The sequence below is a fragment of the Salvelinus sp. IW2-2015 genome, linkage group LG8 (genome assembly GCF_002910315.2).
Source record: "Salvelinus sp. IW2-2015 linkage group LG8, ASM291031v2, whole genome shotgun sequence".
Taxonomy (NCBI): domain Eukaryota; kingdom Metazoa; phylum Chordata; class Actinopteri; order Salmoniformes; family Salmonidae; genus Salvelinus; species Salvelinus sp. IW2-2015.
The window spans coordinates 47,122,707-47,194,795 of NC_036848.1; the positions used below are offsets into that span (position 1 = coordinate 47,122,707).

Here is a 72,089-nt window from a genome sequence, read left to right on the forward strand (position 1 = left end):
ACGGGATGAGGTCAATATCCTTTGAGGATACCCGGGCCAGGTCGATTAGAAAGGCCTGCTCGCTGAAATCTCTGCAGTAGATTGCAACACCGCCCCCTTTGGCAGTTCTATCTTGTCGGAAAATGTTATAGTTAGGGATGAACATCTCAGTGCTTTTGGTAGTATTCCTGAGCCAGGATTCAGACACGAATAGGACATCCGGGTTGGCAGAGTGTGCTAGGGCAGTGAATAAAACAAAAAGTTTTATTCACCTCATAAAAGTTAGAGGTGCGCTATTTGATATATTCCCCCGCTCTCCCTACCTTGGGCTTCCAGTGGGGAGACCTGAGYTCAACCTACCCCCACTCCCCTCCCCATTTCGTACTTTGAGTGGGAGACCTTCCCAGGCAGTAGCCTGCCTAGCTCACAAACTAGAATCAGGGCGCCCACTCCGACAAGGTTAACTGACCCACAGTCCCACARGGTGACATATCATTGACGTGACGTGCAAATGAGCGATAGAAACCGATCACGCAAATGTCACCATTCTGAATTTTTTAGTGTGGGAGCTCTGTGCCGCCCCGACAAGATGCCGCCCTGGGCGGCTACCTATGTCGCCCATACCTAAATCCGTGCCTGTTATATATATATAATCATCCACTTACATGAGGAGTGAATAAGCCCTATGCACCATTAACATATCTACTCCTGGAGTAACTCCCTGTCAAAGAGACTCATTAGATGGTTTGGCAGGAGGCCCTGGGCCAACGGSAGGTCAAGGTTGAGGGCTTAGGGAGAGTGAGAGCGAAGTTACAGACATGAAGATACAACTTGAACCACTGACTAAGGTTGCCTTCAATCACAAAGGCATGAAACGGATGTCCAACACACCTGTTTGCTCGGGGAAAACACTGTTTTACATTTTTAATTGGTTGAAGGATAGTCTTTGCAACTTTTCTGACAGACAGGACAGCACAACCCTCTCCCCCAACACACTCCTCCCTTTGAAAGCCATTGGGATGCTGTGTCTTTTACCATTTGTCTGATTGGAAGGTACCCTTATAGTCCTCATGTAATAATCAACAATGTAAATGTTAACTCTCTTGCTCTCTCTGTCAATTGCATTCAGTACCTCTATCCATCTCTTTACAGGTGGCACAGAGAAAATATTCCAAGGACCTCCAGAGCCTTCTGACCAACTACATGTGATCTCTCCAGAGCAGAGAAGTAAACGCCGCTGGCGGTAATATACTTTATGCACTATGCAAATCTCCATCACAATGGCAGTCTGTCTGTGTGATGACATATAGCATATTATCCAGGGCCACTGGTTGGATTGGATTTACTGTACTCACTCCAAAAGTCATCCTATCTCCTCCCTCTAAAAGTCTCCCAGACAAACAAACCTGTCAATCCCCCTCTCCCCAGGTGAGTCTGCTGGGCCATGGAAGTTGAGAGCAGCACATCAAAAGAACCTGCCACTCTGTTGTCAGTTATCAGCAAATATCAAGGCTTTCAATGGCCAAATTTGGGGGATGATCACCAAACTCAATAAAGTTTGGTATAAACTACTCATGTTCAATTTGTTACAAAACAGTACATTTTTAATAGTCTGTTCTAAACATTTTTTACTAACTACTTTGGTAACTTAAACATCATACAACATGCAGACTTTCTCCAACAAGACAGCACTTGGTGCTTATGACTCCTAAAGGTCTAAAATCAATGCAAGTGTCATGTCCAGGGTGAATACATTTTTATTAATGTACAGTGCATTCGGAAATTATTCAGACCCCTTGACTTTTTCCACATTTTGTTACGTTACATCCTTATTCTGAAATTGATTAAATAGTTTTTTCCCTCATCAATATACACATAATACCCCATAATGACAAGGCTAAAACAAGTTTAGAAATGTTTGCAAATCTATTTAAAATAAAARGGAAATAGCACATRTGCATAAGTATTCAGACCCTTTACGCAGTACTTTGATGAAGCACGTTTGGCAGTGATTACAGCCTCGAGTCTTCTTGGGTATGACGCTACAAGCTTGGCACAACTATATTTGGGGAGTTTCTCCCATTTCTCTCTGCAGATCCTCTCAAGCTCTGTCAGCTTGGATGGGGAGCATCGCTGCACAGCTATTTTCAGGTCTCCAGAGATGTTAGATCGGGTTGAAGTCCGGGCTCTGGTTGGGCCACTCAAGGACATTCAGAGACTTGTCTCGAAGCCACTCCTGTGTTGTCTTGGCTGTGTGCTTAGGGTAATTGTCCTGTTGGAAGGTGAACCTTCACCCCAGTCTGAGGTCCTGAGTGCTCTGTATCTCTCTGTACTTTGCTCCGTTCATCTATCCCTCAATCCTGACTAGTCTCCCAGTCCCTGCTGCTGAAAAACATCCCCACAACATGATGCTGACACCACCATGCTTCACCATAGGGATGGTGCCAGGTTTCCTCCAGACGTGCCGCTTGGCATTCAGGCCAAATAGTTCAATCTTGGTTTCATCAGACCAGAGAATCTTGTTTCTCATGGTCTGAGAGTCTTTAGGTGCCTTTTGGCGAACTCCAAGCAGGCTGTCATGGGTTTTTTACTGAGGAGTGGCTTCCGTCTGGCTACTCTACCCTTAAGGCCTGATTGGTGGAGTGCTGCATAGATGGTTGTCTTTCTGGAAGGTTTTCCCATTTCCACAGACGAACTCTGGAGCTTTGTCAAAGTGACCATTGGGTTCTTGGTTACCTCCCTGACCAAGACCCTTCTCCCCGTTTTTCTCAGTTTGGCCAGGCGGCCAGCTCTAGGAAGAGTCTTGGTGGTTCCAAAGTTCTTCCATTTAAGAATGATGGAGGCCACTGTGTTATTGGGGACATTCAATGCTGCAGAAACCTGTTTTCACTTTGTCATTATGGGGTATTATGTGTAGATTGATGAGGATTTGTATTTKTTTAGTTCATTTTAGGATAAGCCTGTAATGTAACAAAGTGTGGAAAAAGTCAAGGGGTCTGAATACTGGTTGCCAACTAAAATATATTTCACAGACAAGCCTGAAGAATAGGACAAATTAAGTCAGTTCTTGTGTCTGTAGCAGTTTGTATAAATGAGTGGTTACATAAAATACAAGCACTGACTGTTATACCTCTATGGTCCTGTGGTTGTCTGGCAGCATTCTGCTTTCTAATAATCTTACTCCCTGTCCAGCTGAAATGCAATAACAACAAAAACATGAATACCAATAAGCCTAGTCAGGCAGTCATTTGGCTAACTAGGCTAATTAAGCATGCATGTATATGTGTATAATCTATTCAGCTAAATTATACCAATACAGCCTATTTAWTCAATAAACAGGCAGTGGAGCGAAGTAGTTTGACAAAAAGTGTTCAAAAGTCAGTAACAATTCTTTAAAATATATTGTTTTTCTTTTGTAGTAACATAGCATTATTAGCTACTGTTTCCCCCCCAGCAGTTTCAATTTAGCTAACGTTCGCTAGCTAAGTTACATGTTGACAGCTAGCTACATGTTATCAACCAGATGTTTAACTAGCAAATATATGTGCTTTCTACTCACATCTAAAGCTGCCTGATGAAGCCAGCCAGTTGATAGTAAAGCTAGGATGAATGTCAGAACCCAGCTAGCTAGCTGACATGAGCTGCTGTCAATTTCAAATMAAATGTACCATTATATCAAAGATTTGTATAACTAACCCAAGATAGACCAGAGCCTGTCATTTCCAATGGAAGCAAATGAAGCATAATGGGCAGAACAAGCAAGGAGGTGGCAGAGCCAAGCACAAGTTAGTGAGATCCTATTGGCATGTTCTAGCATTTATTTGCGCATTTCCCATTAGGGAACGCCTACTCCGTGACGTGCATGTATSCAATAACTAAATTCATCCTCGCACTCCTTCTAAACAACGCAACTTTGGCAAAGGGTAAAGTCTACAAAATGCAGTCCACTCTGTTTGTTACAGATTCTAGTTTTGGAAACAGAAAACTGTATGGACATCAAATGTTTCAACCATGAGAAAAGTTGCAGAATGTTGACCAAAATCCATCTCTTCTCTCACTGCCGGCTACTGAGCTTCCTCTCATCACCATATTTGGTAGTAAGTGGAAACGCCAACCGGATGCTTCACATTTATACATAGGTGAAATATCTGTGATTATACTTCACATGTTAAATGGGCAATATGTAGAAATCGCTCCACCATTTCCTGGTTGCAAAAATTATAATAGTTTGCCTAATTTCAGTTTATGTGACAAAACAAGCAATGTAGAGAATCATTGTACCAATCAAACCGCTGTGAAATATCTTTTCCGACGCAAAAACGAAACTTAAGAACAGGAAGCATAGAAACGTGTTAGGGTTGCGTCAATTCAATCTGGTATAAGGATAAGTATGACGATGAGTCACCAATTGTATGCTATGTATTTTTTATTAACTAAGTAATAAATGGCAAATGCAATTTTCGTATATACGGGTTCAATGTATCATCACGCAGGATAAGACAGAGAACTGACTTGTTCCTGACAAAGATATTATAWTATACTCTGACAAMAGGTAGTTCCTGCTTCCGAGCCGGCCTGTCACAGAGTAGAGACTGGGCGTGGTTTAGACTCACCCAGCCTATCGCTGGCGCTCAGGCTAGTCCTAGCCTCTTTGCGCTTTTTGGTGTCCCGGCTCTGTTGCTGTGTAGATTACGTTCCCTCACCCCAGAGGCTGAGGTCAGACAGCTCTGCAACATTGTCTGAGCTATTTGCACCTGTATACAAAAGCACACTGTTCTCGCTCAAGGCTAACCACAGCTTCCCAGCACACTTATCTGGGGCTAACTGTTACTTCCAGCACACACACACAGACACCCAGGCGCCCAGGCCAACAGTTGCTAATATTCAATCACATGTGATATAGTATTGGGTTATAGTGCATAACTCAGAACCTCACAAACGGCGCACATAGAACAGATCTACCGCTTCTTAGACTTMCTTTCAATGACAGATCTGTAAATCATATTTCTATGTGAATTTGGCTGCGTCGCCCAACAAGTTACAGCTTTAAACAAACTACTGTCATGCCATTTCACCCCAAAAAAATCGATGTACACATATAAGATAGATGATTTCCTTCAAGTAGATAGTTTTATTCTAGTTCTTCAGGCCGAGTAACGTTAATAAAGTTACTTTGTAGAAATTACTTCTCCMCTTCAAGCTACTTCCTGAGATTTGATTGATGGAACAATCCAGCCAATGGCTGAAGCAATAGCGGCTGTGGTTTTGGCTGATCAAAAGGTCCTGCCATKAAAGCTGCTCAAACCAGTTTTTTTACTTGCAAATCTCTTTCTACAAATGTACAATACTTTCTACAAGCTTACGAATCCAACGTGACAATAGTGACAGATTTTTGAGCATGCACAGATAAAAAAATCTCCAAGTGTATTTTATATTCACAGCAGAATATTAATTGTCGTAAATGGAGTTGTAATAATTCTGTAAAAAAATGATGCTTGCAAATCTTATTGAATGTATTCAAATGTCAAGTTACAAGTTTGTGACTGTTGTAAAAAAATTCACACGTCATGATACAAGCTTGCATAATTAAGTAACACATTTGTAAATCATACTTGCAACCACAAATCTCAATGTGCGACCACGGAAGAGTTTTGTCATCATTATTATACCATACAAACTGGTTGAATCAATGTTGTTTCCARGTCATTTCAATAAAAATTTAAAAATCTATGTTGAATCAATGGAAAAACTGATTGGATTTGCGAAAAGTCKTCAACTCAAGGAATTTTGTTGATTTTCTGTTTTTCAGCTAACTTTTAAACTAAATCCAATGGCATGGTTGAATTTGTTCTTGATTTGACTTTGAATTCATGTTAGTTGACAACTCTGAATTCATGATAGTTGCCAAAACTAGATACTGAACTTGCGTAAGCATGGCATCAATGCTCACAGAAATATGATACAATAATATACTAACGACAATACAATGTCCAACTGCACCTTATCATAAAAACTGATAAATACAGCTGCAGGATTTACACTGCTATTTTTAGAATCAACAAGATATATTTCAAGAACAGGAATCTCACACAAGCCTATTTTTAATTCAGAAATACTCCTATATCCCTCAGGACTTGACACTGTGACCTGCAGGCTACTGGAGCAGAGTCTTATCAAGTACAAAGGACATGGTGCAAACAACTACAGCTGCTCAGTGGTCATCCATTGAAACTCACTGTACCTTGTAGATAGGGCACAAAGACAAGGGTGATGAAACAAAAGAGGTTGTCTTGGTCATACCAATAGTTTGAAAGGCAATTAATACAGTACAATACAATCATTTTCTTTGTGTCAGCAGCATAATAATTTTCATGATCATGTTTGTGGTACTGATACTACTAGACTTAACCTGTGACACACACACATCCAGCCTCTTCTGTGGCCTTTTAAGGACAGGTAAAATTAGTGATGTTGGTAGCCTACTAAATGGATGTCTGAATGTCAGATCTAGCCTACAGTTCAAGCTGTGTTCTCTAAAAAAGGCAGCTGCTGACCATGCACATGCCTCCACATGCTTGTCATAACAGACCAACATTTATAGGGGCACCATTCAAAATAGTTTACCAGCAATAATGTTTTAATGTGTTACTCTGTAGTTATGAACATATACTTTGACATGAGTGATTCAAAAATAACTGACAGGCCTACTATGGAATTTACTTTTTTGGTAACATTTTGCATGAATTAAGCTACATAGTCTACATAGTTTATCTTTATAAAACAGTTATAACACAATTTGAAATTGCGAAATTGTTATATTGGTTCATGCCAAATAGTGACCTTATGACTGCACTGCTATTGATTATACCTATTATTGTTATTATTAATATTACTTGCTAGTAAGCCTATATACAGAATTATGTGAAGTGTTAAACATCCCCCTGAAAGAACCATGCATATATTAGGCATATTATATAGTAGCCTCGTCCAAATAACAAATTGTAAGTTCAATTATATATTTTTTTGTGGCACTTTTCGTTTTTGTCTTTAAATAGCAGCATATATGCGGTAAGGACCTCTCATCATGTACCTTTTTACCGTATGACCTTGTGCGTGTCGAACTCAAGCTGCATGTGTCAGTCAGCTGTTTATGGCAAGTGCGAGTGGGTATCACGAACGGAAGCGCATAGTTGAGCAGTTTTGTCACCGTCCGCGCAATAAATCTGCTCTGACTGACTAGCCATTAGGCAGGCATTCTGCGATGTCACCTTATCTATGTGGAGAGTGCAAATGATTGAAAGGTGTCTAGTGGTTTAGGAATTACATTTTTACAAGCCAGCAATGGTGACATCAGCGCATACCACGGACGCATGCCAGGCGTGACCACTGATGAGACACCTTGGCTGGGGCTGCGCGAGATGGTAAAGGGTGAATAGCGGGAAACATGACCTCATTTCTGTTTTTTTGAGTTCCCAATCCCAAACTCGTAGGCTATATAAGAGATGATGGATCTCATGCTCACTCAGAACAGAATTGACACTGGCCACTTCGGGAGTTGAGACACTGGAATACTTTTTATCACACAGACAGACTAGACATGGGACTGCACAGCGTTGAAGAGCTGGTAGGTTGTTTTTTGCATGTGTGATCGGGATTCACTCTGCCTAATCCATTATTTCCTCTGGGTTTGGGCATTCTAGATGTTGTTGCTGACAATATTAGTCTCTGATAGATAGACAGGGCCGGCTCCTGTCTGGCTCTCAATTTACTGTTGAGAGTTAGAATAGTAGAATATATAAGGTGCAAGTTCGAAATTTGGTTCTGCATCAGCAATTTTTATCTTGTTATGCCAGTCACTGCCAGTCACTCAATTAGCAATGTCAGCTAACAATTTTTAGATTGGTAAATTAGTCTAGGCATCTATCTAAACTTGTAGTAATCATGGCTGAATAGCAATCGGGCATGCAGGGCACATGCCTAGAGGCCCTGTCCTCCAGGGGGCCCCCATACATTTTTTAAGTCATTCTCACTATGATATTATTAAAATGGTATAAATCATGGAAAAATGTGTAGAATTGCAAGAAATTAGCTGCAAAATGTCCCCAAAAATTATATCTTTCCCATGGCAAAATTAGTAGAATCACATGATATTTCTTATAAAATTGCTGTGTAGAACTGCAGAGCACTAGCTTTACAACTGCAAAATTTTCTCTACACCCCATGGCGAAATATGTAGAATTTCAGAAAATTTACTTTAAAACAAAAAAATTCTCTCTGCTGTCAAGAGGGGAGCCACTAAAATATTTTGCCCGCAAGGMGGGGGGGGGGGGGGGGGGCAACCAAATCTCGCTTAGGGCCCCCAAAAGGCTAGAGCCGGCCCTGTAGGAGATCTTTCCTTTTGGTAATCTCCACTTTTCAATCTTTCCACACATTTCAGACTTGATTTTCCCTCACGAAAAATGTATCAATAATAATTCACATTTCCTGTTGCTGCAGGATAATTTTTCTGCTGTAGCAAATGTGCTCAAATTAAGATCCTACATCTATCTGTACATACAATTAACAAAACATGATGGTTTTCATTTGGTCCAAAATAATCCAGCAGTTGGTTGCCTGCCCAGTCATCTAATAGGGTTGGCTTTGATCAGTCTGTAAATGAGTTGGACATTAGACAGCACACATTTCTCTATTAGCACCCCAATACTTCCTTCTTTGGTCGTTTATTAGGACAGAAGCATCTCACAGAGGGAAGGCTTTGTTTTGAATGGCTACCTGTCCTCCATTCTGTTTTTTCCTTTCTTGGAATAGAAAGTACTGCTTAGGTGGATGGCCATCTCATCTCCAATCTGTTTTCTCTCCTAGGTCACTGGTAAAAGGTGTGAGGGAAAGGAGGTAGGCCAGCACCTATCGGGGGCGTGTTCAGAGAGTGTGTACGAGGCAGCCATCAACCAGGAGAAACAGGATGGCCGGAGGTCACACAAAGACCTCATCCCAGAGGAGAATGAGAACAGCACTCATGAGGAGATCACAGTTGTCAATCTCAATGTGAGTTTTTAGCTCCTCATATGCTTAGTACTCAATTAGAAACACTGAACATTCTACTTGCCTTCCAAAATGTGGCCCAACATTCTGTACCTTATTCCTTTTCAGACCGACAAATCAGGCCGGCTGAAACTAGAGACCGTGGATGACCTTTTCAACATCCTGAAACTGAGGAAGAGGAGGAGGGAGAGGAAGGTGCAGAACAGGAAAGAACCTGAGCCAGAGATCATTGTACGTCCCGCCACTATTCACTCTACACAATCTTTCTCTCCTTCTTTCTTTAAAATTCCTCACCATAATCAAGAAGAGGGAATTCAATGTAGAAAGGCCAACAACGGATTAAAACAAGTCAAACGGCACTAAGCTAATGCAACATGTCTCTTTTCGTTGTCACACAGCCCGACACAGTCGATGAAGACACGTTCCTGAAAGCAGCTATGGAAAATAAACTGCCTGTGATTGAGAAGTACCTGTCAGATGGAGGTGACCCCAACGTCGGTGATCATGTGAGTACCGCATCATGTCTCTCTTATGATGACACATGGACAGCCATCTAAGTCAGTCTTTTGACATGCCAGAAGCTACATTGATTGAGATACAAAATCTTGAGTTACAGACAGCCAAGGGCCATTATAGCACTAGTCTCACAATGCAACAGGACAAGTAACAGGAAGCCAAACGAATCTCACTTAACTCTGTCCCCCCTCCCTCTCTTACAGTTCCTAAGGACAGCACTACACAAAGCCTCATCCAAGGGCCATGTAGAGATTGTGAAGAGACTGCTGGAGGCTGGGGCTTCCATTGAGAAGAAAGACAGAGTAAGTTCTCTCTCTTTCTCTTAGTCACAAACTCAGATACTCACGCAGTCATGCAAGCATGCACGCACTATCACTCACTCACTCACTCACTCACTCACTTACTCACTCACTCACTCACTCACTCACTCAATCACTCATCAGAGCTCTAATTACATACAGTACATGGGAAATGGTTCAGAATGGCTGGGAACTGTCATCAGCCTAACACTGTTTGTTTTGCCCACTCCCTCCAGTTGGATGCCACTTCAGTACACTGGGCCTGCAGGGGAGGCAGCCTGACTACTCTGGAGCTGCTTCTCAATGAAGGAGGGAAGTTCAACTCCAGAGACAAGGTACAACACCTGTCTCTTATACACATCTAGATGTGTATAAGAGACAGGAGTAAGACATACAAACCCTAATATGACAAATGAAAGCATGGAGCAAATCACAGAGAGGCTTCGCAAACCCACCAATTGTACTCCCGCTATCATCCAGAAGGTGAGATCAGTACAGGTGCATCAAAGCTGGGACCGAGAGACTGAAAAACAGCTTCTATCTCAAGGCCATCAGACTGTTAAATAGCCATCACTAGCCGGCTACCACTCGGCTACTCTACCCCTGTCTCTTATACACATCTAGATGTGTATAAGAGACAGGTACATGTGCATCAAAGCTGGGACCGAGAGACTGAAAAACAGCTTCTATCTCAAGGCCATCAGACTGTTAAATAGCCATCACTAGCCGGCTACCACTCGGCTACTCAACCCTGCACCTTAGAGGCTGCTGCCCTATGTACATAGACATGGAATCACGAGCCACTTTAATAATGTTTACATACCGCTTTACTCATGTATATACTGTATTCTATTCTACTGTATTTTAGTCAATGCCACTCCGACATTGCTCTTCCTAATATTTACATTACCGATCAAAAGTTTGGTGTCACTTAGAAATATCCTTGTTTTTGAAAGAAAAGCAATTTTTTGTCCATTAAAATAACATAAAATTGATCAGCAATACAGTGTAGACATTGTTAATGTTGGAAATGACTATTGTAGCTGGAAACAGCTGATTTTTAATGGAATATCTACATAGGCGCAGAGGCCCATTATCAGCAACCATCACTCCTGTATTCAAATGGCACATTGTGTTAGCTAATCCAAGTTTATCATTTTAAAAGGCTAATTGATCATTAGAAAACCCTTTTGCAATTATGTTAGCACAGCTGAAAACTGTTGTCCTGATTAAAGAAGCAATAAAACTGGCCTTCTTTAGATTAGTTGAGTATCTGGAGCATCAGCATTTGTGGGTTCGATTACAGGCTCAAAATGTCCAGAAACAAATACATTTCTTCTGAAACTCGTCAGTCTATTCTTGTTCTGAGAAATGAAGGCTATTCCACGTGAGAAAATTGCCAAGAAACTAAAGATCTCGTACAATGCTGTGTACTACTCCCTTCACAGAACAGCACAAACTGGGTCTAACCAGAATAGAAAGAGGAGTGGGAGGCCCCGGTGCACAACTGAGCAAGAGGACAAGTACATTAGAGTGTCTAGTTAGAGAAACAGACGCCTCACAAGTCCTCAACTGGCAGCTTCATTAAATAGTACCCACAAAACACCAGTCTCAACATCAACAGTGAAGAGGCGACTCCGGGATGCTGATCTTCTAGGCAGAGTTCCTCTGTCCAGTGTCTGTGTTCTTTTGCCCATCTTAATCTTTTCTTTTTATTGGCCAGTCTGAGATATGGCTTTTTCTTTGCAACTCTGCCTAGAAGGCCAGCATCCTGGAGTCGCCTCTTCACTGTTGACGTTGAGACTGTTGTTTTGCGGGTACCATTTAATGAGGCTGCTAAATATGTGTATGTGACCAATACATTTTGATTTGATTTGATTTGCACTATTGTATAGTATGGTTGTGTATTGCGTTGTTAATAGCTACTTTGTTTATGACCAGGATGGAGACACACCCATGCACGATGCTMTGAGGATAAACCGATTCAAAATGATCAGGCTGCTGCTGATGTATGGAGCCAGTCTTAAAACTAAGAACAGTGTAAGTACTCCATAATCATCCAACATGTCTGTCCTCATACAATTTTGGCCCATCTTTTCACATTCATTCAGTGTATTCCAGTGACGTCGGTATGATTGTTACTGGCTATTGTGTGAGCATAGCGCCATTTACAGTCCATTTGAATATTGATGTTTGATACTGTAAGGTGATCTATTTTACAAATGCTTAGTTAATTTGAATGTTTGTGTTTTTTCCCCTTGCAGGAAGGCAAGTCCCCTAGTGAGAATCTTCTGGCATGGCAGAGTGGTGCTAAAAACCTCCTGTGTAACATCAACAATGACAAATCTGTTAAATAGAACAATGACTTCTCAAGGTCTTGGGGAGATCTATGGCTATTGAAATCCATCCATTTATTCAGATTGTCATTGATAACTGATACTGATAGAATTGTTGAATGACGATATTGCTGGCCAATGTTAGGGCTGTAGCTTCCATGCATTTTGATGTTGAAGTTGGCTATTGAGATTCTGGGGAGATTTATGTGATTGTTGGTTTTTATTATATATATTTTTTTCACCTTTATTTAACCAGGTAGGGCAGTTGAGAACAAGTTCTCATTTACAACTGCGACCTGGCGAAGATAAAGCAAAGCAAAAACAACAACACAGAGTTACACATAAACAAACGTACAGTCAATAACACGATAGAAAAATCTATGTACAGTGTGTGCAAATGTAGAAGAGTGGGGAGGTAAGGCAATAAATAGGCTATAGAGGCAAAATAATTACAATTTAGCATTAACACTGGAGTGATGATGATGTGCAAGTAGAGATACTGGGGTGCAAAAGAGCAAGAGGATAAGTAACAATATGGGGATAAGGTAGTTGGGTGTGCTATTTACAGATTTACAGATTGACTGTGTACAGGTACAGTGATCAATAAGCTGCTCTGACAGCTGATGCTTAAAGTTAAAGATGGAGATATAAGACTCCAGCTTCAGGGATTTTTGCAATTCGTTCCAGTCATTGGCAGCAGAGAACTGGAAGGAAAGGCGGCCAAAGGAAGTGTTGGCTTTGGGGATGACCAGTGAAATATACCTGCTGGAGCGCATGCTACGGGTGGGTGTTGCTATGGTGACCAGTGAGCTTAGATAAGGCGGGGCTTTACCTAGCATAGACTTATAGATGATCTGGAGCCAGTGGGTTTGGCGACGAATATGTAGTGAGGGCCAGCCAACGGGAGCATACAGGTCGCAGTGGTGGGCAGTATATGGGGCTTTGGTGACAAAACGGATGGTACTGTGATAGACTACATCCCGTTTGCTGAGTAGAGTGTTGGAGGCTATTTTGTAAATGACATCGCCGAAGTCAAGGATTGGTAGGATAGTCAGTCAAGCCTCAAAGGAGGCTTTGTTGCGAAATAGGAAGCCGATTCTAGATTTAATTTTGGATTGTAGATGCTTAATGTGAGTCTGGAAGGAGAGTTTACAGTCTTACCAGACACCTAGGTATTTGTAATTGTCCACATATTCTAAGTCAGAACTGTCCAGAGTAGTGATGCTAGTCAGGCGGGAGGCTGCTTGCAGCAATCGGTTGAAGAGCATGCACTTAGTTTTACTTGCATTTAAAAGCAGTTGGAGGCCTCGGAAGGAGTGTTGTATGGCATTGAAGCTCGTTTGTAGGTTTGTTAGCACAGTGTCCAGAGAAGGGCCAGATGTATACAGAATGGTGTCGTCTGCGTAGAGGTGGATCAGAGAATCACCAGCAGCAAGAGCAAGACAAATGCAATGGCATGATACTGTGGGATTTTACAAGGTGATATGTTACTGGAAAACTTACAGTACAACTGTATGCTCAAAAGAGTTAACAAAAAAATTGTTTTAACCAAAACTAGTTTCTGGTTACATTCACCTGTTTCAGTCTAAACACACAGACAGAAGTGATAGTAGTGAGCTGGAATGGAAAGTTGTTGTTGGTTTAGAGAATGTTTTAAATAGGAAATCATTTGAGTGATATTTTTTTTTTTTTTTTAGAAGAGACTAGAATTCAAAGCGTCAAGAGACCTCACTGAGTTTTGTATTTATTGTAAAGTTAATCTGTATATTATGCTTGTTATTTGTTTGTTTAAGTCAATAAACCAATCTGATATTTTCAAATACTTATTTTGTGATCCATTGTAAATGTTTTTGTTATTTGAGTCTCTGTAAACAAACAGTGTAGCCTATAGCGTCAAAATATTATGGGTGGTCCTTGCATTCATAATTTCTCTGAATTTAAGATTGGACCAGTTTACCTTGGCTTTCTCCAGCCCCATCCCTCAGCTTTATAGCAAATCAAGTGAAGGGGCTGCTGTTTGGCTGACGAATTCAGGATTGTGGTTTTAAAAACAGACAAAGGAAGATCTGTGTTGAAGCAGAGATCATAATAAATCATAGAGATGTGGGCATATGGATAATATCCAAGGCAGAGTACAAGAGGAACCAGGAGATGAGAAAGTTTGCAGATGACCCCGAGCCACACATCAAACAGCACCCTGGTGGAAACCCTGATGGCCCAGCTCAGTGAGAAGGAACAGGACCTACTTGTAACGGTAGTCGTCATATTCCTCCTCCTCAGACGAGGAGAGGAGAGAGGGATCGGAAGACCAATGTGCAGCGAGGTATGTAGACATCATGAATTTATTAGACACAACGAACACTGAACCGAAATACACTTGATAAACTACAAAACAAAATACCGATGTAGACAGACCTGGACACAAACTTACATATAACGTGAAGAACGCATGAAACAGGAACAGACTACATAAACCGAACGAACAAACGAAACAGTCCCGTGTGGTGCAAACAAACACAGACACAGGAGACAATCACCCACCAACAAACAGTGTGAACAGCCAACCTATATATGGTTCTCAATCAGAGGAAACGTCAAACACCTGTCCCTGATTGAGAACCATATAAGGCTAATTACAAGTGACCTAAACATAGAAACACAAAACATAGAATGCCCACCCCAACTCACGCCCTGACCAACTAAACACATACAAAAATAACATAAAACAGGTCAGGAACGTGACACTACTGAAATGGAAGAAGGAGCGAAATACTGTGGTGGAAGCCCTGCCGGCCCAGCTCAGTACCTCCTTTTCAAAGGATAAAGCTAAGAACATGAACAATTTCATAGTTAAGAACACTATAACAATATGGAAGAAAATGAAACTTACTCTACAAGAACCAATATCACTCCCTTAAAACACAACCTTGTGGAATAATCCTTGGATAGCTTTTCAGAATTCACTGATAAACTGGTCCACATGGAAAACTAAAGGCATAAGAAACCATAAATGACTTGGTAACATGAAATGCATTTGTTTCCATGAGAGAATTCAAAAGTAATTTTGGACTCACCAAAGTAGATAGTTTCAAATATATGCAATTTTAAAGGTACATATCACACAATTTCGATTAGAAATCTGTTGGACATCAGAGCAACCTTGAGGGCATCTTATTTGAGTCAGATAAGGATGTTCATATGATAGGGAAGATATACAAAACCTTGCAGAGAGCCTATCCAACTGACATTCTCCTAGAAAAAAATATAAACTATTGGAACTTAGACTTAAAAATAACTKATGTTGGCACAAGATGGAGGGAAAGTTGGAGCATAACTAACGAAATTACAGTTAACGAAAATGTACACTTAATCCAGTATAAACTACTGTATATAATGAATTATACAAGAGACAAAATACAGCACAATGGCAGTCATGTCTGAAGTGTAAAACTAATAATGATTCAATAATCCATGCTTTCTGGGAACGCTATAGAGTCCGGAAATTGTGGGTGGAGCTAGAAAGTTAGCTGTCAGAAGACTTAATATGTAAATGTAGGTTTAGCTGGAGGTCCAGATACCCAAACTCCTCTCCAGCAACCAAGACAAGGATAAACAGATTAGTCTCTGCGGCAATACCACCTCTCAACCAGCAGAGGTCAGTGCAAGCGCAGAGACATGATGGATTGTTTGCTTGGGACTGTCAGAAACTATTTTCATTTGGGATTATACAATTAGCACTATTAAATAGTCAATCTGCGATTAAATATATATATATATATATATACTTTAAAATTAATTATATACACCCATTGATTCTTGAAGAACATAACTTAAGTGCCTCAGGAGTGCCTCAGGAGTTTAGCTCAACGGCTGTACTACTCCACCAAAAGCCAACATAAAAACGTGTTTTACTAATTTGTTTGTAAACAATGTTATTGTAAACAAACACCGTATATCCTTAGAATGTGGTGAAAATTATAATTTTGATATCATAGACGGTCTGTCAATTCTTTGTTTCTGCTACAATATTGCACGAGACAGATATACAGCATTTCAAGATAAGAACAATATGTTCTGTGTCCTGTTTATTCCCGTTAGTATGCACTTAGAAATGTAGCGAGAACTGAAGGTCAGAGTGACCTTGGAAGATAATCAAACGGAAATGAAATTGCTTGGGTGGAATTTAGAAATGCTACGATTTTTATCTGCTGTTTTTTTTATTAGACCCAACACCCCAACCCTTCTCTTGCCTGAAGCCTTATTATAATAGTTGCTGGCTCTTACAGAGTCTGATTTAGATGCTAATGATGATGTGGTGTCCCAAATGCCACCCTATTCCCTATATAATGCACAGTGTTGGGGAAGCTATGATGAAAATATAGTGTACCAAGCTATACAATTATTTCACACTGGAAGCATTTGAGCTACACTAAAGCTAGCCTTAAGATAAATATTGTTTGTTTAACTAAAGTTAATATGAATAAGTAGTTCACTACATCAAAATGGCCTCGTGAAAAATGACATGTAATACAAAGTTGAGACACCTGACAGCAAGAACACATCACTCTGTAGTAAAATGTTAACAGTGCAGTGAGATCTGTGTGACAGCCATAACGTGAGTGTGGTCTTAAAGGAAAACATAGTCCCAAAATGTTTTGCTTGTCAGAACTCAACTTTTCAAGATACTGTATGAACTTTCAAAATACAGAAATCGTCCCCATATGATGCATTTTTCATCATATGGGGACGATTTCTGTATTTTGAAAGTTACATACAGTATATGGAAAACTTGAGTTCTGACAAGAAAAACATTTAGGGACTATGTCAACAAACGACTAATGAAACAAATACAAAAAGAACATTTTTGGGTGGAGTTTTTCTTTAATAGCCCAGTGGTCAGAGAGAGAGAGAGAACAACAAGGGGTTGTTTTTTGTGAAAATGTATTATTATTWTTTTTTTTGTAAAATATGTAGGCCTAGTGGGTCGTTCTAGATAGAAGTTAGCTACACCGATACATGCCAAAAAAACTACTGAAAACACTATAAGATTTTAATTTCGTTTAACTACCACCAAGCTGCTGCACAACGTAGTTCAATTACTAGTTGAATTACAAGTAGTGGAACTACTCCCCAACACTGATGAGGAGTAGTCCACTATGTGCCAAAAGTAGTGCACTATGCAGGAAGTAGGGTGCCATTTGGGACGCAGCCTTGCTGCTGGCATGGACATGAAGACTGGCTGGTACTCGATGTATAGGACAAAAACAGGGTAAAAAAAAACATGCATTTTCCTGTGTGCTATGTCCAGTTGTTGTCGTACCACAACAACCACATTGAAAATAAGTATTTTTACACTTCATGTGTCATACTCTGTGTTCCTTGTACTTTTAGATACTGTTTTTAAACAGTACAAATTGTTTAACCCAAAATAAAATCAATCAATCATCAACTCATTTAAATGTCCTGGGCCCATATTCACAAAGGCAGCGTTTATACAGGCAGCCCAATTTTGATATTTCTTTCACTATTGGTCTTTTGACCAATTAGATCAGCTCTGAAAATGATCTGGTGTGAAAAGATCTAATGTGATTGGTCAAAAGACCAATTAGTGGAAAAACTATCAGAATTGGGCTGCCTGCGTAAATGCAGCCAAAGCGTTGCAGTGTGCGGATCTAGGATCAGTTTTGCCTTGGATCACAAGCAATACGATTACATGGACAGGGGGGGCTGATCCAAGATCTGCACTCCTACTCTGAGATGCTTGTTAATATATGGCCCCTGATAAGGACATTGGGACCCAAATTAAGGTGCTTCCTGAAACTGTATTTTATCTGGCGTCTGTTCCAAGGCAAAGTTGTAAGTACAAAACATACTTTAAGGTTCCTGGAATGTTACAATATAAATTGAAGTTAATCTCTCCTGACTGAGGAATGGGAAATGTAGTGTCCATCCACACTCTTACAAAAAAAATTGTTCTATATGGAACCCAATAAAAAGCATGAGCTGGCGCACACCCAGAGAAAATGATTTAGTGTAGGGGTGCTGACTACAGGCGAATAAACTGTAAGCTCTAAAATAAATAGAGTCACACACTCTATTTAGTTCATTCAGAAAATATTCAGACCCCTTGACTTTTTCCACATTTTGTTAGGTTATAGCCTTATTCTAAAATCTCTTAAATTGTACCCCCCCCCTCATCAATCTATACACAATACCCCATAATGACAAAGCAAAAACAGGTTTTTAGAAATGTTTGCACATCATTTTTTTTAAATCACATTTACATAACTATTCAGACCCTTTACTGAGTACTTTGTTGAAGCATCTTTGGAAGCGATTACAGCCTCGATTCTTCTTGGGTATGATGCTACAAGCTTGGCACACCTGTATTTGGGGAGTTTCTCCCATTCTTCTCTGCAGATCCTCTCACACTCTGTCAGCTCGGATGGGGAGCGTCGCCGCCCAGCTATTTCACGGTTTCTCCAGAGATGCTCAATCAAGGACATTCAGAGACTTGTCCCGAAGCCACTCCTGCGTTGTCTTGGCTGTGTGCTTAAGGTCATTGTCCTGTTGGAAGGTGAACCTTCACCCCAGTCTGAAGTCCTGAGCGCTATGGAGCAGGTTTTCATCAAGGATCTCTCTGTACTTTGCTCCATTCATCTTTCGCTCGATCCTGACTAGTCTCCCAGTCCCTGACGCTGAAAAACATCCCCACAGCATGATGCTGCCACCCCCATACTTCACCGTAGGGATGGTGCCAGGTTTCCTCCAGACGTGCCGCTTGGCATTCAGGCCAAATAGTTCAATCTTGGTTTCATCAGACCAGAGAATCTTGTTTCTCATGGTCTGAGAGTCTTTAGGTGCCTTTTGGCGAACTCCAAGCGGGCTGTCATGGGTTTTTTACTGAGGAGTGGCTTCCGTCTGGCCACTCTACCATAAAGGCCGGATTAGTGGAGTGCTGCAGAGATGGTTGTCCTTCTAGAAGGTTCTACCATCTCCACAGAGGAACTCTGGTGCTGTCAGAGTGACCATTGGGTCCTTGGTCGCCTCCACAAACAAGGCCCTTCTCCCCCGATTGCTCAGCTTGGCTGGGCGGCCAGCTCTAGGAAGAGTCTTGTGGGTTCCAAAAGTCTTCCATTTAAGAATGATGGTCACTGTGTTCTTGGGGACCTTCAATGCTGGAGACATTTTTTGGTACCCTTCCTCAGATCTGTGCCTCGACACAATCCTGTCTAGGAGCTCTACAGACAATTCCTTTCGACCTCATTGCTTGGTTTTTGCTCTGACATGCACTGTCAACTGTGGGACCTAATATGGACAGGTGTGTGTCTTTCCAAATCATGTCCAATCAATTACATTTACCACAGGTGCAGTCCAATCAAGTTGTAGAAACATCTCTATGATGATCAACGGAAACAGGATGCACCCGACCTCAATTTCGAGTCTAATAGCAAAGGGTCTGAATATTTATGTAAATAAGGTATTTCTGATTTTGATTTTTAATCAATTTATGGGGTATTGTGTGTAGATTGATGAGGAAACATTTTATTTAATCCATTTTAGAATAAGGCTGTAATGTAACAAAATGTGGGAAATGGGAAGGGGTCTGAATACTTTCCGAATGCACTGTACACTCCCAGTAATTTATTGGGTAAAACACCAACGCTTTGGCATCACTGTGCCTTCTTCAGGGTAATGTCATGAATGCTTGAGCCAGGTAATGTAGACAAAAAATGCAATTAGTGCAACCAATGACAATACATGGAACCCAAATATATTTGATCCTGTGATACAGGCCATATGGCAAAGGGAGGGGTGGGGTGGGTGGAACTTAAAAGAACTGCAATAAAAACTATGACATTTCCAAAATTCCACTCCATTTCATTCCCCATTTGATCCTCTTTCAAGGTCCCTTTGGCCTTCTGTTCTGCCAAATGCAAACTGGCACATAGGCTAGAAGATATTGTTCTTATCTTGAATTAGGCCTATCTCTTGTCTCTGGTGCAATAATGCAAAACAAGCTGTTGGAAACCATTCTATTATGGTGCATTTCCACTAGGCTTAGACAGGGCTTGAACTAATAGGGCTTGGGACCTCCATAATAAAACATTCAGAAATGTGATATTTTATGAGAGTTAATATGTTGATATTTAATACGTTTATATTTTATTGAAGTTATACTGTATCTTGCCTCAGAATAGATACATAATCAAGTAATTATGTCATGTTTGAGAGGTAGACTATGGGTAGATACTGTAGGTTAATGCCAGAAAGGACCATGACATCCCCGGGCCCTTGCAATCGCTATAATACTGACAGTTCACACGTGACGCGGAGAGATTAAGGGGTAGGCGGGACTGGGGAGCATCTGGTGCGCTCGCGTCTGCACAATGCGCTCAAGGCACTATTTGGAATTTATTTCACAGGCTATCCTTTCGATGGATAGAGCAATGTTTGTTTCTTCCTCCATTAAAACGTACGCTGCATCAATCCACCAAGTCTGTTCCAACAGAAGGACGTAAATGGTTGTCATCATCATCTTTGCTGCTCCTACTGTATGTGGTCCTTGGGATTTATTGCTTCAATTTGAGAAGTAGGATAATTCAATGATGTCGATATCGCTGTTGTTCCTGTTCTACCCGTCTGTTTTGCTCTTCTTTGGCTTTGGCTGCCGGTACGCTTCGAGCTTTGTGTGTCCGGGGATCTGCCGATGTTCCTCCAACACAATTAGATGTAACAACATCACGGAGAAGTCCGTTCCAATGAGCGAAAGGGGTCCAAGACTGTAAGTGATTTATATTACATCTGAGCTGATTCATATTTTGTGGATGGACATGGTAACAAGAATTTACATAATATTGGTGCGCATTTACACACGGGTAAATCAATTGGAACCAGAGAGCATGCATGCAAATACAATGTTAAATTAGTTAACTGTTTTTTTTWATGAAAGATTAGGCATGTATGGTGGTGTTTTAAAAAGCACAAATGCTCAATTCTATTATTATTTGCCTTGATAGACTACTATTGGTGTTACTTTCAGAAAATGTATCCATTACATATAACATATGTCTACGGGGCGGCAGGTAGCCTAGTGTTTAGCGCGTTGGGCCAGTAACCGGAAAGTTGCTGTTCGAATCACGGAGTTGACAAAGTACAAATCTGTCGTTTTTCCCCTGAACAACGCAGTTAACCCATTGTTCCTAGGCCGTCATCGTAAATAACAATTTGTTCTTAACTGACTTGCCTAGTTAAATATATATATATATATATATATATATATATATATATATATATATATATTAAACGTTTCCATTGGGTACGCTGTGGATGCACAGGATGAAGCTTTCTAAATCTACGAAAACGTGCTCTCTATGCATTTGAAAAATCCCAGCAACATATTTTTTTTGTTGCTTTATACCCAACAAGCTCTAGCTACTGAATTGATATAATGGTCCGGATACCTTCCTCCAGTCCTGAGAGGCTGACTAAGAGAAGTTATGTTCTGCTGTTTCATCCTCAAATCCCTAGGCTCTAAAACACTATGTGGCTAACGTTGTGGATTTTTTATTACTTTATTTGGATATGACTAAATGCAGGTGTTCTATTGAATTCTACTCAATTTGAAACATACTAGCCTGTGTGTGTGTCTGTGTGTGTGTGTGTGTGTGTGTGTGTGTGTGTGTGTGTGTGTGGAGAGAGGTCCAAAGTTGTAAATTAGTTCAAAGCAAATCTCTCTTGGCAGAGTATAGAGGCCATCTCCTGCAGTCAAGTTTCCATTAAAGGGATAGCTCACTTTTCTGAAGTTTAGCTTAGGATTGCTACATGCTGCAAAATTGTGAGCCAGATGATTCTTGAAATTGTTAAATAACCAGTTAATGGATTTACAAATGTTTCAGAGGACACAACAACACCCTATAGAGAAGTCGAAAATAAGCCTTTAAAGCTGTCTGTCTGCAAGCCACATTTTGGCAGGGGGTTTTGGGGTTTTGGCGTTATAAAACCCCTATAAGTCTTCTCCTAGATAATTTGCTGAGGTCATTTTTACACAGCAAATTCTCCAGTGTTAAATCAACACTGACAGTGTTAAATGTAACATCTAGTTAGTGTAAAGCCTTTTTTGCATATTTCCTAGAGGGCCTTGCCTGTCGAGTGAATTGTAAAGTTATGACTGTATTTGTTAGGGACAGTGACATAGTTGTTGTGTTCATAAATGTTCAGTCCTATGGCCTTCACCAGTGAGATACTAAGCTAATATGTTAACATTCAAATGTAATTATTCAACACAATAACAAATATTTAATAAGGCCTTATTTTGAGGGCCAAGTTTTACCCTAATACAGTGACCTGAAACTGATGTTTTTCAGGCCTGCAAGTCACATTATGATGGCTTGCAAAGTGATGTGTAATTCTTATTGGAATCCAGCCAGAGTGGGGATATCCAACATTTAGAATTTTTATTCCCCTGCAGCCTGCATTCAGAACGACTGCAGGTTTGGAAAACTTAAGACATCTAAACTGGAACAACCATTTCAGTAACGGGTGCAATAAGTCACAGATTGGATTAGTTTAGAAAAATGTATGTAATTTATATTTGAGTAGCATAATATTAATCAATGTACATGCAAAAAAATAGATATTGAAACAAACAATTTCAGTATAGCCTTCTGGGAAATATGATAATGATGGGCGTGGTTTTGGTTTAACACTGGTTATTAACGCCAACACTGGTGTTCTTTTGATCCAATGCGTTTTAATTTAACACTTACATCATTCATTTAACACCAGTATGAAAATGTTAACTGAATCATGTCCAGGCAGTCTTCGCAAATGACCATGTTGTACCTTTAAGAGGCTAAAGCCACAAAATACCTAATGGATTGGCATGGTATCAGTTATCTGTTGTTGATTTTTCAATCTAACATTTCTAGTGTTGATTCAGGAGAAAACTATGTTTTTTGTTCCCAAATCCTAATCAAATTTTATTGGTCACAAACACGTGTTTAGCAGATGTTATTGAGGGTGTAGCGAAATGATTGTGCTTCTAGCTCCGACAGTGCAGTAATATCTAACAAGTAATATCTAACAATTACACAACATATACCCAATACATGCAAATCTAGTAAAGGAATTAAGAATATAAAAATATATGGACTAGCAATGTCAGAGTGGCATAGAATAAGATACAGCAGAATAGTATAGGATACAGTATATACATATGAGATGGGTAATGCAAGATTTGTAGACATTATTAAAGTGACTAGTGTTCAGTTTATTAAAGTCTATGTATATAGGCAGCAGCCTCTATGTACTAGTGATGGCTATTTAACAGTCTGATGGCCTTGAGATAGAAGCTGTTTTTCAGTCTCTCGGTCCCAGCTTTGACGCACCTGTACTGACCTCACCTTCTGGATGATAGCGGGGTGAACAGGCAGTGGCTCGGGTGGTTGTTGTCCTTGATGATCTTTTTGACCTTCCTGTGACATCGGGTGCTATAGGTGTCCTGGAGGGCAGGTCGGTGATGCGTTGGGCAGACTGCACCACCCTCTGGAGAGCCCTGCGTTTGCGGTCGGTGCAGTTGCTGTACCAAGCGATGATACAGCACGACAGTGTCACGGCCGTCGTAAGGAGGAGACCAAGGTGCAGCGTGGTCAGCGTACATATTCCTTTATTTATTATGACGCCGACAAAAACAATAGACAATCAAAAAACAACCGTGAAGCTAAAGGGCTATGTGCCACAAACAAAGTTAACCTCCCACAAAGACAGGTGGGAATAAGGGCTACCTAAGTATGGTTCTCAATCAGAGACAACGATAGACAGCTGTCCCTGATTGAGAACCCTACCCGGCCAAAACATAGAAATACAAATAATAGAACTAAAGAACATAGAATACCCACCCCAAATCACACCCTGACCAAACCAAATAGAGACATAAAAAGGATCTCTAAGGTCAGGGCGTGACACACAGGATCCTCTCGATTGTGAATCTGTAAAAGTTTATGAGGGTTTTAGGTGCCAAGACAAATTTCTTCATCCTCCTGAGGTTGAAAAGGCGCTGTTGTGCCTTCTTCACCACACTGTCTGTGTGAGTGGACAATTTCAGTTTTTCAGTGTTGTGTACACCGAGGAACTTGAAGCTTTCCACCTTCTCCACTGCGGTCCCATCGATGTGGATCGGGGGGTACTCCCTCTGCTGTTTCCTGAAGTCCATGATCATCTCATTTGTTTTGTTGACATTGAGTCAGAGGTTATTTTCCTGGCATCACACTCCCAGAGCCCTCACCTCCTCCCTGTAGGCTGTCTGGTCATTGTTGGTAATCAAGCCTACTACTGTTGTGTCATCTGCAAACTTGAGGATTGAGTTGGAGGCGTGCTTGGCCACGCAGTCATGGGTGAACAGGGAGTACAGGAGGGGACTGAGCACACACCCTTGTGTAGCCCCAGTGTTGAGGATCAGCAGAGTGGAAGTGATGTTTCCTACCTTCACCACCTGGGGGCGGCCCATCAGGCAGTCCAGGACCCAGTTACACAGGGTGGGGTTCAGTCCCAGGGCCTCGAGCTTAATGATGAACCTGGAGGGTACTATGGTGTTTAATGCTGAGCTATAGTCTATGAACAGCATTCTTACATATGTATTCCTCTTGTCCAGATGGGATAGGGCAGTGTGCAGTGTGATGGCAATTGCATCGTCTGTGGATCTATTGGGGTGGTAAGCAAATTGAAGTTGGTCTAGTTCAGTTACCTTTGTCTTCTTGGGTACAGGAAAAATGGTGGCCATCTTGAAGCATGTGGGGAGAGCAGACTGGGATAGGGAGAGATTGAATATGTCCGTAAACACACCAGCCAGCTGGTCTGCGCATGCTCTGAGGACGCGGCTAGTGATGCCGTCTGGGCAGGCAGCCTTGCGAGGGTTAACACGCTTAAATGTCTTACTCACATCGGCCACGGTGAAGGAGAGCCCACAGTCCTTGGTAGCGGGTCGCGTCGGTGGCACTGTGTTATCCTCAAAGCGGGCAAAGAAGGTGTTTAGCTTGTCTGGAGCGAGACGTCAGTGTCCGCGTCATGGCTGGTTTTCCTTTTGTAGTCCGTCTGTAGACCCTGCCACAAGCTTCTAGTGTCTGAGCCATTGAATTGCGACTCCACTTTGTCTCTATACTGACGTTTTGCCTGTTTGATTGCTTTGCGAAGGGAATAACTACACTGTTTGTATTCTGCCATATTCCCAGTCACCTTTCCATGGTTAAGTGCGGTGATGTGCGGTGATGTGCGGTGATGTGCGGTGATGTGCGCTTTCAGTTTTGCGCGAATACTGCCATCTATCCACGGTTTCTGGTTAGTGTAGGTTTTAATAGTTACAATAGGTACAACATCTCCTGTACACTTCCTGATAAACTCAGTCACTGTATCCGAGTGTATTTGTCAATGTTTTTCTCGGAAGCTACCCGGAACATATCCAAGTCCGTCTGATCAAAACAATCTTGAAGCGTGGGTTCCGATTGGTCAGACCAGCGTTGAATAGTCCTTAGCACGGGTACTTCCTGTTTGAGTTTCTGCCTATAGAAAGGGAGGAGCAAAATTAAGTCGTGGTCAGATTTGTCAAAAAGAGAGCGGGGGAGGGTCTTATAGGCATCCCTGAAGTTGYAGTAACAGTGGTCGAGTGTTTTGGCAGCGCAAGTACTACAGTCGATATATTGGTAGAACTTCTGTATTGTTTTTCTCAAATTTGCTTTGTTAAAATCCCCAGCTACAATAAATGCAGCCTCAGGATATGTGGTTTCCAGTTTGCATAAAGTCCAGTGGAGTTCTTTCAACATGTGAATATTTTTCACGAGATGTCACAGGCACTGCAAACAGAAATTACTTGTTAGGATGTCACCGGAACTTCAAAAAACAGTCACAGTGTTTTCAACTTACATATTTGACAGACTTCAACTATGTTTACTTATATAGTCTTTATTTTTCAACATGTCCTCACCTGCAATTTGAACTCACAACCTCTTGGTTCACATCTTCCTGCTATGCACCATGTCTGTGTCAGTGACTGATTTCACCTGTATTCCTACACTTTGGATATCAAAGTAAATCTCAACTTTGTATAATACACAAAAAAAATCTTAATCATAGTGATTCAGGATTAACATTAAAGCAGGAAAATATGCCCCACCAACATTAGACAACTATACAGAAAACCCTCAAATTGCTGAAATAAGTAAATGAAATTAACGATGCAAGAATAGCCAGAAAAAAGACATGCTCCGGAACTTTGGCGACTAGTAAGTCTTTTTTTAACCTCCCGCTTTGGGCTGGATGTGTCAATGTGTAGTTCGTACATGCATAATCTATAAGCAGAATTACCGTGTTACCTCAATTAGCCACAAAATCCCTAGTTTGAAAGTGACTGTTTTTCTGAAAGCTGTGATGCATAATTTCCCCAAAATTTTCACCCTCGTGAGCCAGCCTCCTAGCAATTAGAGTTCAATCAATGAGCTTCAGCCCCTCGCCATTTGAGTGACAGCTACCAAGATATACACACAGCAGAGTGAGAGAGAGAGCAATGACATGGTGCACATATCTGGACATATGTGACGTAGTACGCAATTGTCGGGGATCACTTTTGGCTCGAGTGCTGCTTTCAGAACTACTGGCCAAAAAGTATGCAAAAGTATCGGACAATCTCCTTAACTGATAACTAAAATAGCAGCGCAGATGGCACTCTTTTGCTAAGTGCAGAGATGTATTATAGGTAATGAATCTGTAGTGGACTTCTGAGAATGCTACAGACTTTTTGGAGCAGCAGAAATGTAAGTGTACCCCTAACTCCAGAGGTTGTGAGTTCAAATCCCACTATGGTCATACTGAAAAGTCAGTACTAAGTTATCATGTCGTCATTGATTAAAGCTTTTTACACTATTTTAGCTGAACAGTTAAAAACCGCCATACCATTTACCATTTATCAACAACAACAAAAAACATACCATTTAATTATTTCCCTTGCAAAATAAAACTTGAAATTTGCAATTTCACAATGTGAAATCATGTGAAAACAAAAGAGACACATGTGAGGTCAGATGTCAACATGTATTACATTTAGAGATCACATGTTAACATGTTTTCACTTCACATGTGGAATTGCAAGTTCACATGTGAAAAAGAAAACATGTGAAAATCACATTTGCAGTTCCACATGTAAGAAACATTCACATGTGAAAATCTAACTCTCACATGTGGAATTGCATTTTTTCATGTGAGAAACTTTCAAATGTTGTCATATGTGTAGTTTCATGGTATCTCATGTTGAAATTTTGCATCCCCATGTTGTCACATTTATTTCACATGATGTCAAATGTTTTCACATGTGTAGTTTCATGTTATCACATGTAGCTTTTAATTTTTCTTTTTTTACATGTTATCACATTAACTTCACATGTGAAACACTTGTGATCACATATGAAATTCGTTTGGTTTTCATGTCCCTGACATCACTTGCTCAAATTCTAACCAACTGTTGAGACCCCAACTGAGTTCTGAAAAAAATAATATAAACAACAATTTTGGGAAATTGATCCGCGGGTCTACAAAACGGTTTATATCTCCTTAACTGTTTATATCTTCCAAACCACAGAGTTACATTAAAGCGAACTAATCGGCCATTCCATTTGAGTGACCCTGTCCTCCATTTCTTATTCTAATGTCACGATGGGCCTCGTATGAGGTTACATTAGCTGGTGGTTACATTAGCTGGTGTTTGGACATCTGTAGGGGCTCGGCTCAATGAGGAGACCTGTCAATGTGGCTTTTGTAAATTGAGAGATTGTCCAAACACTCTCACACACAAATAAAAACAAGCCCTTGTTCCCTGCATTAGTGGAGAGCGATGGGTCTGAGTGATTCATCAAGTCTGTTACAGTTGTCTGTTACAAAATAGCATTGTTCAATAATTGTGTCAGTATTGTCTATTGAAAAAACAGAAAAATACTTTTGGCCATGACTGTTATACAGTACATGATGGAGTTCAGAGTTAACAGTGTGCTGCTTTATGTACAGTGCGCTCCAAAAGTATTGGGACATTCACAAACGTTTTGTTGTTCTGGCTCTGTACTCCAGCCATTTGGATTTGAAATGATACAATGACTCTGAGATTAAAGTGCAGACTGTATTTTCATCCATACCAACTGAACTGTTTAGAAATTACAGCACTTTTTGTATATAGTCCCCCCATTTTAGGGGAGCAAAAAAATAATTTTTATCTGTATTAAAGAAGTCAAAGTTTAGTATTTGGTCCCATATTCCTAGCACTCAGTGATTACATCTAGCTGGTGACTCTACAAACTTGTTGGATGCATTTGCTGTTTGTTTTGGTTGTGTTTCAGATTATTTTGTGCCCAATGGTAAATAAGGTATTGTGTCATTTTAAAGTCACATTTATTGTAAATAAGAATACAATATGTGTCTATACGCTCCTACATTAATGTGGATGTTACCATGATTATGGATAGTCCTGAATGAATCATGAATAATGATGAGTAAGAAAGTTAGACGCACAAAAATCATACCCATGCAATAAATATAACCTCTCCTGTTATTGTAATGGTGAGAGATTAGCATGTCATGGGGTGTATGATATTTGTTCTCACTTTCTCACTTTCTCATTCATCATTATTCACGATAAAAAAAAAAAAAAGCCAAATATCCCATTTGAGAAACATCTGCAGTGCAGACTCAATATCTCCTGTCATGAAATGCATACTTCTGTTCGACTAGATGATTAGCAGTCCCATATTGCATTAGATTTTACACTGTTCATACTAATGTCAGTTTCACTATAGATTAGAATTTATGGACAAAGACCTTAAAATAAATCAGATTTTTTATATAATTAGCTTTTTTAATATAAAACTTTGGAGTTATTGGAGATGTATCATAAACCGTTGAATAGTGTATTTATGTAGTTATTGAAAGTGTAACATTATCTGTGAAACATTTTATATCTAGCTGTTTATTTGAAAATGAAAGACCTGTTACTTTGAAAATAATCTCTGTGTCACACCCTAATCTGTTTCACCTGTCTTTGTGATTGTCTCCTCCACCAGGTGTCGCCCATCTTCCCCATTATCCCCTGTGCATTTATACCGGTGTTCTCTGTTTGTCTGGTGCCAGTTCGTCATGTCTGTCAAGTCAACCAGCATTTTTGTATCAGTTCTTGCTTTTCCACCGTCTCTCTTTTCTTGTCCTCCTGGTTTTGACACTTGCCTGTCCTGAGCCTGCCCGCCTGACCCTGAGCCTGCCTGCTGTCCTGTACCTTTTCCCCGTCTCGGGATTATCCGACCGCTGCCTGACCTGAGTCTGCCTGCCGTCCTGTACCTTTGCCCCTGTTGCTGTAATAAACATTGTTACTTCGGCACAGTCTGCATCTGGGTCTTACCTTATTCTGATAGTACGAACTTGCCATGACTGACCCAGCAGACCCGGGCCAGCTGCGCGACGCCATCTCCTCCCAAGGAGCCACCATCGGGAGGCACAAGGAACTGCTCCGTGGCCTTATGGAGGGGGTCCAAATGTTGGCTGAACGACATAACCGGGCATTGAGCAGTTTGCTGGAGCGATTCCGCGGGTTGTCTGGGAGGCAGCCTACCACAGCCCCTCAGTAACCCAGCTGCTAGCAGCGCCGTCTCATCGGCCACTCCACCTTCTCGGGAGCCCCGTTTACCCCCCCACCCCCGGAACGCTTCAATGGAGAGTCGACCATATGTCGGGCGTTTCTAGCTCAGTGTGCCCTCATTTTCGAGCTTCAGCCCTCCTCCTTCCCCTAGGCTATCTTGGAGCGAGCCGATCTCATCACGCTGATGTCCGGGAGGGCTCTCACCTGGGCTACTGCTGTATGGGAACAGCAGCCGGCCATATGTGTTAGTCTGGAGGGGTTCATGGGAGAGGTGAAGGTTTTTTACGCCCCGTTCTCCTGGAGAGAAGCTGCCCGGGAGCTAATCCAGCTTCGGCAGGACTCCTGCAGTGTGGCTGACTATACAGTGGATTTCCGCACGTTGGCAGCAGAGAGTGCTTGGAACCAGGAAGAACTGTTCGATTTGTTCCTGCACAGCGTCTCGGAGGAGGTCAACAGATCTCGATTCCCTCATCGCTTTGACCATCCAAATCGATGTCCGACTACGGGAACGATGGAGGGATATGAAATTCGACTTTGCTCGCACGTCCAGGGATTCCACCTTGCCTCCGAGTTTACTTGAATTTCAGAGATCAGTGACCTATTTTGAAGCAACACACTCTTAACTGCACTCCATCATATACTGGATTGTCACGTTCTGACCATAGTTCTTGTGTGTTTTGCTTGTTTTAGTGTTGGTCAGGACGTGAGCTGGGTGGGRATTCTATGTTGTGTGTCTAGTTTGTCTGTTTCTATGTTTGGCCTAATATGGTTCTCAATCAGAGACAGGTGTTTTGTGTTGTCTCTGATTGGGAATCATATATAGGTGGCTTGTTTTGTGTTGGGGTTGGTGGGTGGTTGTTTCATGTCTTTGTGTTTCTCTGCAGGAGAAACACTAGGACTGTATCGGTTTGCCACATTTTATTATTTTGTTATTTGTAAGTGTTCACAGTTTTGTAATTAAACATGTTGAGCACTGGCTACGCTGCGTGTTGGTCCGATCCTTGCTACACCTTCTCTTCTCGTGAAGAGGAGGAAGGCTGCCGTTACATGTATACTGTAACAGTAATGGTAAAACAATTTTCTGTCATGTAACTCATTTTTCAATATACGCTGTGATGACGGGACTATTGGAGAACAAAACCCAGGAAATAATACATAGACTATTAGTTTTTTGTCTAGTTTAGTCATGTGTGCTATAGTTCTGCTGTCTAACCCATGTCCTTTACCTCCAGATCACATTTCTGCTGTCCTGCACGCATCACAAACAGATTATTACATGTGCAGTTTCTATGAGTGAAAACCTTCCTTACGGTTGTTTCTTTGTTGCAATAGTTATCGTAATCTTCATTAGATATACAGTAAATATAGTTAAAATAATGTACACTACCGTTCAAAAGTTTGAGGTCACTTAGAAATGCCTTTATTTGTAAAAAAAAAAAAAAGCAATTTTTTGTCCAATAAAATAACATCAAATTTATCAGAAATACAGTGTAGACATTGTTAATGTTGTAAATGACTATTGTAGCTGGAAACTGCAGATTTTTTATGGATATCTACATAGGCGTACAGAGGCCCATTATAAACAACCATCCCTCCTGTGTTCCAATGGCACATTGTGTTAGCTAATCCAAGTTTATAATTTTAAAAAGCTAATTGATCATTAGAAAACCATTTGCAATTATGTTAGCCCAGCTGAAAACTGTTGTCCTGATTAAAGAAGCAATAAAACTGGCCTTCATTAGACTAGTTGAGTAACTCATCAGCATTTGTGGGTTCGATTACAGGCTCAAAATGGACAGAAACAAATAAATTTCTTCTGAAACTCGTCAGTCTATTCTTGTTCTGAGAAATGAAGGCTATTCCATGCGAGAAAATTGCCAAGAAACTAAAGATCTCGTACAATGCTGTGTACTACTCCCTTCACAGAACAGCACAAACTGGGTCTAACCAGAATAGAAAGAGGAGTGGGAGYCCCRGSTGCACAACTGAGCAAGAGGACAAGTACATTAGAGTGTCTAGTTAGAGAAACAGACGCCTCACAAGTCCTCAACTGGCAGCTTCATTAAATAGTACCTGCAAAATACGTCTCGACATCAACAGTGAAGAGGCGACTCCGGGTTGCTGGCCTTCTAGGCAGAGTTGCAAAGAAAATTTGTTTTGTGGGGGGTTTGTATCATTTGATTTTCACAACATGCCTACCACTTTGAAGATGCTAAATATTTTTTAATGTGAAACAAACAAGAAATAAGACAAAAAAACTGAAAACTTGAGCGTGCATAACTATTTACCCCCCCAAAGTCAATACTTTGTAGAGCCACCTTTTGCAGTAATTACAGCTGGAAGTCTCTTGGGGTATGTCTCTATAAGCTTGGCACGTCTAGCCACTAGGATTTTTGGCAAAACTGCTCCAGCCCCTTCAAGTTGGATGGGTTCCGCTGGTGTACATCAATCTTTAAGTCATACCACATATTCTCAATTGGATTGAGGTCTGGGATTTGACTTAAACCTCTCGAGTGTTGCTTTAGCAGTATGCTTAGGGTCATTGTCCTGCTGGAAGGTGAACCTCCATCCCAGTCTCAAATCTCTGGAAGACTGAAACAGGTTTCCCTCAAGAATGTAGCGCCATCCATCATGCCTTCAATTCTGACCAGTTTCCCAGTCCCTGCCGATGAAAAATGGGGATGGTGTTATACGGGTGATGGGAGGTGTTGGGTTTGCGACAGACATAGCATTTTCCTTGATGGCCAAAAAGCAACATTTTGTCTCATCTGACCAGAGTACCTTCTTCCATATTTTTGGGGAGTCTCCCACATGCCTTTTGGTGTTTGCTCATTTTTTTCTTTAAGCAATGGCTTTTTTCTGGCCACTCTTCCTTAAAGCCCAGCTCTGGGGGCGTGTACGGCTTAAAGTGGTCCTATGGACAGATACTCCAATCTCCGCTGTGGAGCTTTGCAGCTCCTTCAGGGTTATCTTTGGTCTCTTTGTTGCCTCTCTGATTAATGCCATCCTTGCCTGGTCTGTGAGTTTTGGTGGGCGGCCCTCTCTTGGCAGGTTTGTTGCGGTGCCATATTCTTTCCATTTTGTTATAATGGATTTAATGGTGCTCCGTGGGATGTTCAAAGTTTCTGATATTTTTTGATAACCCGACCCTGACTTCTCCACAACTTTGTCCCTGACCTGTAAGGAGAGCTCCTTGATCTTCATGGTGCCGCTTGCTTGGTGGTGCCCCTTGCTTAGTGGTGTTGCAGACTCTGGGCCCTTTCAGAACAGGTGTATATATACTGGAGATCATGTGACAGATTATGTGACACTTAGATTGCACACAGGTGGACTTTATTTAACTAATTATGTGACTTCTGAAGGTAATTGGTTGCACCATATCTTATTTAGGGGCGTAATAGCAAAGGGGGTGAATACATATGCATGCACCACTTTTCTGTTTTTTGATTTTTTTGATTTTTATGAAACAAGTAATTTTTTTCATTTCACTTCACCAATTTGTACTATTTTGTGTATGTCCACAACTTCAGACAGGGAATTATTTCAAGACCACACACTTCCTTGACTGTTAACAAAATGTCTTATTTGACTTACTAAAAGTAAACACATACTATTGTATTGAATTAAAGTTTGGTTCCTTTTCGATGGTCTGTCAAATAGTTTAAAAGTAACATTTTATATAATATTGTCTTTCTGACTGTTCCCATACTTCTCAGGGTCCTGAAGCATCTGACTATGAGCACTATAGCCAGCCACACCTTTGATGGCCTGAGAAGAGTCCAGCATATGTGAGTATCAAATATCAATCTGGGGTTGATCCATATCAATTCAATTGCTTTTTGACCACACCCCTTTTGATTGTGAATTGTTCAAAATAACCAGTTTTTGCTTGGTGGGTCTTTTAGAGAAATCGGTCAAAGTGTTGCCTTGGAAACTATAGAGACCCTTGCCTTCAACAATCTTCTCGACCTCAATGAAATGTGAGTGTGTTTCCACCCAGGGGCAGAACATGTATCCTCAAAGAAGAGTTTAGTTTGCTTTCTTGTATGGGCTGATCTTTCTTCAAGATGGTGTTCTAGATTTGCAAGTGATGTATGTGACGTTTAGTAATATGTCATCGTAAGTGACGTATAACTAATATGTCAGCTTGGGTGACATACAGTATAACTAAAATGGTTAAATGTCACTCTTTTGACTTATCCTACTGAGACCATGTTGCGAATATATTGTAAAGGGACTGGCTGAAATCAAGCGGGTTCTGTATATCAGATGTGTGCTGTATGTGACGTCATGTACATTTTTGTTTCACAGCTTCATTAAGAACACACGGAGCCTGGTGCACATCGCTCGAAGGACGTTCAACAACCTTCCTAAGCTGCGTTATCTGTGAGAGGCCTTCTGAACTTTAAGAGATACCAGAGACCATACCGTACTATACTATGTCTGTGTCTCAAATGGCACCCTATTCCTATTATAGTCCACTACTTTGTATTCCCTTTATAGTGAACTACTTTTGACCAGGACCAGGGCTCTGGTCAGAAGTAGCACACTATAAAGGGATTATGCTGCCATTTGGGATGCAACCTATCTCTCTCTGCATAGTGAGGACTTGTTCCACTCTAGATAATGCTACCTGTCTGGTTTATTCATTCACATACTTTCTTATACTCTGCTACAATGTACATGTTGACACTTTGACCTCACAATAGTTCATTTCAGTTCAGTAAATCTTTATTGTTCCCAGTGCATGTACTGTGTGTATAAAACATGAACTCCATGACATAGACTGACCAGGTGAAACCAGGTGAAAGCTATGATCCCTTATTGATGTCACCTGTTAAATCCACTTCAATCAGTGTAGATGAAGGGGAGAAGACAGGTTAAAGAAGGATTTTTAAGCCTTGAGACAATTGAGACATGGATTGTGTACAGTATGTGTGCCATTCAGAGGTTGAATGGGCAAGACAAAATATTTAAGTTCCTTTGAACGGGGTATGGTAGTAGGTGCCAGGCACACTGGTTTGAGTGTGTCAAGAACTGCTGCTGGGTTTTTCACGCTTAACAGTTTCCTGTGTGTATCAAGAATGGTCCACCACCCAAAGGACATCCAGCCAACTTGACACAACTGTGGGAAGCATTGGAGTCAACATGGACCAGCATCCCTGTGGAACACTTTCGACAGCTTGTAGTCAATGCCCCAGCAACTCAATATTAGAAAGATTTTCCTAATGTTTTGTACACTCAGTGTATATTGTACATACAATACATAGAAACTATATGATACAACATACATAAGGGATAGCAAGACCTCGGTAAGGTAGAGCAAATAGGTTATTATTGTGTTATGAAGTAATATAATACAGTCTTGTTATGCATTAACAGGAGTATATCCAACACTGGGATAACAGTGTTTCCTGACATGACTTCTATCCATTCTCTGGAACCTTGGAACCAAAATTTTGTCTTGTAAGTATGTGAAGAAAAAAAGTGGTGCTCCAACAACATGAGAAGAGGTGCTGCCTTAAATCCTAGTGGAGTCCATAAGAGGTAGAGATGCGAAAACTCTCCATTAAAACTATTTTTTTTATTCGAAATTCATTAAAAACACTGTGACTTTCATCAGACAGAGTCTGTAAGTATGGGTCAGTGACGTTGAAGGACTTGTCGACACTGTTGAAAAGTAAATATAGGCCTAAACAGTATTATATCAACTTAATCAATTTAATGGGAGACCAGATGCTGCTGGAAGTGGTGTTGGAGGGCCAGTAGGAGGCACTCTTTCCTCTGGTCTAAAAATATCCCAATGCCCCAGGGCAGTGATTGGGGACACTGCCCTGTGTAGGGTGCCATCTTTCGGATGGGACGTTAAARGGGTGTCCTGACTCTCTGAGGTCATTAAAGATCCCATCGCACTTATCGTAAGAGTAGGGGTGTTAACCCCGGTGTCCTGGCTAAATTCCCAATCTGGCCCTCAAACCATCACGGTCACCTAATAATTTACGATTGGCTCATTCACCCCCCTCCTCTCCCCTGTAACTATTCCCCAGTTCGTTGCTGTAAATGAGAACGTGTTCTCAGTCAACTTACCTGGTAAAATAACTTATAAATAAAAAATACATAAATAATCAAAAATGTGTCTTACAGGGATATCTGTGACAACCTCTATCTTCTATCAATACCAGTAAATGCTTTCGTTGGCATGACAACTGAATATACTGCAATGTAAGTACTGTGTTATTATAATGGCTAGACCTACTTTTTCCAATCCAAAGGAGAATATAGTCCTAAAAGCCTGAAGTGTGAAAATGATATTGCTATACTGAATGGCATTTAAAGTCACTAACTCTCATTATTGCCTACTCAGGATCTGGGATCTAGGCCTTAATGCCAATGGTGTTAACATTGCTTTCTCTCTATTCCAGGAACCTGTTCAACAACGGCATTAGAGAAATACAAGACTATGCCTTTAATGGGACCAAGATAAATAAATTGTAGTATTTCCCATACTTTTAACATTTCAACTTATTTTTTTACAATGATAGCAAATGGCTAAATAAACCTGTATCAATAAACAATGCTATTTACATCTACTTTGTTTTATGTGTTCTCAGGGTTTTAAAGAATAACCGAAACCTCAAAGTGATCCATAGGGAAGCTTTTAAAGGAGCGGTGGGCCCTAGGATACTGTAAGTGACACGCTTTAAGACTATCAATATTTGGTCTTTATTCTATGTTTCCTTTATTTAGTCAGGTTATCACAAGACTATATGAAGTCATGGTAACCTTCCCACAGCTGCAGGGATCAACTACACATACTAGAAAGGCATGCAGTACACACACTGTAAGTCACTTTAGAAGTCGAAAATCTATCTAATGCATGCGCTTCTGCTTCTAGCTCCATTGGAATTTGTACAGTACCAGTCAAAAGTTTGGACACACCTACTCAATCAAGGGTTTTTCTTTATTTTTACTATTTTCTACATTGTAGAATAATAGTCAGTACATCAAAACTATGAAATAACACATATGGAATCATGTAGTAACCAAAAAGGTTTTATCTTTTATATTTGAGATTCTTCAAAGTAGCCACCCTTTGCCTTGATGACATCTTTGCACACTCTTGGCATTCTCTCAACCAGCTTCACCTGGAATGCTTTTCCAACAGTCTTGAAGGAGTTCCCATATATGCTGAGCACTTGTTGGCTGCTTTTCCTTCACACTGCGGTCCAACTCATCCCAAACCATCTCAATTGGGTTGAGGTCGGTTGATTGTGGAGGCCAGGTCATCTGATGCAGCACCATTACTCTCACTCTTGGTCAAATAGCCCTTACACAGCCTGGATGTCACGTTCTGACCTTAGTTCCTTTTTTATGTCTTTATTTTAGTTGGTCAGGGCGTGAGTTGGGTTGGGCATTCTATGTTGTTTTTCTATGTTTTGTTCTGTTGTTATATTTCTATGTGTTTGGCCTAGTATGGTTCTCAATCAGAGGCAGGTGTCAGTCGTTGTCTCTGATTGGGAGCCATATTTAGGTAGCCTGTTTTCTAGTGTGTTTTGAGGGTGGTTGTTTCCTGTGTTAGTGTTTGCACCATACGGGACTGTTTCGGTTGTTTGTTTGTACTTTTGTTATTTTGTTCAGTGTTCTGTTGAGTTATTAAATATCTCATTATGGACACTTACCACGCTGCACATTGGTCCGATCCTTGCTACTCCTCCTCAGACGAAGAGGAGTGTGTTGGGTCATTGTCCTGTTGAAAAACAAATGATAGTCCCACTAAGCGCTGTGTAAGGGCTATTCTACAATGTATAAAATAGTAAAAATAAAGAAAAACCCTTGAATGAGTAGGTGTGTCCAAACTTTTGACTGGTACTGTAATATCCTCAAAAACCTTTGTATCCTCTGTGTTGAGTGAATGAGTTACGATGATGACAGCTTCCATCCATTCTGAACCCTTTGCCATGTCTGTAATTAGAGCTCTGATGAATGCCTGAGTGAGTGAGTTCATTAGTGAGTGAGAAAATGAATTAATAAAAACCTTTATTATGATTGTGTTTTCGCTGTATGTTTTCCAGAGATGTCTCGTCGACGGCGATAGAGACTTTGCCATCCCATGGCCTCAATTCTGTCGTGGAGCTGGTTGCCCGTACAGCCTACGGCCTAAAGAGACTACCCCCTTTCAGGGGTCTGGGCAACCTGCAGAAAGCACACCTCACCTACAACAGCCACTGCTGTGCCTTACTCACCTGGGACACACACAGGTGGCATAATCCCATTCACACCAGAAGAGGCTGGTGGGAGGAGCTATAGGAGGACAGGCTCATTGTAATGGCTGGAATGGAATGGTATCAATCACATCAGACATATGAAACCACATGTTTGACCCTGTTCCATTTCAGCGAGCCATCCTCCTATAGCTCCTCCAACCAGCCTCTTCTGATTCACACCAGGGCCAAGTGTCAAAGGCAGGATTTGAACCTGGGTCTCCCACAGGAGAAACCAGTGTCTTGACGTTAGACCAAGAGGAAACTTACTTTAGGGTTGACGGACAGGGATTTTCTCATTTCGAGGGATATAACTAGTAATTAAGTGGGCTATTCCTAGTATAAGTTTGGAATTAATGAGACAATGGTCTTCAATACCCTTCAAATGAATCCCATGAATTGTTTACAGGATGCAGCTGGAATCAGTCTCTAGGGCATGGTTTAAAGATAATGTCATCTCGGAACCCAAAACCAAGTAGTGTTTGCTGGACAGCTAGCAGTCTATTACAAGAGACTAAATATATTGTATCTCATTTTAGGTTGGGGGCCCCGGTGCACGTTCGATGCGTGCCCGTTTGGTAATCTGGCCCTGTGTGTGTGTGTGTGTGTGTGTGTGTGTGTGTGTGTGTGTGTTGGTGTGTGTGGTGTGTGTGTGTGTGTGTGTGTGTGTGTGTGTGTGTTGTGTGTGTGTGTGTGTGTGTGTGTGTGTTGTGTGTGTGTGTGTGTGTGTGTGGTGTGTGTGTGTGTGTGTGTGTGTGTGTGTGTGTGTGTGACGCAGCTCTCATGCCAGTCTCTCCTTATTGCTGTTAACCAAATCAAATGTTCATGTCCTAATATAAGTGATACTCTACCACTGCTTTATGATAATGTCTTGAGAATCAAAAACATATGTCTCTCCGACTGACTGTTTCCCCAAAGCATATCAGTACAAGATCAAAGCATGACCACGTTGCAGTTCCTCTGGAGACAGGCAGCAAGAGGTTGGGAGCCCACAGATAGCATATGATAGAAAAATGTGTAGAATTGCAGGAATTTGCTTTAAAACGGCAACATGTTCCCTCAGCCTCATGGCAAAATGTGTATAATAGCAGGAAATTAGCTTTAAAACTGCAAGATTGTATAATAACATTGTAAAACTGCCAATTTTTCTCTCTGCACCATGGCAAACTGTGTTGAAATGAAAGAGGTCGGTGCCAGGGTCCCAAATGCGGTAGCTGGCTCTACACACACACACACACACACACACACACACACACACACACACACACACACACCACACACACACACACACACACCACACCACACACACACACACACACACACACACCACACACACACACACACACACACACACACACACACACACATACAGCTGTATTTTCATGAAATGTAAGGACTTTTTGGAGTGTAAACCATTTTTGGAGCATTAAAAATCCTATTTTCCCTAACCCTAAACCTAACCCTAATACTTAATAACCCTAACATTATACCCCAAAACCCTTTCACTAAGCCTAACCCTAACCCTAACCCCAACCCCCCCTAACCCCAAAACCCTTAAAATACCATTTGAACAAATTCAGGACCTGAAAAAAGTCCTGACTGTTCAAAACAGTTCTTGTTTTTCTACCTTTTCAGGATATTAAGGTGAAATGTTAGGACATTGGGGTCCTGATAATGTAGGAAAACAAGTGCACGCACACAAACAAACACACACTTTGTCTCTCTCTCTATCGCTCTTTCTCCCACTCCCCCTCTCTCTTTTACTGTAATCATTCAAGCTCACAGGTCTAACAACACAGGATCATAAATGGGAACAATATCTGTTTCAGTCTGTTGCAGTTTATCAATGAGGTTCACAATGAAATCAAGACCAGACACTCATGGTAGTATGCTCCAAATATAGAGATGGAAAAGAGAGAACACCTCCTATCTTTTTGATCATGGCTTCTGTGATGGCATAAACAGTGCCATTTTTGGCTATCTTGTGGCAAGTGCGCCATCTATACATCTCTATGGCTCCAAGCTGATTTTGAACCCAGATTTAATTGACCTCTATCTCCCCTAGGGATTCTCCAATCAACGCAGCACAACATAATGGATCTAGGCCTACGTATTGTGATGACAGTCCGTCTGAAAAGTGAGTTTCTTTTGCTTCTTCGTTTACTACTTCAGTAGTTTAAATGTTCAGTGCAGCCATTTTTATCTCAATATCAAATAATTTCTGGTTAACAATTATGCGACTTATTGTGATTATTTTAAATAAAAAAATAATCAAAAATAGCTTTTTAGTAAAGGGCAATTTCTCAAGCAAGGATTTTGAGTGGGGAGGGGAAAACGGAAAATTTGCTGTTAGTGGCAGAGAGGTTTGGTACTCTCTTTCTTATTGATTTATTAACTAATGTACCGCATGGTGATGTCACCATAAAGGCCAAAACTCCATCCCACCAAAAAAACAACTCTTACACTAAAAGGGCATTATCATAATTTTCACAATTTCATATTATTATTCCAACCTCATAGTGTGGAAATATATATTAAACATGGTAAATCACGTTTTTGACTGCACTGGAATTGCTAAGTTTGTAGATCCATCCGTTTTGACTAAGAGGCATCTTCAGTGAAGGTGCCTTATTTGCCTAATTCCTAATTTGAGTAATTAATCATCTATTGATTATGACTTTTCAGGGATCCCATTTAAACTATCTGATTAGAAATGCCACTACTTGTCTGAACTAAAGTGAACTGTTTTTCATCCAGTCCTGCAATACTAGTCATGATCAATACTAGTCATGATCATCATGATCAATCATGACCTTTCAGTTATGACCTTTCATCTCTCCACCTTTGAACTATGGAAACAGGTTTTTCTATCTAGCCAATGGATTGTAGCCTCATATTACCAGACTAATTCATGTAAGTCCACAAGATCTGTCTGGCTCGCGACGCTAAATGCATTAGTCTTCGGGGAAAAATAAATGTCAATATAATTATACAGTCATAAAACTTTAGTGACCATTGACCTACTCTTTACAGCTCTCGCTTCCTGTACCACCAGGTTTCCAGCTGGTATGGTGGACTCATCCGACACATCCCTACTGGTGGAAATACATGGAACAAATGAAGATATCGAAGATGAGTCCTACGGAGGTGTGGATTTCCAGTATCCAGAACTAGGGTTATACTGTCAGACCAGACCAACCCTCCAGTGTACACCAGAGGCTGACGCCTTTAACCCGTGTGAAGACATAGCAGGTAGAATCAAGAATTGCTGCACTCAACTCAGCTTAGTCCCTTAGCAAAAGTCTTTGGATACAGAGTTAAAAAGACAAACTGGAAAAGGAAAACCCTCATTCACTGTAATAGTCTTTAGACGTTTTAATGTTATTTCAAGCAGTCAAGAGGTCAAACAAAGGGACAAAAGTATTTGGATGCAGGGTTAAAAAGACATAAACTGGGAAAAGAAAACCCTTATTCACTGTAATAGTCCTTAGACGTTTTAATGTATTTCAAGCAGTCAAGAGGTCAAACAAACGGACATGTTTTGGCGACAGCCTTTTACTGAAAGAACAGAAGGCCTAGGCATGATGCACAAACATTCAGAGATTACTTTGTCCACTGTTATTTTACTGTTTTACTATCTTTATTTCTTAATAATAATTGTAAAAATGGTATCTAATGTTGTTGCGCACCTTTACATGTATTTTCTGTAAGAAATGTGTTGTATAAATGAAGTTTGATTGAGTTTGACTGTTTTTCCCTTGTTAACTCCAGGTTTCAGTTTTCTCAGAGTCGCCATCTGGTTCATCAACATCCTGGCGATCATTGGCAACCTGACGGTCCTCCTCATCTTCTTCACCAGCCGCTGTAAACTCACCGTGCCACGCTTCCTCATGTGTCACCTGGCCTTCGCTGACTTCTGCATCGGCGTCTACCTCCTTATGATCGCCGCGGTCGACCTCCACACCCGAGGCCACTACAGTGAGCACGCCATCGATTGGCAGACGGGAGCAGGTTGTAGTGCGGCGGGCTTCCTGTCTGTGTTCGGTGGGGAGCTGTCGGTTTACACGTTGTCGACTATCACTCTGGAGCGCTGGCATACGATAACTCATGCCTTGCAGCTGGAGAAGAGGCTAGGCCTGGCGCAGGCTGCTGGCATCATGGCTGGAGGGTGGTTGATCTGTCTGGGGATGGCCATGCTCCCCCTGGTGGGGGTCAGCAGCTACAGCAGGGTATATAATGCACTGTACTATAAAAAAAAATAACAGAACAATGGACGGCAGAGTATACCTAGTGCTTCTAAACAGAATAGTGGCTGACATTTTCTGTCCATTTTTCAATGATTCTACATGTTGAATCCACGCAAATAGCCACCACTAGTCTGCACCCAGCAGGTGGTTGCTATAACACACTGCAGCGACAGAACGCAATGACCATCCATTGTTGTGTTAAAAAACACACCGCAGCGACAGCAAGTGATGGCCGTTCATCGTTGTTGCTATAACACACCGCGGCAAAAGAAAGCAATGACCGTCCATCGTTCTGTGTGTTCTTTACATTATTTTCCCAGAGGAGAAAATTGGTTAGGACACTTTTTTTCATTACTGCTGTATATTAAATAACACAATAAATATTTTTCAGGTGAGCATGTGCCTTCCCATGGACGTAAAGACTCCTCTGGCCCAGGCTTTCATCCTCCTGCTCCTCCTCTTCAACGTGGGGGCGTTCCTGGTGGTCTGCGTCTGCTACGTCCTCATCTACCTGGCAGTACGGAACCCCCAGTTCCCCAGCCGCAGTGCAGACGCCAAGATCGCTAAACGCATGGCTGTCCTCATCTTCACCGACCTCCTCTGCATGGCACCCATCTCGTTCTTCGCTATATCCGCAGCCTTTAAGGTTCCGCTCATCACCGTCACCAACTCCAAGATACTCCTGGTGTTGTTCTTTCCTATCAATTCCTGTGCCAACCCTTTCCTCTATGCCATCTTTACTAAGGCTTTCAGGAAAGATGTTTATCTGTTACTGAGTAACATGGGCTGCTGCGAGAATATAGCTAATATGTACAGGATGAAGGCCTATTGCTCTGAGAATTTGGTGAAGAGTAGTTCTGAGAACAAAGGGACTCTGATTTGCACAACACTAAGGATGGACCCTCTGCCATTGCAGAGCCAACAGCTGAAAGATGATGGAGATTTGGGGACAATCTGAAATGGCACCCTATACCTGAAATACATTTTTTCAAAGAGGATGAAGAATAGACTAAGCTTTTTTATTTTGTTCTATTCATTATCATCAACAGTAGCAACAAGTGACCTTACAGTATTGTATTTTGTAGTGAAATTCACTGGTTACTACAGTCTTACTGGGGGGGGGGGGGGGGTTATTGTTCGGATGGGACTTTTCTTTAACTTTTTTCTTTAACTGGGTCTTACAGTAGAACCAGGATTGTCTGCAATTTACTGTAAATCAAAGAGACGGTAAACATTTGAACTCCAATGTAATTCTCATATGGCTAAATGTGTCATTCAACCAAATTGTATTTAAATAAAACAACATTTTCTGTTGGCATCCCAGACTTGCTTGGTGAATCAATCCTACACTATGTACCTGTTTTGTAACAGAATAACTATTCAAATATATATATACATATTTATTTATTTTACAGTCATATGGAATATCTTCAAGCAGAGGCTGTCTGTAGACCATTAGAATGAGACCAGTGTCCACAGACAGTGGTTAGACCAAGTGTAAACCAGCCTTGCATTTCACATAAGGCTCAATGGCGACCCACATTTTTTGCAAAAAAATTAATAATTCAGAACAGCGAAAACTTGACTTCAGTGAGTTCAAGACAACTGGGAAGTCGGGAATAAATGAGCTCTGACTGGGAAAATACGTTTCGAACGGTCATCCAACTTGGAATTGTACATTCGGCCTCTTTCTAGAGCTACGACCTGAAGATCAATGACATCATGATTCGACCTTGTTTTTTTCAGTTCCCAGTTGTTTTGAAAGCGCCATAAATTCAAAGAATACCAGACTTTGATGAAAAAAATTGCCCACGAAGAACCGCTGCGTCACCTTCCTGTTCAAGTGAGCACAGCACAACAAGGTGTTTAAAAATGTATTGTATGCTGCTGCTTAAATTATGTAATATGCCAGGGAGATATGTATACCGTAGCTAAGAAAGTAATACTAAGTGTATGTTGTGTAGTAAGATGTTAGTAGCCCATGCGTCTCACCATAATAATTTGGTCTATTTACCGCTCTTTATCTTGCCTACTGTTCTGACCTGGTGGTGCACATGTAGCCTATAACCTGTTTTAGAGAAATGTAATCATCAAATATTATAAGAGCTTTCATTGTCTGCTTCAATGCCCCCTTTACTTATCCTATGGTTCTGACTTGGTGTACAGGGAGAACACTGTAACAACGGCCCATGTTTTGAATTCTGTCGCTGTACATTTCAAAAGTGCTAAACAAATAGTTGTATTGACTATGTCCGCTCACTCATTAATGTCTTAATCGAAATGACGGATTGTCTCTTATCAGCTTGTTGTCCCCTTACGTCATAGTTTGTACACCTCAATTGTCATTAGAAACCACATTTGTTTAACCAAGTCAGCCATATCAGCAATTTTTTTTWAAAGGCAGTAAATGAGGCTGAATGAACTGTTTCGCTGCCAGACAAGGCTCCGCTGATCCCATATGTTGCAGTGGTAAGATGTTGGAACTGCTGTTGGGACAGCTTTATGTAGACCCTAACAGTTTGTGGGCACCGTTTGTCACCGTTATAGTTCAATTAATGTATTGTTTAGTGTTGTGTTGTAGTGACTTTGCTGGCATACATCCCACTTTCTTTTTTTTTGCCCCTACCAAGATTTACATGCTGAAATCGCCACTGATAAGGCCAAAGGTCTTTCTTGGTCTATTTTGCTTGAATAGCAGTACTGTGCTCAATAGTCAAAAGGCGGCGCACATATGAAAATGGGTCCCAATTAATATCAGATAACGGTGTGTTATTATAAAATGTGTTGTAAATGCGAGCCTATCCTTTATTGTTCTAATCTTAGTCAAATCCCCTATTGTCCATGGACAGGAGACAATGTTTACTTTTGTGAGGATTCAAAAATGTGAATGGTTAGATCATTCACACACACACACACACGTATACACTGACTGTACAAAACATTATGAACACCTGCTCTTTCCATGACATAGACTGGCCAGGTGAAACCAGGTGAAAGCTATGATCCCTTATTGATGTTGTAATGGCTGTCTAAGTCGTCCTCCTCATCAGACGAGGAGAGGCGAGAAGGATCGGAGGACCAATGTGCAGTGTGGTAAGTTTCCATAATTTAATGACATTAAAACTAGACAAGAATACAAAATAACAAACGAACTAACCGTCACAGTCCCGTGTGGCACAAACACTGACACAGGAAACAACCACCCACAAAATCCCAACACAAAACAAGCCTCCTATATATGATTCTCAATCAGGGACAACGATTGACAGCTGCCTCTGATTAAGAACCATATTAGGCTGAACACAGAAACAGACAAACTAGACACACAACATAGAATGCCCACCCAGCTCACGTCCTGACCAACACTAAAACAAGCACAACACATAAGAACTCTGGTCAGGACGTTACAGATGTCACCAGTTAAATCCACTTCAATCAGTGTAGATGAAGGGGAGAAGACAGGTTTTAAAGAAGGATTTTTAAGCCTTGGGACAATTGAGACATGGATTGTGTACAGTATGTGTGCCATTCAGAGGTTGAATGGGCAAGACAAAATATTTAAGTTCCTTTGAACGGGGTATGGTAGTAGGTGCCAGGCACACTGGTTTGAGTGTGTCAAGAACTGCTGCTGGGTTTTTCACGCTTAACAGTTTCCTGTGTGTATCAAGAATGATCCACCACCCAAAGGACATCCAGCCAACTTGACACAACTGTGGGAAGCATTGAAGTCAACAAGGGCCAGCATCCTTGTGGAACACTTTCGACAGCTTGTAGAGACCATACCCAGACGAATTGAGGCTGTTCTGAGGGCAAAAAGGGGTGTAGCTCAATATTAGGAAGGTGTTCCTAATGTTTTGTACACTCAGTGTACATCCATGTACACTACACAACTGCTGCTACCAGACTCTTATTTACAATTGCTAATACTACACATTTCAAACACCCCCCAATCCTCCCTTCTCTGATACATGTGTAAATATTGTACTATAAATTGTGCCTTCCTGTATTATACTTGTGCTAAAATGTCTATTATATTCTTATATTGTATTATTTCTTATTGTTGTTGCATTGTCGAGAAGGAACTTGCCAGTATTCATTTCGTTGGACAGTGTATATCATACATATGACTAATAAAACTTGAAACTGAAACCTGTTTTAGGCATACATTTTATTGTTTTATCATTGCATTATTGGTAGAACAGTGCACAGTAGTCTAATTTATCTACTCAAGGCACAGTAGGCTATCAGCTGCTGCAAATATATGCTGATCAAAATGTGCTGATCAAAATGTAATAATGAGATCAATATGGGTAATCATTGAAGGGAATGAAGAGTAACCGCCCAAAAGTGGGATCCCTCAAAAACCTCTAGTGACATCACCAGAAAAGTTTACCCCCGCCTTCCAGAGAATCATTACAGTTCTACTAGCAGCAGGATATTATGCTGGAAGGACGATCCCGGATTTATATATTTTTTTWAAAAGTAAGAGTCCCCCTGCAAAGACATGCTACATTTTTGGAATATCAATGTTCTGTTTAGGCTATAATTAAAGAAATACACTTATATATGTTATTGGAATTACTCAAGAGTCTGGAAAACTTAAATTGGTCTCTTTTGCTGGGCGACTGGTTTAATACAGTGCTGATAACTCCTTACTCCACCCCCTCCATTGTCCTCAAAGCAACACTGTATATGAATGACATATTGGCTTATAGTGAAAAACTACTCTTTGTGCCAATGTAAAAGTTGGATTGGGAGTACTAGTAGGGTCTGTAGAATCGATATATGGTGTCATTTCATAGGGGACTGAGGTCAAAATACCCAACAGGACTTTTAACTCTGCCCCTTCCATTGCCATCAATGCAATAGGGTCTTTCTATAAATAATGGGGCCGATGTGTGACATTGGGATCCCGGATCCACATTTCAAAATGGTTTGAATAACTTAATGTATGGTATCTATACTAACAAAATATGTTGATTTCTTCAGAGGGACTGTGTTGWACGGCCTGCTTGTTATTACTGGTCCGTTTTGAGAAAATTTTTGTTTTTTTAGACACAACTGCAAACTTCCAGGAGTAGCCACAAACCAATCAGTGTTGAATTTGCCATCATGTTGAAAGAACTACAGATGTACAGTATATATACTGAACAAACACATAAACACAACATGCACTTCCAGTTCATGTAAGGAAATCAATCAATTGAAATAAATTCATTGGGATCTAATCTATGGATTTCACATGACTGGGAATACAGATATGCATCTGTTGGTTGCAGATACATTTTTTTTAAAGTAGAGGCGTGGATCAGAAAACCAGTCAGTTTCTGCTGTGACCACAATTTGCCTCATGCATCGCGACATATCTCCTTTGCATGGAGTTGATCAGGCTGTTGAGTGTGGCCTGTGGAATGTTGTCCCACTCCCCTTCAATGGCTGTGCAGAGTTGCTGGATATTGGCAGGAACTGAAACACGCTGTCGTACACTTCGATCTAGAGCATTCCAAACATGCTCAATGGGTGACATGTCTGGTGAGAATGTAGGCCATGGAAGAACTGGGACATTTTCAGCTTCCACAAATTGTGTCAGCTTCTACAGATCCTTGCAACATTATCATGCTGAAACATGAGATGATGGCGGCGGATGAATTGCGCGACAATGGGCCTCAGGATCTCGTCACGGTATCTTTGTGCATTAAAATTCCCATCGATAAAATGCAATTGTGTTCGTTGTCCGTAGCTTATGCCTGCCCATACCATAACCCCATCGCCATCATGGGGCACTCTGTTCACAACGTTGACATCAGCAAAACGCTCTCCCACACGACACCACACACACTGTCTGCCATTTACCCGGTACAGTTGAAACCAAAATTCATCCATGAAGAGCACATTTCTCCATCGTGCCAGTGGCCATCGAAGATGAGCATTTGCCCACTGAAGTCGGTTACGACACCGAACTGCGGTCAGGTTAAGACCCTGGTAAGGACGATGAGCATCCAGACGAGCTTCCCTGAGATGGTTTCTGACAGTTTGTGCAGAAATTACTCGGTTGTGCAAACCCATGCAACGTGTTGGTCCCATGTTTTATGAGCTGACATAACAAATCCCCGAAATGTTTCATATGCACAAAAAGCTTATTTATCTCAATTTTTTTACCAAATTTGTTTACATCTCTATTTGTGAGCATTTTTCCTTTGCCAAGATAATCCATCCACTTGACAGGTGTGGCATATCAAGATGCTGATTAAACAGCATGATCATTACACAGGTGCACCTTGTGCTGGGGACAGRAAAAGGCCACTTTAAAATGTGCAGTTTTGTCACACAACACAATGCCACAGATGTCTCAAGTTTTGAGGGAGCTTGCAACTGGCATGCTGACTGCGAGAAGGTTCACCAGAGCTGTTTCTGGAGAATTCAATGTTCATTTCTCTACCCTAAGCTGCCTCTAACATCGTTTTAGAGAATTTGGCAATATATGTATATGTTTCTAAACGTAAATCAAGTGCTATTTGCATGTGAAAATGTAATGGGATGCATTTGTTCCATTGTTAACATTTTTGTTGGTAGCCCAGTCTTCAAGGTTATTGACAAATTAAGGTGTGTGGCTTTAATCATTCTCATCACAAGCTCTAGAAACCCTGCTGGCTTGACAACTTTAACTCTAGTTTCAACCACATGGAATGCAGCCTGCTGTGAGAATACTGCTGATCTTCCTCTCTATTGTTATTTAACCTTTGTTTCCTCATATCACTCAGAACATTAAAGTCTGTAGCCCTTTCCTGCAGTCAAATGACCAAATGACCAAACTCTAGTTGCCTCTTGGGTAGAATGTTATTCATATTTATCATAATTTCATAATAAATCAGCATTACTTAAAAGTGATCTTGTGATGTATATAAAGTGTAATATTGGGATGCAAACTCAAAACGGAAAACATTTCAACTCTATATCTGACATGGTACAGGTGTCTTCTTTTTTTAAGCCCATGTGTGTGAGGTGCATCATTTTGTTTCAAAGTAGATTTATTTAAGACTACCAAGAAACACTCTGTGTGACCCTGATTTAGCACACTGCAGTAAAGACTAAACAGAACATTGTTGGTCGCTGGGCTTGTGCTAAGACCTCAAAATGCTGATGCAGCACCCAGCACCGGTCCTAGAACTTATTTTCCTATACAGTATTTTGTAAATATTATGTAGTACAATTAGTACACTGTATGTAGTTTTAGTAAGTAGAAGGCAAGACAGATTTGACCACTTTCCCAACAACTTAGGCAGTAACGTAGAGCATTAAAGTGCGGTAGATTCTACAGACCCTACTGACTACTCCCAAAGGCACTTTTACGTTGGCACAAATTTAAAAAAAATTCTCTATAAGCCAATATGTAATTCATATATAGTGATTTGCATTATGGCCAATGGAATGGGTGGAATAAAAGGCCAGCAACACTCCATTTTATTTAGTCCACCATTCAAAAGGCACTCGCACATCTGAGCTATCTTCTTTGCAGGTGCATGGTAACAGTTGAATAAAATGAGAAAAAAAAAGGAACCCACACATTGCTCTTGATATTATCACTCCTCACGGCCTTCGTCAGAGGTCTTATACATAAAGCGTATTAAGGAGCAGTGATGCTATCAAGAGCAGTGTGTGGGTTCCTTCGTTTTTCTCATTTAGTCCACTATGGAATAACACCATACAGTACCAGTCAAAAGTTTGGACACACCTACTCAATCAAGGGTTTTTKTTTTWTTTWTATWTWTTWTTTTTTAAACTATTTTCTACATTGTAGAATAATAGTGAAGACATGAAAGACTATGAAATAACACATATGGAATCATGTAGTAACCAAAAAAGTGTTAAACAAATCAAAATATATTTTATATTTGAAATTCTTCAAAGTAGCCACCCTTTGCCTTGATGACAGCTTTGCACACTCTTGACATTTTCTCAACCAGCTTCACCTGGAATGCTTTTCCAACTTTCTTGAAGGAGTTCCCATATTTGCTGAGCACTTGTTGGCTGTTTTTCCTTCACTCTGCAGTCCAACTCATCTCAAACCGTATCAATTGGGTTGAGGTCGGGTGATTGTGGAGGCCAGGTCATCTGATGCAGCACACCATCACTCTCCTTGGTCAAATAGCCCTTACACAGTCTGGAGATGTGTTTTGGGCCATTGTTCTGTTGAAAACAAATGATAGTCTGTAACGGTCATCGTAGTCGTTCTCCTCCTCAGACGAGGAGGAGCATGGATCGGACCAACACGCAGCGAGGTATGAAGACATAATGAAATTTAATAACAAGACGAAACACGAATAACACTAAATACACTTGAATAAACTATAAAACAACAAACGACGTTAAACAGACCTGAACATGAGAACTACATAAAACGAAGAACGCACGAACAGGAAAAACGAATGAACGAACGAGACAGTACCGTGTGGTGCAACAAAACACAGACACAGCGACAATCACCCACAAACAAACAGTGAGAACAGCCTACCTTAATATGGTTCTCAATCAGAGGAAACGTCAAACACCTGCCTCTAATTGAGAACCATATCAGGCAACACCTTTAACCCAACATAGAAACACAAAACATAGAATGCCCACCCCAACTCACGCCCTGACCAACTAAACACATACAAAAACAACAGAAAACAGGTCAGGAACGTGACATAGTCCCACTAAGCGCAAACCAGATGGGATGGCGTATTGCTACAGACTGATGTATTAGCCATGCTGTTTAAGTGTGCCTTGAATTCAAAATAAATCACTGACAGTGTCACCTGCAAAGTACCCCCACACCATTACACCTCCTCCTCCATGCTTCACGGTAGGAAACACACATGCGGAGATCATCCGTTCACCTACTCTGCGTCTCACAAAGACACTGTGGTTGGAACCAAAAATCTCAAATTTGGACTCTTCAGACCAAAGGACAGAATTCCACCGGTCTGATGTCCATTGCTTGTGTTTCTTGGCCCAAGCAAGTTTCTTTTTATTATTAGTGTCCTTTAGTAGTGGTTTCTTGCAGCAATTCGACCATAAGGCTTGATTCGCGCAGTCTCCTCTGAACAGTTGATGTTGAGATGTGTCTGCTACTTGAATTCTGTGAAGCATTTATTTGGGCTGCAATCTGCAATGCAGTTACCTCTAATGATCTCATCCTATGCATCAGAGATAACTCTGGGTCTTCCTTTCCAGTGGTGGTTCTCATGAGAACCAGTTTCATCATAGAGCTTGATGGTTTTTGCGACTGCACTTGAGGAAACATTAAAAGTTATTGAAATTTTCCAGATTGACTGACCTTCATGTCTTAAAGTAATGATGGACTGCCGTTTCTTTTTGCTTATTTGAGCTGTTCTTGCCATAAAATCTTTATTCATTTAACTAGGCAAGGCAGTTAAGAACAAATTCTTATTTACAATGATGGCCTACCCCTGCCAAACCCTAACAACGGTAGGCCAATTGTGCACCACCCTACAGGCGGAACTTGAACCAGGGTCTGTAGCACTAGCACTGAGATGCAGTGCTTTAGACCACTGCGCCACTCGGGAGTACACATTGACTTGGTATTTCACCAAATAGGGCTATCTTCTGTATACCACCCTTACCTTGTCACAACACAACTGATTGGCTCAAACACATTAAGAAGGAAAGAAATTCCACAGATTAACTTTTAACAAGGCACACCTGTTAATGAATTCCAAAGTACCTCATGAAGCTGGTTGAGAGAATTCCAAAAGTGTGCAAAGCTGTCATCAAGGCTACTGGCTACTTTGAAGAATCTCAAATATAAAATATATTTTGATTTGTTTAACACTTTTTTCTATATGTGTTATTTCATAGTTTTGATGTCCTCACCCTATTAATCTACAATGTAGAAAACACATTAAGAAGGAAAGAAATTCCACAGATTAACTTTTAAGAAGGCACACCTGTTAATGAATTCCAAAGTACCTCATGAAGCTGGTTGAGAGAATTCCAAGAGTGTGCAAAGCTGTCATCAAGGCTACTGGCTACTTTGAAGAATCTCAAATATAAAATATATTTTGATTTGTTTAACACTTTTTTCTAGTTATTTCATAGTTTTGATGTCCTCACCCTATTAATCTACAATGTAGAAAATAGTAAAAAAAAAAAAAAACATTTAATGAATAGGTGTGTCCAAACTTTTGACTAGTACTGTATATAGATTCTACAGACCCTACTGAGTACTCACAACCCCACTTTTACATCAGTACAAAGAATAGTTTTTTTCTACAGCCCAATATTGTGAATATACAGTAAAAGTCTGAACATTGTATTTTCTAATAGTGGTCTTAAAAAATGTTTTTAAAACATATTTCTGATTTATTTAATGAATTCCTTCTTGCATTTGCTTATAAGCACCATAGCAATGGCCATTGATTACAATTTACAATATTTTGAATGAGTTATCGACATTGAAATGTTTTGAAACGTATATTTTGAAGGTTTCGTCATTACCATACAACATGACGTTGTAATWTGTGCTGCTGGCAGAATAGTACAACAATGTAGTCAGAGAAATTTTATTTCCGATCGTGGAGTTTATTATTGTTCTCTTAGCAGCAGGATATTATGCTGGCAGTGCAAAAACTCAGATTTTCTTTTTTTAAATAAGAGTCTCCCTTCAAAGAAATGCTCAAATCTGGGAATGTCTATTTATTTTTTCGCACTCTAATGCTGTACAACAGTTTTTCAAAGTACTACAACCACCTTACAAAAATGGATCATTTGACATATTTATTTTAAATATTGTATTATTTAAACATGTGAAGTTTAGCATGGGGACCATGTCGTACATACTCTGTACATACCTAGCACCCTATGCAATACATTGTAATAGACTATACATGGGAAACATTTTGGCTTGTAGATAACTTTTCTGCCTGTCTCAGCTAAAGTCGGATGGAAGATACTCAGCAGGATCTCTTTTGGTTTCTTTTTAGAAGGGTACTTTGTAGCATGGCCTGCTGATGGCTTTTCACTCCTCCCTCTCCATAGTCCCCAATGCAATACACTTTAACAGTAAATATGTGTAGTTTTGGAGGGGGACTCATGCATATCCAGCACCACAGCTTTAAAGGATGTGGTACTTGTCACGGTCCTGAAATGAATACGCGCTCAACAACAACAAAAGAAACACAAGAAACAAACTTTGTTATTAAAACGAAAATCTCATTTATTTACAATTTAAATGTAATGAATATTAAACAGGCTATTAGTACACAGTATAATAATGCTTGCAAAGGCATTTTCTGTAGAGTTTTAAATGCATTACGTAGTCGTTTTCTCTCTGATAACTCATATAAAACATACCCTCGTAGTCCATTGTGACAAAGTATACACATTGCCCTCTGATAAGACTCCTTTAGAGCCCTCGAATAAGACTACTTTAGAGCCCTCTAATAAGACTCCTTTAGAGCCCTCGAATAAGACTACTTTAGAGCCCTCTAATAAGACTGCTTTAGAGCCCTCTAATAAGACTGCTTTAGAGAATAAATACTGTAATACTGTATGACTGGACTTCTAATAAGACAAAGGCCAAGTAAAAATAACTTGACAATTTGGAGAGATGGGCTATATGATCCATGAATCAGTCCTAAACCCAAATCCAAGAAGCAAACCTTTGGATTAATTTGCGACCAAGGTGGGTTTAAGAAAACTTTGTAAGGCTGTGCATAATTGGGGTGATATAAACATATAGCACCATGATTTTCCTTGGATACTGCCTCAAAAATATCAATAATCGATATTTGGCACCTCCATTAGGGCAAGGTATGAGTGCATGGAAGTCTACCATGGAATGTAGTTGTATTCCACACAGGAAGCAAACAGGGTAAGCAACAAAAAGTGTTATTGTCACACCTTGATCTGTACCTGCCTGCCGTCCTGTACCTTTTCCACACGTACCTGGATTACTGACCTCTGCTGACCCTGAGCCTGCCTGCCGTCCGGTACCTTTGCCCCACCTATCTGGATTYTTAACCCCTGCCTGTCCTTGACCTGTCTTTTGCCTGCCCCTTTTGGATGAATAAATGGTTGTTAATTCGACGTTGTCTGCATCTGGGTCTTACCTTGAAACGTGCTAGTTATGGTGTTCTTTCATTCCAACTGACATTCAACACAGCAACAGTACATTCATTTATGCATAAATGCATATGTCTATAACACAGTCCCCTTCCAAAACTACACATATTTGGTTAGTAGAGACCCTACTGAATATTTTCCATCCCACTTTAGCTGAGTCAGGTAGAAATGTTTTCTCTGTACAGACAAATTCTCAACATTACATCGCATTTTTTCATTATTGGTTTAAAAWWWWTTATATTTGATTTGTTTTCATACATTTCTTTGTGGCATAATAAAAGTGGCCATTGATTAAAATTCAATATCTTTTGAATGAGTTATCCACATTGCTTAGCTTTTTTATAATCCGGGCTTTGATTTTGAAGGTTTTGATTTACCATACCATATGGCGTCATCGTTTGTGCTGCTGGCAGAATACTAGTGAAGCGTTTATATGGACGAAACAGCTTGGATTCTAGAGCAAAATAAATGTCTGTGTTATTCAATGATGTTGAGAAATGAGAATGATAACTATTTATGGTAACGTGTCAGATCGTACGACTTCTAGAAAACAGTTTCATTTTTATTGGAGAGGAGGTGGTAGCGGATAAAGTCCTATTGTCTGCGCACTGCACATTATTTACTATGGCGAAAAAGTCAACTACGATACATCTATGGACTATTTTACTTTCTACCAGTGTTGGCATAATTTGGGGGAATCTGGCCAGTGGTAAGTTGCAATGTAACAATTTTGCTGGTTGGAGGACTTTGAACAACTCTTTCTGTCAAAAGTTAATTATGTCTTTGATGAAAATCAACGGCTGTTTTTCAAGCAATTCATTGTCGATGTTTCATTGTTGTTCATTTTGAAACTTGAGTTTAATATTTGTTCGATTGTAAATTAATTCCATATAGTGATTTCTTGTGAGCATGTATTTATTTGGTAAAAATGTTGAAACATACATGTATCCTTAGTGGTGGTTACAAAGGGTCTATAAATTTGGCACATTTTAAAAGTACTTGTTTATTACCTTAAAGATAAGCCCTCAGTACTCAATTGTTTATGTTTTTGTTTTCATTGGACAAAAGTAAAGTTGTTCTCATCAAATACCTTGAAAACTTCAAATAGGCGTATAGAAATCCAATGCTATTTGCATGTGGAAATCTCATGGGATCCATTTGTTTATGTTTTTGTAGGGGCCCCTGAACACTCTCTTATGGTATTACATTATCGTACAGAGTGTAGCTTTAATCCCAGCCTACAGTATATGCTTGTCGGCTTTTATAAGGCCAAATCCAGGTGGTACTGATTAAAAACTGCCTGGAATTTATATGACCTCCCTGTAGCATCCAATGCAACTTCTGAAGGATTCTAGGTCTGACCAGTTACTTGGAATGCACAAAGCTGTAGGGCAGCCCTACACTCCAATGTGCCGTTTTTGTTTCACTGCAGTGTAGTGTTTTGGTGTATTGTTAAGGGTTTCGCTGATCAGTGAAGTCTGCTTGACTCTTTTAGGGACCTATAGTAAGGACAAACGTTCAGTGCTGAATAGATTAATCCCTCTTTTATTCTCCTCCTCTCATGTTTAAAACCAGCAGGCTCCAGACCTCGTAGGGTAAGAGTTGAGTACCCCTGAGTTATAGGATGATAAATACTGTCTGTATACGAGGGTTTTGGTGCAGGTACAGTCAACTAGCGCTTGCTAACGTTAACCACCTAGCAAAAAAAAAATATATATATATATTTTTACAAATCGATTCTTGGAGTCACAGTATCGATATAAAAACTACACAAATAATATTGCGATGCTCTACTGTATCGATTTTTCACCCGCTTCTCTAGGTATGTGTAGGGTATGTAGCCTACGACACCGTGTGTGAAGGGGAGAAGTGAGAGAACAGGTTGGTTTTTAGACTGCCATTACTAACAAAGTGGATCATTGCTTCCAGGGAGGCAGAACCGTTTGCTTCCTCTGATAACAGATTATTTTAACTCTGAACTGCTGGTATTCCCCCCTTCCTCTCGGTCCCAGTGAAAGCTGGTGTCAGTTCCCTTACAAACAAATGTATGAGCTTACATTTATTTCACTATTGAAACCATATTTTCACATGTATACATTTAGAGAACCATATTTTCAAATGTATACATTTAGAGTTCACATGTTAAAACCACTTTTTCACATGTGAGGAAATTGCAATTTCACATGTGAAGATCTCAGTTCACATGTAGAATTGCAAGTTCATCAGCAGTTTCATTAGCAGTTTCAAAATCTGGGGTTGAAATAATGTTATTCTCCTCACATGTGAAAAGATGTTTCCACCGGTGGAATTAGGACAGTGGTGGAAAAAGTAACCAATTGTCATACTTGAGTAAAAGTAAAGATACCTTAATAGAAAATGACTCAAGTAAAATACTACTTGAGTAAAAGTATAAAAGTATTTGGTTTTAAATATACTTCAGTATCAAAAGTAAAAGTATACATAATTTCTAATTCCTTATGTAAAGTAAAACAGACAGCACCATTTTCTTGTTTTTTAGCCAGGGGAACACTCCAACACTCAGAAATCATTTACAGATAGCCAGGGGGACACTCCAACACTCAGAAATCATTTACAGATAGCCAGGGGAACACTCCAACACTCAGAAATCATTTACAGATAGCCAGGTCCAACACTCAGACATCATTTACAGATAGCCAGGGGACACATCCAACACTTCAGACATCATTTACAGATAGCCAGGGGGACACTCCAACACTCAGACATCATTTACAGATAGCCAGGGGGACACTCCAACACTCAGAAATCATTTACAGATAGCCAGGGGAACACTCCAACACTCAGACATCATTTACAGATAGCCAGGGGGACACTCCAACACTCAGACATCATTTACAAACAAAGCATGTGTGTTTAGTGAGTCCGCTAGATCAGAGGCAGTAGGGATGAACAGGGATGTTCTCTTGATAAGTCTGTGAATTTGACAATTTTCTTGTCCTGCTAAGCATTCAAAATGTAACGAGTACTTTTGGTTGTCATGGAAAATGTATGGAGTAAAAAGTAAATTATTTTCTATAGGAATGTAGAGAAGTAAAAGTGGTCAAAAATATAAATAGTAAAGTAATGTACAGATACTCCAAAAAATGACTTAAGTAATATATTAAAGTATTTTTTACCTAAGTACTTTACACCACTGAATTAGGGTGACCACATCTGAAAAGCCCAAATGCGGGACAAGGGAACAATTTTGTATGACATTCACGGAACAGTGGACAGAATAATTTTTTTGGGGGACAGGCTAATGGATGACATTCAAATGGCGACATAGTTCTGCTGTATGAAGGTCACTTCCTGTTAAAGGGGCAATCCTCAGTTGTAACATTCCATTTTGGACTTGTAAATGAATGATATGTACCCATAGATTTTTTAAAGAATATAATGTATATGCCTCATGAGTGTATCCCATCAGAAGCCAAAATATAAGCTTGTTTTACTCCAATGTTTGTAAATAAAGTAAATGTAAACAGTCACTGTATAGCCTAAAAGCATGTTTAAAACCATCATTTTGATATTATGGATGGTCAGTCCTTGCATCCATAGCGTGGAGTGGTTGAGAGTGGTTGCATTTCTCCAGCCCCATCCCGCAGCTTTTTACTGAAACTGTGGTGGGGAGAACACTTTGTTCATGTTTCAATTAAGGATTGCCGCTTTAAACACCTTTAATAGAGTAATAGTGATATTAAATGGAGAAATCCTTTAGTGAGGGAGTTACTTTTGTGCCAATAATACCAAGTAAAACTTCTAACGTCGAATGATCTTGAAAGCAAAACATAAACCCAAAAGTATGGATAGCAAAAAAAAATATTGCATGGAAATAATTTCAAAATGAGAGAACAAATTAATTGTAAATGGACACAAAAAAATTGTTTTCAGGGATTTTTCTTTAATGATAATGCGATTAAATAAAACACCTCCCTCTTTCCTGCAATTTTCCCTAGCTTTGGTTATGTTACCCTGGCCGTTGCTGCCTTTTTTCCCAGTTCCATGTTTTGGCACATTCATTCTAGCAACATAGCTACTGCTGGTTTGCCTCAGAAGCTAAGCAGGGTTGGTCCTGGTTGGTCCCTGGATGGGAAACCAGATGTAGCTGGAAGTGGTGAAAAGTAACATGTAAAAAAAAAAAATTGTCACATGAGCAAAAAACTAATTCACCAGGAAAAGTACATGTGAAACTTCACACATGTCTGTGTGAAAATCTCAACTAATAAACATATATATATTTTTAACACATTTCACGTGATTTGTTCATACGTGTTCACACGTCTGAAAACGAAAGGTGTTTTTTTTTCAAGTCCTTTTTTTCATGTGTTTTTTTGTTGTTGTAAGGGCTAGCCTGGTCCTTTATCTGTGCTGGTTGTTGAACTATGACCATTGGGTGTTTGCAAGACAGCAAAAACAGATCTGAGACCAGGCTAAGTGGCAGTAGCCTGTCTTGAGATTTTATAAGGATATTGCCATACACACATTTGCTTCGTCCCATATCTGTTTTTTTGCTGTCTAGGCAAGACTGTACAAACAGATCTGGGATCAGGCTATATGAATATTACTTTGCTGAGATATCCAAGGGAGGACCAGGAAAATTACTGAAATACTCCAGATATTTGGGAGATTCCTCTGCTTACACTGTACGGTTCCTCCCTTAGCACAGGGAGAGGGAGAAACAAATGCAGAGTGGTATTGAATATCAAATTAGCTGTTCCACCCCCTCCTATACAGTCTCAATACAGTTTGTTTCCATTTGAGTTAGGCTAATCGTGGGAGCTTGAATCATTTGAGTAGTTCTTACTCTGAGGGCACAATACTAAATGTAGGGAACTGAAATGTTAGTTTCAATTGCAGGTTATTCTCCAATCCCCCTGTGACGTTATTTTGTGTTTTTTTGTTGTTGTTAGAAATACAGTATATAAAGTTATTGACTATTAATCTAAGGTAGGAGAAATGACAGAGATGGTCTATAATATTGTAACAGGCTTTGGAAATGACCGTCCCTTCCTGCTCACATACAGGTGAGCATCATGGGAGTCCCTATGTTTACCGTGTCTCTGGAGGACGTGGCCGTGGCGGGGTCTCCCCCCACAGGCCAGGACGTCAGGGTCGGTCCTCCCAGCCCACTGTACCTCCCGAGACCCTCATCGTACCAGCCCATGCCCCGAGGGTCCACCTTAGCCAGGACGACATCATGAAGCTGAGGTTACTATCTATCAATCTCTTGTTGTCTTTTTTTATTATCATTAGGTAGATGTTATTTGTTTTACCATTCTGAACCCCTTTGGGAATAAGTCTTTGTATTAATCAATGCGTGAGCTATCCTCTGAGGTTTAAATCACATCTTACTGATGAATGTTTCATTTGCAACCGTAAAATTCAACAACATTTAACTCAACTCAACTTCCATTTCATTCAACTCAATTCTATTCTATTTGATTCCATCCAGGTTCAAGCCTACGGTGGGGTCGGTGCACCTATCCGAGGGCCATGAGGCAAAGTTCAACTGCTCCATCGACGTCCCTGACGCCAACCTGGACCTCACCGTGCTGTGGTGGAAGAACAACATGGAGCTGGCTGAAAACCTGCAGGTGGTCATCAATGAACTACAGACCGTCACACACGGGGTCATGACCCTGCTGTCCACCGTCAGGTAACTGTGATGGGAGGACTTGGGTGTGAGTAGGGGACATTCATGGCAGACACAGCATGTGAAGAAAAGAGCATTTGGATACTTAGATCCTTGCAATTTTTTGTAATTAAACTGCCAAGCTTTCGGTCACAGTCCACCTTCGTCAGAGCATAGAAATACAAACACAACGTGACACAGAGAGTGCAATCAGTATTATAAATCAGGTGGTTCTGAAATGTCTGGATTGCTACATTTCTCCACTACTTGTGTGTTTCAGCATAACTCATGTGCAGAGAGCTGACTCTGGGGACTACCGCTGTAGACTGAGAGTCAGTGACATAGAGATAGAGTCCCAGCCTATCAGCATCCAGGTCGAAGGTGAGTCCCAACATCATACAAGTGCTTCAAATGGATGACAAGGGTTTCCATGACTGGTTCTTATATACTGTGTCTTTTAGGTGACCAGTTTGAGCAAGACGAGGCGTAGAATCACTGGTCTTGATCATAATAAGTAGTTATTTGCAATGTAAGGTGATTCTGCACAGCCTGACTGCAATGTAGTCGATCTCAAACATGTACTCTGTTTGTCTGTGTGTGTTTTTAGGTCTACCAACGTTCACCAGACAGCCTGATGACAAGAACGTAACTCGTAACAGCCCCTTTAACCTGTCGTGTGAAGCGGTGGGTCCCCCGAATCCTATCAGGATCCACTGGCTACGCAACGGTGTGCCTGTGACAGGGTACATTACCTCCTCCCCCAGCAACTACACTGTACCAGGTGAGAGAGACACACACACACACGCGGGCACATGCACAGGCTCATACACAGATGAGCACACGCACGTGCGTATACATGCACACACATATGCACACACACATATGCACATACACGCACGCACACACATGCACATACACACACACACATGCACATATACCCACATATGCACCTATACACATGCACATACACACGAACATGCACAAACACACACATATGCACATACAATCTCTTGCTTTCATATGAAGTATTGAACTGGCTGCCAATATTATCTCAGTACCTCTTTCTGGGTTTCACAAAGAGTCTGGAGGTGTATTGGATTGTTCTATTGCTCCATCATCTTAGTTTGCATCCCAAATGCCACCCTATTTCCTATCAAGTGCACTACCTTTGACCAGAGCCTCTGGTCTAAAGTGGTACACTACATAGGGAATATGGTGCCATTTTGGAGATACCCTTAGCCTTTCTCCTAAGGCCTAGAAAACCTCTTAAAAAAAAAAAAAAGTGGAATTCCACAACGCGCTTTGCCCATTTTGCTAAACTTTGAATTCAGGTCATTGGCTAATACACAGACGTAGATTGAATAGGGATCTTAGCGGCTCACCTGATTCTCTCCTTTATAACACCACAAATGTACTGTAGGTCATGTTGTATTTTGCAATGTTGAGTTGGGTTTTCTGGCATACAAAATCCCCTAGGTCCTAAAGAAAATGTGTGCATAGGTCTCTTAAGGGAAATGTTTTGTTCTGTGTGCATATTATTAAGATTGAAAAAAAATGTCCCCTTATCTGAATTAAATTACCTTGTTATTTCATTAAAATGAATTGTTTCATGTAAGAGAGAAAGAGAGACCGGGAGGGTGAGAGAGAGAGAGAGCGAGAGAGGGAGAGATAGATAGAGACCGAGATAAAGAGAGAGAGACTGAGAGATCGAGATAGATAGAGAGATAAAGAGAAAGTAAGACTGAGATAGAGGAAGTAAGACCAAAAGAGAGTATGAGGACCAAGAAGAACTTGTGTTGTGGATTATGGAGGGAATACGGTTTCCTCATATCTCTCAATGTCCAGGCAGTCTAGCACATTTGGTTGGTTATTCATAAGCGATGGTAAAGGACATTTGTGTCAGTGTTTGTGTGTTTATCAGTGTAAAATGTGCAGAGCTGTGTCCTACTCAGCTGTAGCAGAGATGTGTTGGAGGTCTGAATACTATGATGTCAGTCTGTCTATCTACAGTCTCAGCATCTGTCTCTCCCTTTCTTTCCCTCCATCTCTTTCTCTCTCCCTCTTCTCTCCCTCTTCTCTCCATTTTCCTCTCTCTTTTTGTCTCTCACTGTGTGTCTCTTACACTGTGTGTCTCTTCTCTGTCTCGTCTGTCTGTCTGTCTGTCTGTCTGTCTGTCTGTCTGTCTGTCTGTCTGTCTGTCTGTCTGTCTGTCTGTCTGTCTGTCTGTACTGTATACTAAGATAACCATGTTGGTTATTGGGGAAAATGGATCCTTTCAGTTAGTTTGGTGGGGAGGAATCTGATATTGACAAGGGTCAAGATAAGCTTTTTGTGCAAGAATGTTTTGTGTGGTTTGATGAATGGGAATGTTTTGTGTGGTTTGATGAATGGGAATGTGTTGCGTGTCAAGACCAGTGGTGCCATGTTTTTACTCCATACATTTTCCTTGACCCCCAAAGTACTCGTTACATTTTGAATGCTTAGAGTAGGACAGGAAAATGGTGCAATTCATGCACTTATCAATCGAACATCCCTGGTCATCCCTACTGCCTCTGATCTNTGGTCATCCCTACTGCCTCTGATCTAGTGGACTCACTAAACAGAGAACATCCCTGGTCATCCCTACTGCCTCTGATCTAGTGGACTCACTAAACACACATGCTTAGTTTGTAAATGACGTCTGAGTGTTGGTGTACCACTGACTATCCATACATTTAAAAAAAWATATTTAAAAAATTGTGCTTTCTGGTTTGCTAAGGAATTTTAAATGATTTATATGTTTACTTTTGATACTTAAGTATATTTTAAACCAAATATTTTTAGACTTTTACTCAAGTAGAATTTTACTGGGTGTCATTTTCTATTAAGGTATCTTTAGTTTTACTCAAGTATGACAGTTGGTTACTTTTCCCACCACTGCTCAGGACTGAGTAGGCTACAACATGTTGGCCTGGAGATTTGCTAAATTAGTTATGATTTGAATCCTGGACTGACAGAGTGGGGACTGCACCTTTGAAACGCTCCAAAACACCTAAAGGGACCTTAATGATTAATTAGTAATAAATARCTTGAAGCTGAGCAGTGTTGTGAGCATAAAACTTGAAGTTACCTGCCTCCGTTAGGTTCTCCCACAGACAAACACCTGTCTTCAATGTGAAAACATAACATTGGCTCTATGCAATTTACAGCAGTTAATTTACTTGGTGACCTGGGGCCAAGCATTCTTTATTTTTTATAWWTTTTTTATTTGGGTGGGGGGGTYGATCAGCTTTAATATTGCATATAGATTGTGGGTTCTATCAAATTGTTTGGTGGGGACATTGTTTCCAATCCCCCATATTTAATTGTATTTTATTCTTTCATATATTTTCCATTGAATTTATGAATCTAGGGCCTCCCGAGTGGCTAAAGCACTGCATCACAGTGCTAGCTGTYCCACTAGAGATCCTGGTTTGAGTCCAGGCTCTGTCGCAGTTGGCCGCGACCGGGAGACCRGTGAGGTGGCGCACAATTGTCCCAGCATCGTCGGGGTTAGGGGAGGGTTTGGCTGGCAGGGATGTTCTTGTCCCATCGTGCTCTAGCGACTCCTGTGGCGGGTTGGGTGCAYTGCACGCTGACARGGTRGRCAGGTGTACYGTGTTTCCTCRGACACATTGGTGCGGCTGGCTTCCAGGTTAAGCGGGSATTGTGTCAAGAAGCAGTGCGCCAGTGCTGTGTTATGTTTCGGAGGACGCACGGCTCTCAACCTTCGCCTCTCCCGAGTCCGTACGGGAGTTGCAGCGATGGGACAAGACTGTAACTACCAATTGGAGACCATGAAAAAGGGATACAAATAATTAATGAATCTTTTGAGCTCTGTGGTTTGATTTGGGTCCGGTACTGTTCAGTTTATATATATATGTTACCCCTTGGTAGTGTTATCGAAAAAGCACTGCATTGATTTCACTGCTACGCACACGATACACAACTTTACATTTGTGTCACCAGTAGTCCAGACACAGTGGTGAGTTGTAGGGCCTTTAGTAGTCCAGACACAGTGGTGAGTTGTAGGGCCTTTAGTAGTCCAGACATAGTGGTGAGTTGTAGGGCCTTTAGTAGTCCAGACATAGTGGTGAGTTGTAGAGCCTTTAGTAGTCCAGACACAGTGGTGAGTTGTAGAGCCTTTAGTAGTCCAGACACAGTGGTGAGTTGTAGCACCTTTAGTAGTCCAGACACAGTGGTGAGTTGTAGAGCCTTTAGTAGTCCAGACACAGTGGTGAGTTGTAGAGCCTTTAGTAGTCCAGACACAGTGGTGAGTTGTAGAGCTTTAGTAGTCCAGACACAGTGGTGAGTTGTAGAGCCTTTAGTAGTACAGACACAGTGGAGTTGTAGAGCCTTTAGTAGTCCAGACACAGTGGTGAGTTGTAGGGCCTTTAGTAGTCAGACACAGTGGTGAGTTGTAGAGCCTTTAGTAGTCCAGACACAGTGGTGAGTTGTAGAGCTTTAGTAGTCCAGACACAGTGGTGAGTTGTAGGGCCTTTAGTAGTCCAGACACAGTGGTGAGTTGTAGGGCCTTTAAGTAGTCCAGACACAGTGGTGAGTTGTAGAGCTACTGGCTGGGAGGTGAGGGTGGAGGGTAGAGGCCAGAGTTGTTGTTTCTTCCAGCATGTGCTGTGGCTGGGGTTGTGTGTGTGTGTGTGTGTGTGTGTGTGTGTGTGTGTGTGTGTGTGTGTGTGTGTGTGTGTGTGTGTGTGTGTGTGTGTGTGTGTGTGTGTGTGTGTGTGTGTGTGTGTGTGTGTGTGTGTGTGTGTGTGTGTGTGTGTGTGGTGTGGTGTGTGTGGTGGTGTGTGCGTGTGTGTGTGATGGGGGTTGTAGGGAAGATGGACAGATCGGGGGATGGTTCCCTGGACAAAGGCCTCATTCACGGGATGGCCCACCACCCCTCTCTGCTTTACAGGGAGGGACTGGAAAGGGGAGCTGGCTGGGGACTGCCTTGCTGCAGGCTGGCAGGGTTTACTTTCATCCATATCTCTGGATGTTACGGGTAGCCTTTCCTCCCACTAACACTGAGCAGTTTCCTTCCCTTTTCTGACTCGATTCTGACTGGGCCTGTTCAGCTTTTGTTACTGGGGTGGTAGCCTACTGTTGTTACAGGTAGCCTACTGTTGTTACAGGTAGCCTACTGTTGTTACAGGTAGCCTTTGCTCCCTCAAATTCTGACCATTTCCCTTTCTGTATATTAAAGTCCAGTTAGCCACTGTTCTCTCCCAGAACAATAGATGTTACATAATGATTTACAAACCTAGTCCCCAGAGGCACAGTACAGGGTCAGACCATGGCCACATTACATGCCCACAATCTCCTCAGAGCACAAAGGGAACAAATGTGTTACAGTGTATTCAAAGATTTTAGATTCTACTTTAGTTGAAAATGGAAAAAGACATTGGGGCTAAATGTGATGCATTGATATAAAAAAGAGCAGAAATGTGTGTCCCCAAGTGTACTCCTTTTGACTACAGCCCAATGGAACCTGGTCAAAAGCAGTGCACTGCACTATATAGAGAATATAATGCCATTTGGGACGCATACTGGGTTATATGAGGTTGTTCTGCAACCAGGTCAGTTCAGCAGTGAAAGCCTGGTAGAATGGAACCATAGAAATAGAATGGAACCTTGCCAAACCTGATAATTACACACTGTTTGTTGGACTTGGAACCGCAATGCAATAGTTCCAGGGCTAGTTACAGAAAGATCATACATTTGGCTAGCTGGTTATAGAAAGATCATACATCTAGGCTTGATTGAGGTTGCCTGACCTAATCGGACCAATAGAATAGTCACAAAAGTGCAAATCCCTGCCCATTTGGCACTCTAGGCAGACTTAAGCAAATGCTAAAAGTATTTGAGAGATTTTAAATAGTATTTGAACCCAGTTTCGGCTCACTCCACCCACTCACTCTCTCTATGCATTTACTGTAATCCACTAAACCAGATTCAATGTTGTTAGCCTTTTAGTTGGAATGGTCACGTGCAAGTCTCAAAAGATTCTGTTTTGAGCTGCAGGAGTTGTCGAGGACAGCCACCAATAAATGGTGTCGGTGTGAAGAGCAAGTGTCTGACCTTTGCTTTGTGTGTTGTCTTTTTATTTAGACTCTTTAGTACTCATTAAATGATCTGTGAGTTGGAAGGCCCTCTGAAAGACGCTGTTCATTCTCTGGATGTGACCCACATGGCGCCCTATTCCCTTTATAGTGCATTACTTTTGACCAGGGACATAGAACTCTGGTCAAAAGTAATGCACTATATAGGGAATGGGGCGGCATTTGGGACTTACCTACAGTCTCTTCTCTAGAAAGGGAAGCTGGACGCAGTCGTTGGCTGTTATTTACTAGATTTGGCTCTTTTCGCTGTTGCCTGAAATAGACAAACCTTGGTTTGCCAAAAAAGGCTTTTCTGCTCTAATAGACCAGTATCATAAACTGAGTAACTCCCTCTCTCTCTCTTACTTTCTCTCTCTCTCTCTCTCTCTCTCTCTCTCTCTCTCTCTCTCTCTCTCTATCTCTCTCTCGCTTCACTCTCTCTTTCACTCTCTCGCTCGCTCTTCCTCTTTTTCCTCTCTGTCTTTATCTCTCTTTCGCTCTCTCTACCTCRCTTTCACTCTCTCTCCCTCTCTGTGACCATACACTGGCTTCTCTACAGCCTATCTCAGTTCGTAATGGGAGGTTCGTTTATTTGTCTGTTTGAAGAACTTCAATCCTGCTGGAAGTATTTAGTAACTCTGAGTGAAAATGAGAGAGATCATGAGACTTTGAGAGATGTCAAAACTTTGATCATAGTTTTACCAAAGCATAAGATTTTAGTTTATAAAGGATTCGTAGGTATTTATATAGACCTTATACTGGACTTAGGAGGTAAGTTTCTGTACTTTTGAAACTCACTTGTTTAAAATGTCAATATTTGACTGCCGTGATAACTGAGTGAGAGGCTCAATACCCTGACGAGACAGATGTGGCATTATGTACTACACTCTTAGAAAAAAAGGTGCTATCTAGAACCTAAAGGGTTCTTTGGCTGTCCCCATAGGAGAACCCTTTGAAGAACCCTTTATGGTTGCAGGTAGAACCATTTTGGTTCCTGGTAGAACCCTTTTGGGTTCCATGAAGAACCATTTCTACAGAGGGTTCTTCATGGAACCCAAAAGGGTTCTACCTGGAACCAAAAAGGGTTCTCCTATGGGGACAGCCGAAGACCCCTTTTGGAACCCTTTTTTTCTAGGAATGTACATTACCCATAATACTCTGCACATCATGTTTCTACTCCTCACCAAGACAACAGGCTCATTAGATATTCAGAGGAAAGTAAACAAAACTATAAAAGGTAAATGTCCTGAAGAAAAATGTGTGTACTTGCTTCAGCAGTCTAAAGGTCTGTTGTATGGTGGTGGTAGAAGTTTCAATTGGTAAAGGCCAATGTAGATTCACACTGAGGGTACACTACAAAACAGATTCATTAGATATTCAGAAAAATGAAAACAATAACAAGCCAATCTGTTTCCAGTTCCAGTCAGCTCTCGTGGGCAGAGCAAGAAGTGAATTGTGGAATGGTTTCTGAGCTTGGAGGCAGAGCAAGCAGTGCATTGTTGTGGAAAAAGTTTCCAAGCATGAAACACTGGACAGTGTGGAAAAAAACAACAGCACAAAAGGGACATTATATGGAGCAGGCCTACGCTGGGCAGATGCAGGGTTTAAACACTGCTCCTGTGTGGTGGTAGCCAGGAGAAAGAACCCAGGCATTGAGAGAGACGCCATTGGTCCAGTCGGGACTTTAGTAGAGCAGAAGCTGTTGCAAAGTGGAAAGATTCAAAAGATTAGTTTATTGTTGAGGTACTGCCATTATCTAACCTGACACTTATCTAACCTGACACTAGGCCTATGTTTTGTCAAGGATGATTCAAGGATGATTCAAGGATGAGTGTGGTTTACAGCGTTTAATCTCACACTCACAACAAACCACTCACGTCAATAATTCTCTTTAGGCCTACTCAGGACTAAAGCTCTTCCCCCTGTCAAGCTGACACAGCTCTCATCAGTCTTTTTCATGGTCTAACACTTTACCCACTACAGTACATGTAGTCCTGTATTCTGCTAATGGTAAACTATTATTAGTAACATTCACTTTCAGGCGGTAAGTGGAAGGGAATGAAATTAAAAAGTGGGTTTAGTTGGCTTGTATCACATTGTTTGAGATGTTCATTTTGCGGCTGACACAATATGACAGTTGGTTTCTATTTGTGTGGTAGTTGGTAGAGGTATGAACGTTATCAAGACCTTGACTTACTTTCTATTGCATTTCAGTAGTTACTGTACTGTATGCCCATGATAAATATATTGTTTGTAAAAGTTTCAATTGAAATATTTCATCGGTTGAGTTCACGAAGTTGAACTGAAACTACTCCACCATACTTTTATTTGGTTATACACAAAGTTAAACTTTACATTGGAAGCATTATCATTATAAAACGTGTTCCATTACCTTGTCCGACTGTACAATTCAGTTAACATGTTCTGCTGTGTTATGTTTTTGTCTGTAGGTGTGGACAAGTACACCCAGTTCAGCTGTGAGGCCCACAACCAGAAAGGTGTCACTACTTCCAGGGAAGCTAACATCAACATTAAAGGTAATGTGGACTCCAAAGTCTCCTCCCACACTTTGAACTGTTTGAATAAGATAACATGGACAGGGGAGATCATCCTAGATCAGCACTTTGTGAATATGGGCTTTGATCTTTTTGAGTGCACATTCAGGCTGTCTGAGCAGTAATAGTGCCCTAAATCTCAGTGTGTGGTGCCCAGTAAGGCAGCCACGGTGCTTCTTGGTGAAGCAGCCACGGTACTTCTTGGTGAGGCAGCCACGGTACTTCTTGGTGAGGCAGCCACGGTACTTCTTGGTGAGGCAGCCACGGTACTTCTTGGTGACGGGCAGGGCCACGTACGTCTTTGTGAGGCAAGCCACCGGTACTTCTTGGTGCCAGTATTCTTGTGCAGCCGCAGTGTTAGGTCGCTGCTGCTGGTGTTTTTCGGTTTCTTTGTTAACTTATGGATGTGTTTTTGGCTGTATTTATTACTGTATTGGGATTATGTGGATTTTATTTAAGCAATAAGGCACAAGGGTGTGGTATATGGCCAATATACCACGGCTAAGGGCTGTTCTTACCCACGACGCAACGCAGAGTGCCTGATACAGCCCTTGGCCGTGGTATATTGGCCACCTATACAGCAAACTCCCGAGATGCCTTATTGCTATTATAAACTGGTCACCAACATAATTAGAGAAGTAAAAATACATGATATACTACAGCTGTCAGCCAATCAGCATTCAGGGCTCGAACCACGCAGTTTATAATCATCAATATATTCTGTCTGTATATTCTGTTTATTCTGGCAGCACCATTTCAGGTCAAAGTCCTAGTACATGTAAATGTACTTGGCAAATAAAGATGATTCTGATTCTCCTTCTCTCGTGATGATGGATTGTGTTTGGTATGTTTGCAGTGCTTCCAGCTCCTGTCTCTGAGGTCACAGTGATACAACGTGAATCTAACAAACTAGTTCTGAGATGGACCCCTGGACACGATGGATTCTCCCCACTCACTACTTGCCAGATCAAGGTAAGCAAAGCTCCACACTCTCTGCCTAGATGGTGTATGATGACACAGAGAAACTAGCCTTGCCACCCATACACATCGTTCCGGCCAAACGCCACGCCCTCTAACCATCAATCAATCAATAAATTGTATTAATTAAAGCCCTTTACATCAGCCGATGTCACAAAGTGCTATACAGAAACCCAGCATAAAACCCCAAACAACAAGCAATGCAGATGTAGAAGRATGGTGGCTAGGAAAAACTCCCTAGAAAGGCAGGAACCTAGGAAGAAACCTAGAGAGGAACCAGGCTCTGAGGGGTGGCCAGTCCTGGCTGTGCCGGGTTGAGATTATAACAGAACATGGCCAAGATGTTCAAACGTTCATAGATGACCAGCAGGGTCAAATAATAATAATAATCACAGTGGTTGTAGAGGGTGAAACAGGTCAGCACCTCAGGAGTAAATGTCAGTTGGCTTTTCATAGCCGAGCATTCAGAGTTAGAGACAGCAGGTGCAGTAGAGAGAGAGAGTCGAAAACAGCATATCCGGGACAAGGTAGCATGTCTGGTGAACAGGTCAGGGTTCCACAGCCGCAGGCAGAACAGTTGAAACTGGAGAAGCAGCACGACCAGGTGGACTGGGGATAGCAAGGAGTCATCAGGCCAGGTAGTCCTGAGGCATGGTCCCAGGGCTCAGGTCCCCCGGGAGGGGAGGGAGAGGGATAGAGAGAGAATTAGAGGGAGCATACTTAAATTCAATGGATAAGACAGGAGAAATATTCCAGATATAACAGACTGACCCTAGCCCCCCGACACATAAACTARTGCAGCATAAATACTGGAGGCTGAGACAGGAGGGGTCGGAAGACATTGTGGCCCCGTCCGACGATACCACTGGACAGGGCCAAACAGGCAGGATATAATCCCATCCACTTTTCCAAAGCACAGCCCCCACACCACTAGAGGGATATCTTCAACCACCAATTTACCATCCTGAGACAAGGCCGAGTATAGCCCACGAAGATGTCCCCTATGGCACGAACCCGAGGGGGGAGCCAAATCCGGACAGGAAGATCACGTTAGAGACTCAACCCACTCAAGTGACGCACCCCTCCTAGGGATGGGATGGAAGAGCACCAGTAAGCCAGTGACTCAGTCCCCGTAATAGTGTTAGAGGCAGAGAATCCCGGTGGAGAGAGGGGAACCGGCCAGGCAGAGACAGCAAGGGTGGTTCATTGCTCCAGTGCCTTTCCGTTCACCTTCACACCCCTGGGCCAGACTACACTCGATTATAGGACCTACTGAAGAGATGAGTCTTCAATAAAGACTTAAAGGTTGAGACCGAGTCTGCGTCTGTCACATGGCTAGGCAGTCCATTCCATAAAAATATAGCTCTATAGGAGAAAGCCCTGCCTCCAGCTGTTTGCTTAGAAATTCAAGGGACAATAAGGAGGCCTGTGTCTTGTGACCTTAGCGTATGTGTAGGTATGTACGGCAGGACCAAATCGGAGAGATAGGTAGGAGCAAGTCCATGTAATGCTTTGTAGTTTAGCAGTAAAATCTAAACATCAGCCCTAGCCTTAACAGGAAGCCAGTAGGCTAGCACTGGAGGCTAGCACTGGATCACATTTTGGGTTCTAGTCAAGATTCTAGCAGCTGTGTTTAGCACTAACTGAAGTTTATTTAGTGCTTTATCCGAGTAGCCGGAAAGTAGAGCATTGCAGTAGTCTAATCTAGAAGTGACAAAGGCATGGTTTAACTTTTCTGCATCATTTTTGTACAGAAAGTTTCAGATTTTTGCAATGTTACGAAGATGGAAAAAAGCTCTAACGTTTCTTCTCCACTATAAGTCTGGATTTGATCTCCTACCTGATGACTTCTCGAATGCGAACACATTCAAAGTGTTTTGATTGGTCCCAGAAACCGATGGGTTGGGCCAGAGCCTGAACACGTGGGTAAAGCYCAGTTTCGGAAATATTCATTGGCTTTGATACTCGCTGATGGCTTGTTTGGTACAATGCCCCTCACTTTGACGTCAGCAGAGTCAGCAGTGTTGTTCCTTAACCACTTTGTGATATTTCTGCACAAATGTATATTTTTAAAAGAAAATTCTGTCCTGAATGTGTGTCTACAGTAGGCTATATATTTTTCTAACCGATATTTTTCCCTGTGCTCTCTTCAAGGTGAAAGAGGTGAGCCGAAGGAGAGGAGAGGTCAGGCTGGCTAGGATAATCAACAGTACAGCTCCTCCGTTCCAGAGTGATGTCCCGGGGTTACAGGCCATGACCTGGTACAACATGAGCGTCTCCTGTAGCAATGAGCTTGGCCATTCACCAGTCAGTACC

At 41.1% G+C, this 72,089-nt stretch overlaps 3 protein-coding genes across 3 annotated transcripts in view; all 3 read left to right on the forward strand.

Moving 5' to 3' along the window:
• The first annotated feature begins 7,495 nt into the window (after positions 1 to 7,495).
• Positions 7,496 to 12,579, forward strand: ankrd1a (ankyrin repeat domain 1a (cardiac muscle)). Its single transcript, XM_070444965.1, is given in 8 exon segments — positions 7,496 to 7,603; positions 8,842 to 9,024; positions 9,130 to 9,252; positions 9,420 to 9,527; positions 9,741 to 9,839; positions 10,073 to 10,203; positions 11,732 to 11,876; positions 12,101 to 12,579. Coding segments are annotated over 8 exon segments (909 nt in total). The 5' UTR covers positions 7,496 to 7,576; the 3' UTR covers positions 12,194 to 12,579.
• A 7,978-nt stretch (positions 12,580 to 20,557) lies between these two features.
• Positions 20,558 to 43,660, forward strand: lhcgr (luteinizing hormone/choriogonadotropin receptor). The gene is made up of 13 exons (XM_023993580.2): positions 20,558 to 20,957; positions 33,551 to 33,622; positions 33,740 to 33,814; positions 34,146 to 34,220; positions 35,217 to 35,300; positions 35,979 to 36,056; positions 36,257 to 36,325; positions 36,446 to 36,520; positions 37,907 to 38,092; positions 40,161 to 40,232; positions 41,151 to 41,347; positions 41,867 to 42,324; positions 42,734 to 43,660. Exons 1-13 carry the CDS (start codon positions 20,779 to 20,781, stop codon positions 43,298 to 43,300), a joined length of 2,187 nt encoding a protein of 728 aa, XP_023849348.1. The 5' UTR covers positions 20,558 to 20,778; the 3' UTR covers positions 43,301 to 43,660.
• Positions 43,661 to 54,879: 11,219 nt separating this feature from the next.
• Positions 54,880 to 72,089, forward strand: part of mertka (c-mer proto-oncogene tyrosine kinase a) — a 37,045-nt gene continuing 19,835 nt past the window's right edge. The window contains exons 1-8 of the mRNA XM_070444966.1: positions 54,880 to 55,177; positions 59,514 to 59,697; positions 59,942 to 60,145; positions 60,402 to 60,502; positions 60,729 to 60,902; positions 68,691 to 68,777; positions 69,652 to 69,767; positions 71,928 to 72,089. The exon at positions 71,928 to 72,089 is cut by the window's right edge and continues 28 nt beyond it. Of these exons, the coding sequence (XP_070301067.1) occupies positions 54,985 to 55,177; positions 59,514 to 59,697; positions 59,942 to 60,145; positions 60,402 to 60,502; positions 60,729 to 60,902; positions 68,691 to 68,777; positions 69,652 to 69,767; positions 71,928 to 72,089 (1,221 nt within the window). The 5' untranslated portion in view covers positions 54,880 to 54,984. The remainder of the gene's footprint in view (positions 55,178 to 59,513; positions 59,698 to 59,941; positions 60,146 to 60,401; positions 60,503 to 60,728; positions 60,903 to 68,690; positions 68,778 to 69,651; positions 69,768 to 71,927) is intronic.

Excerpts from the sequence above, each read along its gene's own strand:
- lhcgr (XM_023993580.2), top strand. The coding sequence starts at position 20,779 with ATGATGTCGATATCGCTGTTGTTCCTGTTCTACCCGTCTGTTTTGCTC. Across the intron at positions 36,521-37,906 it reads GCGGTGGGCCCTAGGATACT|AGATGTCTCGTCGACGGCGA; the intron begins GTAAGTGACACG and ends TATGTTTTCCAG. Across the intron at positions 41,348-41,866 it reads CCCGTGTGAAGACATAGCAG|GTTTCAGTTTTCTCAGAGTC; the intron begins GTAGAATCAAGA and ends TGTTAACTCCAG.